This window comes from Mya arenaria, chromosome 14, assembly GCF_026914265.1.
Source record: "Mya arenaria isolate MELC-2E11 chromosome 14, ASM2691426v1".
Lineage (NCBI taxonomy): Eukaryota > Metazoa > Mollusca > Bivalvia > Myida > Myidae > Mya > Mya arenaria.
In genome coordinates, this window is record NC_069135.1 from 58,725,351 (window position 1) to 58,797,439 (window position 72,089).

Below are 72,089 nucleotides of genomic sequence, written 5' to 3' on the forward strand. Positions count from 1 at the left end.
TGTACAAGAGGACACTGATAAAGTCTAAGATGGCACTGACAATGTACAAGAAGACATTGACAATGTGCTAGAGGACACTGACAATGTGCAAGAGGGCACTGACAATGTGCTAGAGGACACTGACAATGTGCAAGAGTGCACAGACAATGTAAAAGAGGGCATTGACAATGTGCAAGAGGGGCGTTGACAATGTGCAAGAGGGCGTTGACAATGTGCTAGAGGACATTGACAATATGCAAGAGGGCACTGATAATTCGAAAGATGGCTCTGACCTTTAGGAAAAGGGCGCTGACAATGTGAAAATGGGCACTGACAACGTGCAAGAGGGTACTGACAATTTCAAAGAGGGCACTGACAATGTGCAAGAGGGCGTTGACAATTTTTAAATGGGCACTGATAATGTACAAGAGGGCACTGAAAATGTGCATAAGGGCACTGAGCTTTTGCAAGAGGGCACCGACTCTGTGCAATAGTGCACTGACAATGTCCATGAGGGCACTGAAAATGTGCAGGAGGGCACTGAGCTTATGCAAGAGGGCACTGACACTTTGCAAGCGTGCACTGACAATGTCCAAGAGGGCACTGACAATGTGCAAGCGGCAGTGACAATATGCAAGAGGGTACTTACAATGTGCAAGAGAGAGCTGGCAAAGTGCAAGAGAGAACTGACAATGTGCATGAGAGAACTGACAATATGCAATAGAGTACTGACAATGTACAAGAGGGGACCGACAATATTCTAGTGGTCACTGACAATGTGTAATAGGGTACTGACATTGTGCAAGAGGGCAGTGATTGTTTGCAAGAGGGCACTGACAATAATGAAAAGGGCGCTGACAATGTGCAAGAGGACAATTGCAATGTGGTAGAAAACACTGACACTGTTCAAGTTGGCACTGACAATTTGCAAGAATGCACACACAAGATGCGAGAGATAACTGACAATGTTCAAGAGATCACTGACAGTGTTGAATCGGGCACTGATAATGTTGACAATGCCACAAATGGATGTACAACTGACGAGCGGCTTTAGATTGGGGATTATATTCATGAACATGTGTACCCATATGTAGAGGGCCGACCAGGATTTAACATAAGGGGCGGTGGACGTCACTTGAGGGCACAATACTTTGATATGTTGTTGAAATATTTGAAAGCTTGGAGGTTAAATTTGCTTACATTATGAAAATTATTAAAAATCATCAATTAGATAGAACAAAACCTTTGAGATAACATTGTAAAGGTGTGAAACAATTAAAGTTTCAGAAAGTCTACAGAGTGATTACTTTTAAATAGAAGAATGCAAGCTGGCTTTATTACAGCCATGAATATGTCGAATTTGCAAATAATTTGACTAAGGCTTCCTAGCATTGTAATCAAGCAAAGTGGAGTATAACTATAAGAAACTTGAATTAGTGTATTCCTTAAACAATTTTGAACCCCATGTTCATTTCTTCACAAACCATTTGTTCAGTTTAGTGTAGCTTTGCTTTTCCGCACAATATATACAATTTAAGCGTCGCGATTTTGCAAGACATGTCTTAACTTTTATCAGACTATTGGATTGCCAGGAGTTTTCCACCACGGTTGGATTTACCGGTAATGCTTATCCGGTGTGCTTGAAAAGGTATGTTAAGACAAAATTCATTTTTCTAAAATACTTCTTCATAACCATGAAGGTTGTATCTTTTCTAACAATAAAATAAACACTATTTATATGATAAAGACTACAGAAACAAGCTCAGTAGCCACAAGTTAATACATGAACCTCGTTAAATGGCACAGCGCAAACACAAAACTAAAAATCACAAACAAGAAACATGAAGCAACAGCACAAACCTCCACAAAATACACAGTAAATGAATACTATAAAAACACTATATATTTTTTTTATATCAAACGTATGTATTACCAAACATTACATGGTTGTTAAATTCAACATGAAACATGACAAATCATTTGAAACAATACGCTATAATGCCTCTATAAAGTCATTTGTTCCGTCATCCTTGACTGATATATCTACTATGTGAACTTAAAGGGGAGCAACCTAAATATACATTTTAAGCACTTTAAACAATGCGTTCCCTTTCATTCATGACTTTCTACTTTGCACCTTGTACCGTATACATTGATAACGCCAGTGTTGACTTGTTAACACCCCCATATATTTAAGTAGTATACTTTTAATGGTGGTGTTTTTTTAACACCAGACTTATTCGAAAACAAGTAGAAAAAGTTGTAATCAAGGAAGAAGCAGTCAAAGTGCTTCGAATTAAGGTAAGTTTTAGTAATATCTATTGAGAAGTTGTATACATTTTATAACGTGTAATTGTTGTTGATCTTAATTCAACATTTAATAGTTGCCTTCTATATTCCATGAGTAATTAAGTTCTTCTTAGTTCACATATTGACATTTATATCAGTCTGTTTGTTTTAAAAATATACCTTTGAATAGTTTAAACCTCTCATTTCCATTTCACACATATTCTTCATGTAAAAGAAGAATTCGGTCACTAGCAGAGAAGGTATCTTTGTTTTCGCAATTTAAAACATTTTACAACCTTCATTTGTCTTAAACGTGCTGTTTTTAACGTTGTAGTAGGACTTTTGCACTGAAGCCTTTGAAATAATGAGTGTAAATTAAAAAATCCAAAAAACTTAATATTCAATATTTGCTTTTTATCCGTGAATAAAAACATCTGTTCAGTGAATAACCAATCGTGATAGCCTCCGGACTTCACTCACCGAGCACAAATTATAGTAATGGCCTCCGGACTTCACTAACTGTGCACAAATTATCGTGATGGCCTCCGGACTTCACTTAACGTGCACAAATTATCTTGATGGCCTCCGGACTTCACTTACCGTGCACAAATTATCCTGATGGCTTCCGGACTTCACTAATCGTGCACAAATTATCGAGATGTCCTTTGGACTTATCTAACCGTGCACGGATAATCGTGATGTCCTTCGGATTTAACAACCCGTGCACGGATAATCGTAATTTCCTTCGGACTTATCAAATCGTGCACGGATAATCGTGATGGACTTCGGACTTAACAAAACGTGCACGGATTATCGTTATTGCCTTCGGACCAAACTAATCGTGCACGGATAATCCCGATGTCCTTCGGACTTCACTAACTGTGTATGAATAATTTTGAAGCCTTTCGGAATTCACTAAGTATGCACGAATAATCGCGATGTCCTTCGAACGTGCACGGATAATCGTGATCGCCTCCGGACTTAAATAACCGTGCACGGATAATTGTTTAGTCCTTCGGACTTAACTAACCGTGCGCAGATAATACCGATGGTCCTCGGACTAACCTTACCGTGTAAAGATAATCACCATGGCCTTCGGACTAAACTAACCATGCACAGATAATCACGATGGCCTTTGGACTAAACTTACCGTGTACAGATAATCACGATGGCCTTCGGACTTTACTAACCGTGCAAAGGTAATCACGATGGCCTTCGGATTTCAATAACCGTGCACAAATTATCCTGATGGCTTCCGGACTTCACTAATCGTGCACAAATTATCGAGATGTCCTTTGGACTTATCTAACCGTGCACGGATAATCGTGATGTCCTTCGGACTTAACAACCCGTGCACGGATAATCGTGATTTCCTTCGAACTTAACAAATCGTGCACGGAATATCGTGATGGACTTCGGACTTAACAAAAGGTGCAATGATTATCGTTATTGCATTCGGACCAAACTTACCGTGCACGGATAATTGCGATGGCATTCGGACTTCACTAACTGTGTACGAATAATTTCGGAGCCTTTCGGAATTTACTAACCGTGCACGAATAATCGCGATGTCCTTCGAATGTCACTAGCCGTGCACTGATAATCGTGATGGCCCCCGGACTTATTAATCAGTGCACTGATAATTGTGTAGTCCTTCGGACTTAACTAACCGTGCGCATATAATACCGATGGCCCTTCGGACTTTACTTACAGTGCAAATATAATCACGATAGCCTTTGGACTAAACCTACCGTGTACAGATAATCACGATGGTCTTCGGACTTAACTAACCGAGCACAGATAATCACGACGGCATTCGGACTAGACTTATCGTGTACAGATAATCACGATTGCCTTCGCACTAAACTAACCGTGCACGGATTATAAAGATGGGCTTCGGATTTTACTAACGGTGCATGAATAATCGTGATCGCGCCCGGACTTTACTTATCTAGCACGAATTATCACGATGCCCTTCGGACTTCACTTACCAGCACGAATAATCATGATGGCCTTCGGACTTTACTTACCTAGCACGAATTATCACGATGCCCTTCGGACTTAACTTACCGTGTACGAATAATCGCGACGGCCTTCGGACTTAGCTTATGGTACACGAATAATCGTGATGGCCACCGGACTTTACTAACCGTGTATGGAAAATCGCGATGTCCTTCGGACTTCACTAATGGTGCACGAATAATCGTGATGGCCTCCGGACTTTACTAACCGTGTATGGAAAATCGCGATGTCCTTCGGACTTCACTAGCCGTGCACGTATAATCGTGATGGCCTTCGGACTAAACTAACCATGCACGTATGATCTCGATGCCTTCCACACTTAACCTATAATATCGTGCGATATTTTGAACTTTACCAACCGTGCGCGAATAAACATCATGTCATATGGACTTAACTAACAGTGCACGGATAATCGTGATAGCCCTCGGACTTCACTAACCGTTCACGGATAATCTCGATGGCTTCCCGACTTAACTTTTAATCGTGTTGTATTTCGAACTTTACCAGTCATGCGCTAATAATCGTCATGGCATTACCATGCATGGATAATCGTGATGGCTTTTGGACCTCACTAGCCATGCACGGATAATCGTGATGGCCTTTGAACTTCACTGACCTGATCAAATGTTTTCATAAACCGATGCACCGCAATTTTAAATCCTTTAATATGTAATAAACATTTTTTGTATGTATGTGCGGAATATAACTTCACAAACACAAGGGCAAAACAGCAAAAGCTTTACTGAGCGATAATATTGCACCATGTTAGAATGGGCACATTTCCTGTACAATAATTAACGTTTCGTTGTCTAATAGTATACTGTGAAATGTAAATATTTTGCACGTGATTTAGTGTTCAATTAGTATAAAACTGTTCCCTCGAAAACACTGTAACTATAGACAACAGTCCTTCTACAAATGATTTAATTTCTTTCCTATTGTAAGTGTTTATATTTAGTATTGTTAACATTTATTTCGGTAAGCCGCCCATAGCCTGGTGCCGACTTATTTCTAAGAATATCAAAAAGATATGATTTCCTTATGTGTTTAGCGGTAAATGTCCTGCAAATACCTTTATATTAGCCAGTGCGCAATCTCAAGCTTTGGAATATGTCACTTATTAAGACCAAGGAATAATTAAAAGGAAATATAGAGTATGTATTGTTTCTCAATGAAAATGTCATGGTCCTACTCTATCGAATGTATATTTGTCTGTCAGAGCTGTTCTCAATGATTGAAAGAGAATCTGTCGGAATGATTTTAAATATAACTAATCTCACTCTCATTTTTTCATTTATTATTCTGAAGAATGCTTTATAAGGCAGTGCAGTTAATAAATCATATTAATTATTAAAACATTAAAATCGATTAAAACAATTATTATACTATTGTTATTATTATTTCTATTATTATGTTTTATTATTTTTTAAATTATTTTTGTTATTATTTTTATTTTTATTATTATTATTATTATTATTATTATTATTATTGTTATTATTATTATTATTATTATTATTATTATTATTATTATTATTATTATTATTATTGATGTTGTTGTTTTTGTTGCTGTTGGTGTTGTTGCTGTTGTTTTTGTTGATATTTTTATTATTATTATTACTATTATAATTGTTATTATTATTATTATTATTATTATTATTATTATTATTATTATTATTATTATCATTATTATTATTATTATTATTATTATTATTATTATTTTTATTGTTGTTGTTGTGGTTGTGTTGATAATGTTATTATTATTATTATTATTATTATTATTACTATAATTGTTATAGAGGGTAATATTATTATGGCTGAGCCAAACCAGATTGCTTGAATTATTTTACTTTTGCTGTTTGATTTCAGTCCCCTTCTATGGCTGCACAGACCTAAGCCTGGTCAAGTTCAGCAGGCAGCCAGATATCTCAGTGAAGACAGAAAGTGATAACAAGACCTGCTGCCTGACCAGTGCGGCCGTACTGCCCCGGGACAGGTTGATACTTTCTGATAGCAACAATCGTTCAGTGAAGCTATTGGACACTGAAACCAACACAGCGGTGTCGCAGATGAAACTGCCAGGTCGGCCTTGGAGCCTGTGTCTACTGCCCGGGGATATGGCAGCCGTCACTCTGCCTGAGAAGGAGAAGATACAGTTTCTGACTACTAAGGGTACAGTCTCACTACAGGATATTGTTGAAGTAAGTGGATACTGTCATGAAATAGATTTCTGTGATGACAACTTGGTAGTGTCTTTCACCTACCCAGGTAAGGTTGTGTTGATAGACATGAAGGGAAGGTTGAAGAACAGTGTGGACAGCGACAGCGGTGGAAAACCTTTGTTTCAGAATCCCAACCATCTGACAGTGACCAGAGAGAGCCACACACCGTACATATATATATATCAGACTCGGGCACCAACACCATCACCATGCTAAGCACTTCTCTACAGGTCCTCAAGACTTTCAAGGTCGCTGCACTATCTAAACCGCGCGGCCTGACGGCCGTTGGGGACAACCAGCTGCTCGTATGTGGGCATAGAAGTAACAACATCGTGTTACTGGACACGTCCACAGGCAAGATGACCCAACTGCTGGGTAAAGAAGAGGGAATAGAGAGACCTTACAGTGTGGCTTACTGCTGACTGAAAAAAATGTATATGTTACATGCTACTCATTCCCTCCAAAACCAGAACTGAACGACTATGTGAAGGTGTTTAAAGCTAAATAAAAAAAAACATATGTTTTGTTGTTAAACACATGGTTACTATTTAGAATGCATCTTTGTGTCTGTGATGTTGGAAATGGAAGATTAAACGAATAGTTTACGGAGAATATCTTGATCTGATCAAAAATGTAACACACTTTAAAGACAGTAGCTTATGACAATGATTTTTGACCGAAGATTTCAGATGATGTTTATTTTATAACACAGCATATGGACAGGAGCTAACAACGAATCCGGAAAGGAGGAATACGGATTAGATAATCTCCTGCTTTTGACCTAGAAATGCAAAGAAACACGTTAACATGAGCATATGACTTATTACATACATTTTGTCATCAATTATTATCAAAAAAGATTCAAGTTTTGAAAATGTGAAATTCTTTTATTATATAGGATTCTATTGCTTATCACAAATGCATACTATTTACAGTTCATCAGCATTTAAAATATTAACGCAAATTCAGACACATGCAAAGACAAAAATATGGTAAAAATATGAGAGAACAGCTTTAATACTCTCTAAAAATGAGAAGAGTTCTTATAAAATTGGTGACTTTTATCAACTAACGACGTTAGAAACGAGCGTTAACCCAAAGATTATTTTTGCTGTTGCCACAAATATATTTTTATGTTTCATGTATTTAATATGTATTGATAAATTTAGAATGAACAGTTGCAGTAATTATGTATCTATTAATAAAATTCTATTTCTTTTTTCATAAAACATATTGATCCATTATCTATCCTTTATGTGTACAATATTGATTATCATTTTGTACATACAAATTTATACATGCATGTTTATATGTATTGATGTATGCTATCTTTTTGTTTTCTATTATGTATGTATTAATTTTTTGTTAATTATATCATAATATAATGCATGCTAGACGATGCAGATTGCCATTTTATATTTATGCTATATATAACGAAGACAGTCAAAGGACGTCATATATTATCACCATAACATATATTTAGGACAAGCTGAATAAAAATATGTCAAATGAATCACAATTTCTCTTAGACGAGCCAATCCATATAAATTATCATTCAAATTACAGTATTTAGAGAAAAACCAATATTTAAGAAAATAATTCTTCATATTATTTCATAATAATAATAAGTCATCTGTATCATCACTTTCTTCCTCAGAATCGGAAAAAAAGTTCAGGTTAATCAAGAGACTGGCAATATCATCTACCAACATGGGTAGCAAAATTTGAAGCCGCTCTTGACTCTCTCGAAAGAAATTCCAAAAGGACCACGTGTTCCGTATAATCCAAACTGCCATCGGCATTGCGTCTTTGTCGCTGCCGACGAGGTTTTGGATCAGTATTTTGTCTATCTGGATTCATGTGCACGTAGAAACACTAACAATATCATATTCCCTTTACAACGATATCTCAACAACTATTTGGATTGTTGTTAGCCATCTTGATTTTCTTTAGTTCTAACCGTCACTATTTCTTAATGTGTTATTAACTGAAAATTACCGATATATGCTCGTCTCCTTAAATACAGAACCAACTTACACACGCGAGCAGCCAATGGACATTATTCAAAATATTGCTACTGAAGATTATTTAAATGTGTGATTTTTGCGAATTTTTCATTATATTTTTAACGAACATGCATTGTTGACAATAAGGAAGGCCTATCAAAAACTATATAACTAGCAGGTAGTACAAATAAGAAAAACGTTACAAACGTGCTTTTCTCGTGAATGGTCCGTGGTTTAGGGTTTACTAACTTAACTGTCAATCTAGGGATCGCAGGTTTTATTCCCAGCTGCATCACTAAAACACTAATCGTCTTCCGAGAAGGACGTTATATAGGTATTCCGTGCCTTTTTGCAAGCCAACCTACATTTGCATTTAATGCTTATAGTGCTATTGATTGCTCTGTGCTTCCCATCAGTATGTATTCAACATTGATTTATGAATTACGATTATTTACGGAGAGTGATTGAAATTAAGGTTTTACCCGCGCTGAAGTGCTTGTGTATTACTTCAATTACTCGGGTTGTAGGTGCAGTTACTTTAGAAAGATAGTGTATAGACACTCAATACCTTTCAACAGAATAAAGAAGAAATATAGCGCAATAATAGTCCATTTTCATTTAAAAAACAAATAAACTTTATATGATTACATTAAATATGATAATAGAAGTTAACACAATTATCATTCTTTATTTAAATGTTTTTAGAAATGTTAAATTTGATTATGTTTAATTATACGCGTGTTTTGTCTTCCCGTTGGTTCGACAAACGGGAGAAGAAAAGTAACTATATTGTGAGTCAGCGTACCGTTCAATGCTAATTGGGAATTTCTGCGTAAGGCGTACCAAACATGTGTCCCGAGCTCCCCATAAAATACACACACAAGGGGTTACAACTTTATTTTTTAAATAGTATTAACAAACACGGCAATGTTATATCTGTAATGATACGCTGTGAATAAAAACTTTATAACAACAGGTACATTCATGTAATCTGATTTTTGCACAAAATATCGGAAAATAAAGATCAATAACACGTTATTAAAATAAATACCTTTAAGTGTATGAATGATCTTTGAGCGAGGTAAACCAAGAGACGTAGAAGGAGATAAGAATATTAAACTTTAAATCTTCAATCAGGAAGTCGCACGTGTCTTTTAAAATATATGTCAAATTATGTCTATTTTCTAGTTGAAAGTTTTTGTGTTCCACACCAGAATAAATCTGTGGAAATAACTGGAATCAAGTAAGTTTGATATTGCTTCTTATCATCGCATATTCTTATTGATAAATCTAAATAATTAATATATTTAACTGTTTTAATCCATAATTCATTTCAGAATTTGATATCTTTATAGTTTCAATTATAATTATTTAGAATGTTAAAACAATCATTCATAAATCAACCACAGAGTTTATTTGAACTGAATGTGATTGTATAAAATATTTTTGGCCAATCCAGCCAATTTTTTTGTCAGTAGATTATCATGTTTTACTCATTTGACTTTAAAGATGGAAAACAGTTTATGTTCTAGGTTAAAACGAAAAGAAAATTAGTCTTTATATTATACAAATAATAAATAATACCTTTGTGGCCTAATTAACAAAGCGCTAAAACATCGCTGATAGTTTTTATCTGTAATTAAGTCATATGCATTGTTTATAGTTTGATTAAGTCAAATAAGTAAAACACGATAATGCATTAACATTTTAAAAATCTTTTTTGCATGAACCTAGATTGTGCGCCTTAATTACGCAGCTGCTGAGGTGAATATATCGCTTAGAATAATTACAGTATTTGGTGATGTTGAAAGTTGCGCCCTATTCTCGAATTGCGGCCCTCACCTCTTAAATCTAAACATATACCTTGAAGAAAGACTGGCCAGATATTTCACAGATACAGAGTTTAACAGACTGACAGACAGACAGACATACAATCAATTAAATGTTTGTGTTCAAGAAGAGAAAAGCTACACATTTAAAACCATTTATAACATGATGAGTTTGCTTTTCAGCGTGTGCGTCTCAAGGCGAAATAACTTGTGTCAGGCAAATACAAAAACTTCATATAGACAGCTTCGTTCATGTAATCGGAATATTGTTCAAAATATCAGGAAGTAAAGATCAATTAAAAGAGAAATAACCAAAGTGTATGAATGATTTTTAAGCGAGGTAAACCAAAACATAGAAGGAGGGAGTTAAAACCATTAATTATTAACCTTTAGATCTTCAATCAGGAAGTCGCTAGTGTCATGAAATATATATCAATTCTTGTCTATTTTCTATTTTAAAGTTTTGTTTTCCACACCTAAATAAAACTGCGGAAATAACTTAAATCAAGTAAGTAAAATTTTGCTTCATATTATTGTAATGATATTATTATTGATAAATCCAAATAGTTAATTCATTTAACTGATTTTATCTCGCTCATTTATTTCAGAATTTGTTATCTTTATATGTAAAATAATTATTTAGAATGTTTAATTCATAAATGATAAAACAACGACAGAGTTAACTGAACTGAATGTGTTTGAATATAATAATTCTGGACTAAAGCATATAAATGTGGGAGGCAACCCTTGAATAGTCCAAGTGGACAAAATTTTACTCCAAAATGTACCATTCAGACTATTAGGCAAAGCATTGCTTGGACAAAGACATCCACACACGTTTTAGTGCCGCAATATTTTTGCTCCTTTTCAAGGGGGCGCATGATGGAAGTTGTGCGGAACTCCGGTGTGCACCCGATGTGCATGATAACTGTTATCCATCCCTTGTCTGCATGTTTCAGTGAGGACAAGTTCGAAGTTTTGCCAAATTCTTAACCCACCATGTAGACCTCTCTTAAGTCAGATCTGCCCTTGATCCGCTAGCAACAGTGAACACAAGTTCGAAATTTTGCCAAATTCTTAACCCACCTTGTATCCCTCTCTTAAGTCAGATCTGCCCTTGATCCGCTAGCAACAGTGAACACAAGTTCGAAATTTTGCCAAATTCTTAACCCACCTTGTATCCCTCTCTTACGTCAGATCTGCCCTTGATCTGCATGCAACAACGAGCACCTTTCAGTTTTGCCCCCTCCCCGCCCATGTTTAAGATCCACCCCTGATCAAAAAGTACATTATTTAGGTTCAATGAAATGAATATTAGCCTTTATTAAACTAACATAGCTATTTATTTTTGAATGTAATGAAATAATATGTATTGTTTTTGTTTAGATTGTTAAAGTCTTTATTACTCAGCTGCTCAAGTGAATATGTCGAAAATAATAATTACGGTATTTGGTCATGTTGAAAGTTGCGCCCTATTCTCGAATTGCGGCTCTTAGCTCTAAAATCTAAAAAGAACCTGATCCTTTTATCTATTATTATGTAGGCAATCTCTGCGTGTTTTAACTCGTCCGTACTTACTACTGTCTTGAGCCTGAGTGTAGGACTCAAAACTCAAGATTGCAAATCTTCGGACGAAGAGCAACAATAGAAAGATTGGCCGGATTTTTCGCAGATACAATGTTAAACTTTTCATGTTTGTGTTAAACAAAATAAAACTTCATTAAAAATCAATTATAACATTAAAGAGTTTGCATTTTAGCGTGTGAGTCTCAAGACGAAACGACTTGTATAAGGCAAATACAACATTGCAACATAAATATTGTAAGTATAGTTTCATTGATTAGTCTAAATACAGAAGATTTGACTGTTTTTTATAATTCATCAAGCAATGTTATTATGATATTTGATTTTTATTAAGCGACACCAAATTATATTTTATTTATAATGAGCGTTTGTCACGTGAAAAGTTGACCTTCGTTTCAAACTGATAAAGGCTAGTATTCAATATCATACTTAGTCAATATTATGTTTAAACTTCGTTCGAAGATTTCATTGTAGATGTTTGTTATTTATATCACGCAATCAGACTAGCTATATCAAACTTAGATCCAAATGAAAACCTCACCGTATATTGTCGAGTCATTGTGTAACGTTACTGAAAGGCGAGTCCTATTATCGCATGTTAGTAACTCATTTTCTGAATTATAAATAGATACTTTTTAGAAAAACTTGTCAAGCTGACCCACCCCTTCTGTTATTTTGATAAGTCAACAGCCATACATCTACTTATACTAGTAAAAATATACTTTTGGTGCTGTTTAACTTGAATTTCATGTTGATTAATATTATACAAGCGTTTTATTTTAAAAACATTTTCACTTAAGCTTAACAGAGAATTCAGTTTATTTTATTGTCTGTTTAAACTGAATAATCCCATGACATGAATCATTCCTGTTGCGTACTTTTTCTATTGAACAAGTCTTAGATTACCGCAGTCTTTTGTTGGACTTAAATAGCTCGTACACTAGACCCTCATCCGTCTGCAAATGTGAGCACATGCTCGAAGTGTCTCAGCCCCTAAGTATTGTTATTTATTTGTATCAATCTTTATGTCTATCAAATATAACTGGATTTGAGTTCAATTCAAACGTGTTGCCCCACCCAAAGTTCTGAGCTCTTACGTAAAATCCGCCACTGATCTTTCTGCAACAGTGAACTCATTTTCAAAGCCTCCCCATCCCATCATGAGTCCAGGACCGCCCTTGATATGCCATGTCATTTCAACCCCTGATCCGCATGCAACAATGATGTCAAGTTTAAAGTCTTTCAACACGATCATGTGCCCCCTTCTTGCATTAGAATAACCCATGATCAGCATTCAACAGGAAGCACATGTTTACAGTTTCTCCACCACAGTGTGCTTCTCCGCCTACGTGGATCTGTCCCTAATCCGCACATTCGTAGTCCTCTCTCACAATATATACACCTCCTACTCCAGAGCAGCATACAACAGTGATCACATGTTCGAAGTTCGCCACAACAATGTGCCCCCCTCCTCCCATATTAAAGGTAATGTTGGAGGTTGCACTCCAGCCCCGATATGTGGTACTCACTATCTGAAATTCGGCTCATAAGCATATATAAGATCTATCCCTGATCCACATGCAACAATGAGCACTTCTAAAATTTCGACCTGCCCCACTATGTGCCTATCTAACGAAACAAAATATCGAACGACTCCCATCATTCGCCCATTTTTAATGTCAGAGCCGCCTCTGATCTGCATACAGGGGTGAACACATGTTTGATGTTCTCCCCAATAAAAGTGACCCCCCCCCCTGTAACGTCATTACCGCCCCTGAGCCGAATGTAAAATTGAGTACATGTTCGAAGTCTTCCCAAGCAAGCATGTGTCCCCTAACGTCATGACAGGCCCTGATCTTAATGCTACAGCGAGCACTGCTTTGAAGTCCTCACACTTAATGTGAATCCCCATAACATTGGAGCTGCCCCTGATCCGCATGCAATAGTTCGAAATCTCCAAAACCCTTCAGGTGCCTGCCTATTATGCCATTGCCAATCATAATTTGTACAAAAAGTATACAAAAGTGTTTTCCCAAAAATAGAAGTTCAGTATTTTTTTAAACAAACAGTGAGTTCTCTCTCCAATATTCTAAACCAAATAGGTTTCCACTTTCTATTTTGAAGTGTTTTTATTGTATTATAGGCTTCAAACAGGCCTAAATCTGTGGGAGAACCGGCATCTCGAAGAAACAGACTACTTCGTAGAATTGTAAGATTATTCGTATAAATAAATCTAAATAGCTAGTCGCTGTCACTAGTTTTCAACTCGTACTCTACTCTAGATTTTGATATCTTTAGCAAGGAGCAAACACCTCGTTTAGAGACAAAATGTTTTGCTTCTTAGGGTAGGGGGAGTATGTTGAAAGTAGCGCCCCACCACGTTGTACCTCATATGTGCCGCCAATATGCGTCCATCAATAATTGTAAGCCATCTCTGATTGGCATTAAACTGTGAACAAATATTAAAACTTTCAACACCCATCCACCTCGAACTCCCTCTTAGGTCAGATAAATCCCTGATTTGCAACAACAGTAAGCATATGTTCGAAGTTTACCCCTTTCCAATGTCAATCCTTCTAACGCCAGATCCACCCCTGGTCCGAATGCAATAGTGATCGAAACGTGTCTATACTTTAATGACAGAAATTTATACTAATGATACTGAGGTCAAGATATCGCTTAAGGTAACTTTGGTGTTTGATCATGCGAAGTTGCGTCAAATCAGCATGCCACCGTGATGACATGATCGAAGTTTAGCCCACAACCATGCCCCCCTCTCTATAATAAGATCAATCCCTGATCCGCATTCGACAGGGAGGACATTTGCGAAGTTTCTCTCCTCTACCAAATATTTAACCTTATGATCCCGTCATGACCTTCCATGATGCACAAATCTCTAACGTTTAATTCGACCCTGACCTTCATGCAACAGTGATTACAAGTGTCTCCCTACCCCATCATGTACCATACTCTTATATCAGATCGCCCCTGACTAACATGCAACAATAAATACATATCATCCCCACCACACCATGTGCCATTCTCTAACGTCAGAACCGCCTCTGATATGGATGCAACAGTGAACACATGTTCAAATTCTACCCCTAAAATAAGTCCCCTCTAGCTTAATTGGAGGAAGCGCCACATCCCGATGTGCCTCCTGCGTGCCTCCTTCACTAACGTTAATCCATCCCTGAGGCACATGTAACAGTGAGCATATGTTGCAACTTTCGCGACACCCTCAACCCTTCTAACATCAGATCCGCCCTCTAAATGCATGCAAAAGTAAGCACATGATCGAAGTTTCAATCAGCCCATCCCATTCACCATGTGTCACCTCGTACGTCAGAGCCCCTCCCCTGATAAACATGCAAAATGTGCGCTTGTGTACATATATTCTTCACCACCATTTTCCGCAACTTAAGTAAGAACTTTCTCTGATTTGCATGTAAAGTAAGCACAACTTTTCAAACGTTCACACTTACCTCCACAACAACCTTGATATACCTTTAACGTTACATCCGCCGCTGATCAGCATGCAAAATGTTCGAAGATTCTCTTACCCAATTATGTGCTCATCTTCAACGTTAGATCCGTCCTGCATAAAACAGTCATTTAAGGTTTCTTCAGTTACATAACTGATTAAGAATGAAATATGGTGTATTACAAGTGATTACAGCAAATCGTTGTATGCTGTAAAAACTGCTATTTATGGAAGAAAAGAATAACAGTTATCTAAAAAAATGTAGGTAAGAATGCAATATATAAGTGATAAAACATTATCATTAAAAAAGGAATACGTCTAACCACTTGTAATTATTTTGTAATATAGGGTCCACACAAGACTAAATCTGTCAGAATGACTTAAAATTGTTGGTTAAGCATATGCCATAATACTCCATATCATTGTCAGTATATTCTAATCGTCCCAGGACAAAACATATGTTATTTTTTCATTTGCCATGTTTGAAATTTTGACAATCAGGAATCGAAAGTAAATTTAAAGTTATTTGAGTACAGAGGTGGGAGCATTAATGTGCCAAAGAGGGTGCGCAATATTAGGCTAGCAGGTTGGTATGTGACAGTCCCTCCCAATTATATTCTTTTATTTATTAATGTGGTCCGCAGTAAATAAATAATTGATGGTAAAGGTGTGACTATTTGTTTCGGATGATTAGGTTTTAGCCCGCCCCACTCCCCCAAACATTGACATTGATCTATTTCATGTAAGATCCCTGCTTACAAACGAACCTCACGGTACATTGTCGTTGTGTGTTATGAAGTAATAATAATTGTCTACTTGAATTAGTAACACTCATGTTATTGCTATAAATGTTGAAGGCATTTAGAAAGATGGATGCTGTCCCAGAAAGGAAGGCTTCCAGGGCAACAGCCTCGGTCCCTGATACCACATACTGCCAGCCATGTGCAGAAAACAGTAAACAAATACTTCCCGAAGCCTTCTGTCCTGACTGCAAGGAGTTTCTGTGTTCCACCTGTGCCCGTGTACACAGAAACATGGAGCTGACCAAGAGCCACGTCCTCCAAGACATGAGCAGTATGCCATCCTCATTCCGTGGTGCAGAGAGTTGGGAGGAGAATTTTAAAGAAAAATGTCAGCGCCATGCTAAAGAGTTCATAAAATACTTCTGTCCGAACCATAACGAACTCCTGTGTGGAGACTGCGTAGTTGAGAAAATGCATCGCTCCTGTCATATTGACAAGATTTCGCAAGTGGCGAAACGATACAAGGAAGGCGCGGAATACAACAGTCTGAAGACAGGACTTAACCAGATGGTCAGAGACATTGGCGAGCTATTTAACAAAATAACGGCGAGCACGAAATCAGTTGATGAAGACGGTCTTACCAATATCAACGAGCTTCGCGAGTTCAGAAATGAAATTAACCAATACTTTGATAAGAGGGAAAGCGAACTTCTGGCAGAAATTGAAGAGAAGAAAAGGAAATCCAAGTCGCTTCTAGATGAACAGAAGTCGAAATGCCAAGACATGAAAACTGCATGTGATAACTTTATATCCAACCTTCAAACCCAAGAGTCCAACAACATCCAGCTGTTCATATCAGGAAGAAAGGCCTTGAAAGAGCTGACCAGTCTCCAAACAACACTGAATGACGTCTGCAACAAGAGCAGAGTTCCCCGGTACCAATTTCGCAGGGATCCATCTACTGAACAGTTGTTGGCCTCCATCACAGCGATAGGTAGATTGGAAAAGACGGATTCAGCTTCAACCAGTGAGCAGCAGAACCGGCAACAGGAACTAAAGCAGCAGCAACAACAACAAGCAACACAGGCATACTCGACACCCCTGAAAGGTATTTATACAACCACTGATGTAAACATTATTTTCTTAGGAAATGCAAACTCACTATGAAACGATAAATTGGTGAATAGCGCAGGTTTTAGAGTCCTAGGTATGAATTATTACACATATGAACGACAGACTGTGCTCTTCCCACTGGTAAAGCACGATTAGGTAAATATTTGTTATTTCTCTACAGCGTGTGTGTGTTTTTCTCCTTTTGAGCCGCTTTATTAAACATAAAATATAAGTTATGCACTATACAAATTAATCTCATGGTTGCATAAAAAACAGTTGAATAATATATATTTCAAATGCAGATAACGATGACCAATCTCAGTTGCGTAGACATTTAGTGGTCATATAGGTTTTCTAGAATTATAAAATAGGCTAATGTTAATGGAAATATTTTTTTACAAGGAATATTACTTTTTGATTTCCTACCTTTAAATATTTTAAACCCCTTATTTTCCATTTTACGCATGCACGGGTAACCATGACGGTGTTGTACGAATTCACTATGCACGGATAATTGCGATAGCATCTGGACTTAAAAACCATGCAAGGAATATCACGAGGCCATCGGCACTTACTTACCGTGCACAGATAATCGCGATGGCATCTGCACTTACTTACCGTGCTCGGATAATCGCGATGGCATCTGCACTTACTTACCGTGCACAGATAATCGCGATGGCATCTGCACTTACTTACCGTGCTCGGATAATCGCGATGGCATCTGCACTTACTTACCGTGCACGCATAATCGCGATGGCATCTGCACTTACTTACCGTGCACGGATAATCGCGGTGGCATCTGCACTTACTTACCGTGCACGGATAATCGCGATGGCATCTGCACATACTTACCGTGTACGGATAATCGCGATGTCATTTGCACTAACTTACTGTGCATGGATAATCGCGGTGGCATCAGCACTTACTTACCGTGCATGGATAATCGCGGTGGCATCAGCACATACTTAACGTGCATGGATAATCGCGGTGTCATCTGAACTTACTTACCGTGCACGGATAATCGCGGTGGCATCTGCACTTACTTACCGTGCACGGATAATCGCGATGGCATCTACATTTACTTACCGTGCACGGATAACCACGATGGCATCTGCACTTACTTACCGTGCACGGATAATCGCGATGGCATCTGCACTTACTTACCGTGCACAGATAATCGCGATGTCATCTGCACTTACTTACCGTGCATGGATAATCGCGGTTGTATCTGCTCTTACTTATTATGCACGGATAATCGTGATGGCTTCTGCACATACTTACCGTGCACGGCTAATAGCGATGACATCTGCACTTACTTACCGTGCAAATATAATAGCGATGGCATCAGCACTAACTAACCGTGCACGGATAACCGCGATGCCATCTGCACTAACTAAACTTGAACGGAAAATCATGATGGCATCTGCACTAATTAACCTTGCACGGAAAATCGCGATGGCATCGCACTTACTAACCGTGCACTGTTAATCGTTATGTCAACTGCACTTACTAACCGTGCACGGATAATCGAGATGTCATCTGGACTTTACTATTAATGCACGATAATCGTGATGGCCTTCGTACTTAACTAACCGCACACGGATAATCGCGATGTCCTTCGGACTTCACTAACCGTGCACGGATAACAGTGTTGTCTTTAGACTTCACTATTCATGCAAGGATAATTGTCATGGACTCCAGACTTCACTAACCGGGTAAAGATTCTCATGACGCCCATCGAACTTCCCTAACCATGCATGTATGATCGTCATGGCCTCCAGACTGATAATACCGTACATTGAAAATCGTGCTGTCCTTCAGACTTCATTATGCATGCACAGAAAAACGTGATTGTCTTCGGACTTCACTAACCGTGTTTAGATTATCGTGATGTCCTTCAAACTTCACCAGCCGTGCACGGATAAACGTGATGGCCTCCGGACCTAACTAAACGTGCACGGGTAATCGAGCTGTCCTTCAATCTCCACTAACCGTGCGAGTATAATCACAATGTCAAATTTAATCGAACCTAGTACGGATAGTTGTGATGTCCTTCGATTTTCACATACCGTGCATGGATTATCGCGCGGTTCTTCACTCTTCAATCGGTCAGATTTACTCTTAATTTACTGAGCGACAATATTGCGCCCGTCCATCTCCGTGTTAGAATAGGCACATTGCTCTCACAATTAATAATTGTTGTTGCATAACAACCTATTGTGCAATGTTACTATTTTGCTTGGGTTGTAGTGTACAAATATCATTAAACTAAACACTAAGAAAGTTAGCATTACGTTTGTTTTTATGAACAATTATGTCTTAAAATAAACAAAAACTACAGAATACTGTAGCTTAAAACAACAATTCGTTTAGATTATTATAATAAAACGATCCAGCGCGAAATATCCCGCATATACCTTTATTTTAGCTAGTGCGCAATCGCAAACATTTCAACATGTCCTTTAATACACTAATGAATATTTATGGAAATTTAGGGTGTGTTTTCGTTCCTGAATCGCAATGCCAATATTGTAATCTACTGAATGGATTTTGGGTCGTCAAAGCTGTTCTCAATGATTGAATGAGAATCTGTCGGAACGATTTTAAATATAACTTTTCTCACTCTCATTTTTGCATTTATGATTCTGTAGAATACTTTATAAAGCAATGCAGTCCATGTGTCATATTAATTACAACAACATTAATATCGATAATAATTAGTATAGTTATCATTATTACTATATGTATAATTACTATAATTATTATTGATGTGGTTGTTTTTGTTGTTGTTGTTGTTGTTGTCGTTACTTTTATTATTATTCTTACTTTTTCAATTGTGTTATTATTATTATTATTATTATTATTATTATTATTATTATTATTTTTATTATTATTATTATTATTATTATTATTATTATTATTATTATTATTATTATTATTAATATCATATTATTATTAGTATTATTATTAGTAGTAGTAGTAGTAGTAGTAGTAGTAGTAGTAGTAGTAGTAGTAGTAGTAGTAGTAGTAGTAGTAGTAGTAGTAGTAGTATGGTCAAAGCATTATGGCTGAGCCAAACAAGACTGTTTGATTTTTGTTACAATGCTTGCTTTCAGTCCCCTTGCTTGGCAGTGCAGACCTAAGTCTGGCCAAGTTCAGCAGGCAGCCTGATATCCAAATGAAGACAACGGCTGATACCAGCAACTGCAGCCTGACCAATGTGACTCTCCTGCCAGGGGGCATGTTGCTACTTGCAGATAGCGACAATAATTCAGTGAAGCTTTTGGACACTGAAACCAGCACGGTAGTGTCGAAGGTGAAACTGCCAGGTGATCCGTGTGACCTGTGTCTACTACCTGGGGACAGGGCAGCCGTCACTCTGCCTTGTGAGTTGAAGATACAGTTCCTGTCCACTAAATGTAATGTCTCACTACAGGATATTGTTGAAGTAGGTGAAGAGTGTTATGGAATAGATTTCTATGATGACAACTTGATAGTGTCTTTCTCCTACCCAGGTAAGGTTGTGATGATGGACATGAAGGGAAAGGTGAATAAGAGTGTGGACAAAGACAGCAGTGGAAAACCGTTGTTTAGGTTCCCTTATTATCTGACAGTGACCAGAGAGAGCCACAGACCGTCCGTATATATGTCAGACACGGGCACCAGCATCATCACCATGCTAAGCACTTCTCTCCAGGTCCTCAAGATTTTCAAGGCCGCTGCACTGATTAACCCACGTGGTCTGACAGCCGTGGGTGACACGCAGTTGCTCGTGTGTGGGTTTGGCAGTAACAACATCGTGTTACTGGACACGTCCACAGGCAAGATGACCCAACTGCTGGGTAAAGAAGAGGGGATAGTGAGTCCATACAGTGCGGCTTACTACTCACTGAACAAGTGGATGTTTGATACCTGCAACGAAAACGACTTTGTGAAAGTGTTCAAAGTTAAATAAAAAGCACGGTCATTTGGTTGTTAATCACATGAACACTGTTTTTTTTATCTTATGGAAATAATGAGCTTGATAACTTTGTGTCTGTGATGTTTTTTTAAGAATGTAACAGAACATGTGGACAGGAGCACATGATTTGAAAACAGTTAATCAAGGACAGGAGGTGTTAATGGAGATGTTATAGAACATGTGACCAGGAGCATATGAACTAAAACATAAAACAGAAGTTCGACATTATTTGTTTGCCTAAAAGAGTGTAATGTTTGAAAAAGTCAAATACTATTATAATAATAGGATGCTAATAACTATCAAGAATGCATATAACTATCAAGAATGCATATTCTTAGTTTAACAACATTAAAAATATGCAAACGTGCGGACGACAAAGCTAAATAAATCTATCCCTTTTCAAGAGACACAAATACAGTCTGAACGTGAAAAGCGTTGACATACAAGTAATATAACAATCTCCAAACATGCGACTTTGCAAAGAAAAAACTATGATTTAATAAATGTTAAAACACAAGAACCATTGCTAAACCAAGTCCCTAACAGAGGTGGCTTCAGTTTTGCTACAATATTGAATACGAAGGCCGCTTTTTATATTATTATATTTATTAATCAGAAGATTTACTCAGTCTAGATTTTTTTCGTGTTTTCTTTTTTTTTGCTTTTTAAGTTTAAGCACTATTATTTTTTGATATTTTACAGCTGCACTCACACAGATTGATGGATTATAATTTTATTATTTTAGTCTCAGAATCGGCTGATTTTTGGTATCAATGCCATTAATTTAGTCCTATGTGATATCTCGCAAAGGAACATATTTCAATTGTTTGGAAAAATGCCGACAAGCTTATTTTTCTTTAAGCGTTCTTAAAACTTTCCGGAATAACATATCAATTTTCGAACGTTAACATGAAAAGTTGCGATCCGTTCTTTGACAACAGTCTTACATCACTGATTTTCAGACATTTACGCAAAAACGGACTCATTCAAAAAAAATGTAAACATGGTCTATATGTGAGAGTACAGCTTTAATACTAACTAGATATGAAAAAGATATTATAAAATTGGTGACTTTCATAAACTGTCGACATGAAAATACATTTTATTTACATATGATGCTTTTGTTATTTTTTTGTTGCTTCCACATTTAAAATGTTTCATGTATTTAACATGTATTTATATATTCAGAATATATAGCTGAAGTAATTAGGTGTCTATTGGTAATTATTATATTTCTTATTTTCATAATAATTACGTATTGATCCATTATCTATGCTTAATGTTTCTAATATTGATTATCATTTTGTACATATAAATAACTATTTAGTAAAACTCATCCTTGTTTATATGTCATCATACCTGCTCTCCATAACATTTTGTTTTCTATTATGTATGTATGATACGTTTTGTTAATTACATAATATTTTATGGATAACGTCAATACAAATTTGAATATTATATAGCCTATCTAAAATGTATATATTTAATCTCGTGTTGATGGTTGGGTAACTATGTGGTAAAGTCCAATAAACTATACGCTTATTCAATTTCGTGACTTTTAACTTAGGAAAAACATGCAACTTAATAAATGACTAGACGATGCAGATTGCTATTAAATATTTATGCTATATATAACAAAGAAAATCAAAGGACTACATATATTATCAACAATACATATATAATGGACAGATTGATAAACTGAACAAAACTTTGTCGATCACAATAGCGCTCAGATGAACAAACCCATATAAATTATCATCTAAATTACATATATTAGAGAAAAAAACAATGTTTAAAAAAATTGAAACTTTTGAAATATCTTCATATTTTATCAAAATAATAAGAAGTCATCTTTATCATCACTTTCTTCCTCAGAATCGGAGAAAACGTTCAGGTTAATCAAGAGACTAGCAATATCATCTTCCAGCAAATTTTGAAGCCGCTCTTGAAAGAAGTCCTAAAAGGTCACGCGCTCCTCGTAATCCAAACTGCCGTCGGCATTGCGTCTTTGCCGTCACCGACGAGGATTCGGCTCAGCTTTAGTTCCGTCTGGATTCATATGAAAGTAGAAACATTTTTCGTTAAATGGACACTCTCCCCGCCCCTGGTCAAAGTATTTGCATGGCTTTTTCCTGCAAAAAGAAACTAAAAAACTTAACGTAATGACCCCAAAACAAAAAAGGGTCATCTACTGGTAGTGTCCAACATCCATGTCCGGTTTGAGGAGAACCGTCATGCAGGCATTGTTAAGTTAGCATTCCCGTTCAAGGTCATGATAAACTTGACCTTTCACCAAATGTCCCAAAAATTAATAGGGTCCATTTTCTGGTCACACCCAACATCCATGTCAAGTTTCAGGACCATAGGTCTTTACATTGTCTAGCTATCATGCGGGTGAGCTTTTTGCATTTAAGGCCATTGTGACCTTCATTTTGACCTGATGACCTCAAAATCAATAGGGGTCATCTACTGGTTACCCCCACAACCTTCATGTCAAGTTTGATAGTAAAGTGTGCACGCATTGTTTACATGGAAAAGCTTTTCACAATAAACATCGGTGTGGCATTGACCTTTGACCTGATGATCTCAAATTCTAAATGGGTCATAACCTGTACATGGCCAAACCTGCATGTCAATTTTGAGGTCCATGGGCTCTCGCATTGTCAAATTATCACACCAACAAGCTTTTTGTATGTAATGCCACTTGGCCAGTGCACTGATAACCTCAAAATCAATATCAGTCATGTACTGGTCAGACTCAACCTCCATATCAAATTTGAGGACACTAAGTCGATACATATTTGTCATCTCTCGGACAAGCGTATTTCTCTCAATGTCACAGTGACCATAACCTTTGAGCAAATGCGTCAAAATCAAAAGGTTTTATATACTTGCCACGAAAGACCTCTTATTTAAGTTTCTGGACCTATTACTCCGGCAATCTTTTTGCATACAATGTTATACTGACCTTGACCTTTGAGTCGATGTCCTGAATATCAATAGGATTCATCGACTTATTACACCCAACCTCTAAAACAAAAGTGAAGGACAAAAGTACGTGCAGGCATTGTTGAGTTATCACTCGGACAAACATAAGTTTACTGACCAACTGACATGTACAAAATTTATGCGAAAAGCTACAGAAACAAGCTCAGTAGCAAAACTTTTTAACATAAACCCGGTTTAATGGCACTGGGTAAACGCCAAAGACATAGAACATAAAATCACAAACAAGAAACATGGAAGAACAGCACAAAACTTCACAAAAAGCACAGTGCATACATACTATATGTAAAAAACTAGATATGTTTATCAAGGATTGTAAGGTACCGCCTTGGAATACATTAAAATGTAAATTTACTTGGGGTTTAATCCCATATTCACCCTCTTTTTGAAGGGGTATAAATCTCCCCTTACTAAGTACTTTCTCAACATCATTCCTCTTAACTTTCAAGATTCTTGGTGGGAAAGGTTTGGAGTTGACTGTTGTGAATGTTACAAAATGGCATAATACTTTCAGACAGAATCATGGACAGACCAACTGATGCACACGGACGGACAATGGCAAATCAATAATTGGGGGCATAATAAAATCAAAGTCTTACCCAAGAGCCTGTTTGTATCCTTGGATCAGTTTGATTTTATCTTCCTTCTTATCGACCCAGTACGCACTCGGTGTGACAAAATCTGACTGAACACGACATTCTGGACATGATCTGTGAGTAACAAGGGCATTTCATTTATAAATCCTTGACTTTGCGTTTGAAAATGCAATCAGATCAAAGACATAGTCCTATTATTTTTTAAAAGCTTAAAAAAAATGAGTTGTCTTACTATCAAAGTGTTTTGATGTCCTCCATTTTCGAATACACGCGAGACAGAAGCAGCGGGAGCATTCGAAGAGAATACCAAATCTCTGCTCGGCCGTTGGCTGTTTTCCCAACACTGTGTCCATACAGACCCCACGCTGCTTGTCTTTACTGCGCGCAATTGTGAATGATAGCTCCATGTCTCTCTCATGATGCTGTTATTATTCATGGCAAAAGAGAAAAATTAAAGCTTAGGAGGTAGAGTTTGGAAATCGGTCAAACGTCTTAATCAATCATTGCAAAACAATGGTCAAACCATCCGTTCATTTTTTTTTATAATGAGGTCGAAAATCGGAGTAAAAATCATTGGAGATAATCCGTCAAACCACCTAATTAAATTTCGATAATTAAATCGAAATAAAAAAGATATTAAAATAGTTAAACTTTAAAGAAAAACATGCTTTGAAATGTTAACTAGTGTTCTTTATTTATGTTCTCATACTTGTCTATGCTCTAAGTTTTGTTTCTCGTCTCCTGGCAGCAAAACAGCAAGCCCTGAAAGGTTCCACGCGTCGCCATGACGATATTCACACTCATCACCATACGGGCATTCGCGACTAGCGGAAAACAGGCACAGCAATTGACCGGAACTTACTACCGGAACTTCATCAAAACTAAGGGAGGGCTCGGTATTTTCAAGATTGTTTGCTGCAACGTGAGCATAAGAGTTTAGAACTGAAAAATAGAACATTAGTGAAAATAATTATAACTTTTGACCTTATGTGGCCATTGAGCAAGATGTTTTAACCTTTAAATTCAAGAAATCATGCATTTTAACACTTGAAATTCAAGAGTATCATGCATTTCACACTTTAATTTCAAGATATCATGCATTTTTAGACTTGAAGTTCAAGAGTATCATGCATTTTAAAACCTGAAATTAAAGAGTATCATGCATTGTTACACTTGAATTTCAAGATTTCATACATTTTTACACTTGAAGCTAAAGAGTATCATGCATTTTTACACTTTAAATTCAAGAGTAACATGAATTTTTTCACTTGAAATTCTAGATATTTTGTATTTTTCACTTAAAATTCAAACCATTATGCATTCTTCAACTTAAAGTTCAAGAAACCATGCATTAATGCATTAAGAATACATGAGCATCATGCATTTTGACTCTCGAAGTTAAGATATTATGCATTTTGACACTTGCAATTCAAGAAATCATGCATTTTGACACTGGAAATTCAAGGATATTATGCATTTTGACACTTGACATTCTACAGTATGTTGCATTTTGACACTTGAATTTCAAGATATCATGCATTTTAACACTTGAAATTTAAGAGACCATGCATTCTTCTTGGTATATTTGTGTATTTCTTTTATGAATAAGTTTCTTAATTTCTTTTGAAAAAGACAATGCTCTTTTGCAACCAACAACGGAGTTGAAACTATTACTTATCGATACAGACATGCTAGAGAAATTTAAAAGGTTAAGGCATTAACAGTGTGTTCATGTTCATACAAAGGACAGGCCATTCTCAACTAGTTGGGAGTACCAGTTTGTGTCTAGATTTTGACATGTTATGTAGAACCAAATGTTGCACTTGTCACATTCAACAGCATGATCTGAGTCCAAGACCTCGTTTCCAAAGGATCCACATGGGAAGTCTGGACCTGGGTTTATTTGTATGGGGGGGGGGGATATTATGCATATTGGTTCATATGGAGTTATTATATCTCATTCTGTGATGGTCCTGTGATGACGTACTAAAATAACCAGCAGCCAGTTGTATAAAACTGCTTTATTCTTTTGTTTGGATAAAATTTGGCCAAGAATTATTTTGACTGGACAATATTTATCTAATTTGGACAAAGTTTTGCCAAAAAGTATCTTGATTGGACAATACTTATCTAATTATTGTTGACCAATACAATTTCTAAATAAAAATCAAAACGAAAGCTTACTAGAAGAACACTGAAACGGCTGGCCAGGAACAAAATTTGAAGCCTTTACCCAACTTTCAAGGGGCTTTGGAGTGGTAGCTATGCTGGGCTTCTTATTTAAGGCCTTCTCGAGGGAGACCATTTCACTTGTGACAGGTTCCGAACTGGAAACAGGGGGTGGCGCGTGGGATTTCTGAAGCACGGGTTTCAAATGTATGCTTTTCTTTTGACTTTCTGGTTGGAGGTTGGACCTTGGTTTTATGTGATCATATCTGAAAATGATTCTTGCAAGAACTAGAGCATATATTCATGTAATTTTGTTGCATTAATTGTATGTAATCTTCTACATGTATAATACTATAAAGCTTGCAAGATTTTTTAAAAAGCTACAAAATAAAACACACAAAATTCAATAATAATTTCACTCGGCAAAACAAAAACACACATTACCCTGAAACAATGAACACACCTGCATCTATCCCCAAACGTACAGGACCCACTATTATAGTACTTGCAAACTTTGTCTACCGGATTGTGACGATCATGAGAGTAATTGTAATTGTCTCCTTTCCTGCAGGCCCCATGAACATACTATTATTTGTAGTACCTGAAGTAGAATTGCCCTTAACCAGATGAAAAACCCCAAATCCTGACATTTTACTTTTCCTTCTGAATTATTGAATATGTTTTCGAAATTCATTAATAAAGCACGCATATGTCGGTGCAAGAGGGCACTGACTATTATTTGCAAGAGGGCACTGACTAATTGCAAGAGGGCGCTGACAATGTGCAGGGGGGTGCTGACAATGTGCGATGTGCAAGAGTGCAATTACTATGCTAAGAGGGTACTGGCAATGTGCAAGGGGGCGCTGACAAAGTGCAAGAGGGCAATGACAATGTGTAAGAGGACACTGATAATGTACAAGAGGGCACCGACAATGTATTATAAAGTACTAACAATGTGCAAGAGAGCACTTACAATGTGCAAGATGGCACAAACAATGTGCAAGATGGCACAAACAATGTGCAAGAGGGCACTGGCAATGTGCAACTGAGCATTGACAATATGCAAGAGGGCACTGATAATTTGAAAGAGGGCACTGACAATGAGCAAGAGCACAATGGCCATTTGGAAGAGGGCACTGACACTGTTCCAGATTGCACTGACAATGTGCAAGAAGGCACAGACAATATGAGAGAGATAACTGACAGTATTCAAGAGTTCACTGACAATTTGCAAGAGGGCACTGAAAATGCACAGGATGGAAATGCCAATGTACAAGAGGACACTAACAGTGTTCAAATGACCCTTGGGCATTGACAATGTTCAAACGAGCCTTGACAATGTAAAACGATGGCACTAATAATGTGCACGAGGGCACTGGCAATGTGCAAGTGAGCATTGACAATGTTCAAGAAGGCACGGTTAATGTGCAAGAGGGCACCGACAATGAGCAAGAGGACTATGGCAATCTGGAATAGGGCACTGACACTGTTCAAGGGGACATTGACAATGTGCAAGAAAACACAGACAATATGCGAGAGATAACTGACAATGCTCAATAGATCACTGACAATGTGCAAGTAGGCACAAACAATGTACAAGATGGAAACGCCAATATACAGTTGGACACTGTGTTTTTAAACGAGCATTGTGTAATATTGCACTGACAATGTTAATGTTTAAGAGGGCACTGACAACGTGCAAGTGTGCAATGACAATGTGCAAGAGGTCACGGACTATGTGTAAGAAGACACTAACAATACACAATAGGGCACTGACAATGTTGACAATGCCTAAGAAATGGGTATTCAACCATCATGTGAAGGGCCGATCAGGATTTAACATTTGGGTCGGTGGGCGTAAGTTAAGGGCACCTTATTTCATATGTTGTTGAATTATTTGAAAGATTTGAGGTATTTTTTTAATATATTATGATTGTTATTAAAAATCATCATTTAGATAAAACAAAACCTTTTAGAACACATATAAAGTGTGTGACACAATTTTAGTTTCGGAAAATCTTCAAATTGGTTACCTTTAAATAAATGAATGCAAGCTGGCTTTATTACAGCCAAGAATATGTAGAATATGCAAATAATTTTACTTAGGTCTAAGAAACTTGAATGAGTGTATTCCATAAAATAATATGGCACCCCACATTCATTTCTTTACTGCCCATTTGTTCACAGTTTAAAGCCTTAACAAGGTACTGCCAGGTGTGCGTTTGATATCTTCCTAGATCTGTCAGATTAAAGCAAGTTCAATATTGCAGCTTTGCTTTTTCACACAATATATACAATTAATGCGTCGCAATTTTGCATGACATATGTTAACTTTTATCAGACGATTGGGTTGCTAGAGTTTTCAACCACTGTTGGATTCATCGAGTATGCCTATCCGGTGTGCTAAAAAATGTAAGTTAAGACATAATTTGTTTTTCTAAAAAGCTTCTTTATATACATAAAGGTTGTATCTTTTCTAACAATAAAAACACGATATGTATATGAAAAACTACAGAACAAGCTCAGTAGCCACAAGTTAAAACATAAACCCCGTTAAATGACACAGCGCATACCCAAACAACAAAAAATCACAAACAAGAAACATGAAACAACAGCACAAAACTCACAAACAACACAGTGAATGATTACTATAAAAACACTATATAAAACTGTTATAATACAAATATGCATTACCAAAAATTACATGGGGATAAATTCAACATGAAACAAGATATAATGTGAAACAATAAATTATTATTGCTCTATAAAGTCATTTGTTCTGTCAGCCTTGACTGATACATCTACTATGTGAATAGCTACTTAAAGGGTAGTAACCCAAGATATACAATGTAAGCACTTTAAACAGTACGTTCCCTCTCAAGCCTGACTTTCTACTTTGCACCTTGTACCATATACAAAGATAACGCCAGTGTTGGCTTGTTCGATCCCCTAGATATTTAATAATTATACTTTTAAAGGTTTTGTGTTTTGTTTCATATTTTCAATAACAGACTTACTCGAAAACAAGAAGAACAAGTTGAAATCAAGGAAGAAGCCGTCAAAGTGCTCCGAATTAAGTTAAGTTTTAGTATTATATATTACGAAGTTGTATAAATTTTATAATGTGTAATTGATGTTGATCTGAAATTACCATTTAACAATTGTTAAGCCTTCTATTTTCCATGAGTAATAAGGTCCAGCATATTTCACATATTGACATTTATATCCGTCTGTTTTTGTTAACATTGGACCAGTAGATAAATCTAAGATACCCCCAACCACCCGCTACACACATAACCCCCACCCCCCTCCAAGATAGCATCTGTTTGCATATACACTAACTCTGTCGAAACAAGGTAGATCATTTCCATTTTATATACATACTTAGTTGTATCTAATTTATTACAAAGTTGTATTTATTTGTTACCTTTATTAGTTGTTGATTCTTATATATTTACAATTAAACAATTATAAAGCCTATTTTTCCCAGAGCATTTGGAATTTTTATCATTTCGCATGTTGATATTAAGCTCATTTGATGTTTGTCATCATTCTTTGTGATCGAAATTATTATTAGAGACCATGCCCCTAGCCCAAGCCCCCACGACCCATCCGATTTCCGACACTGGGGTCTTGCTGTTCATTTAAAACATGAGTATCAGGTATTTGCCGTTATGTGGGGAATCCTATCAGGTGTACATTATTGGATAGTATACACATTTCCATTCATTTCCATTGTTTTTAAGTATTTATTTAAGTATAGAAATGACTTTATCTTAATTGAATTTCTGTACAAAAATGCAATGAATTTAGACTAAATGATTAGCATTTATGCCGAATGAAAAAAACATACACATTTAGGATGTCCGTGTAGTTCCCACATATTTTGCAAAACGGTATGAATAATCAAAACAATTATATATGAGTTAATGTGTATTGTTATATATTCATTGCTGATATACCCTTTTCTTCCACCCTCGAGTGAATAAATGTAAAATTAAAACAACCATATTTTTTTTTTAGTTGTTTCATTAAAAACTAGTATTGTTTTCTGCACCTGTTTTTTCAACTTGCCGAAAAAAGGCTAATGATTAAATGTGCTTGGAAGAGGTGGTTTATATCAACATTCTTTCAGAAAACATAATACAAAAGTCACAACAGCTGCATGTACATGTTTATATATCGATCACATGATGAGCTATCTGGAGCTAACTGGACCATAGATATGATATGAACATATATAATATCACACAAAGTGCAAGCTATTGAAAACTTCCGACCAAAACAATTCAAGTGTAATTTGATATGATAAACGTATTGACATACTGCGATACTCTTATTGATAGGATGCGATACCCGTTTTGATGATAATTATAACCAAAGTTCATGAACTCGTATTTGGACAAAAAATAGTTTTTCCGATTTTGCATCCAAAAAACAACACTTATTTTATTATTTTTCTACTCTTTGATATTAAAAGTTCAGCTAAAGTGTAAAGTATTTTGGTTTTAGTGGGTGCAAACCCATGCTGTGGGTGCAAGAAAAAATTTAATACGGCGCCTTAACAATAATGCTGAATTAGGTTATCAAACAGGTTAATAAAAATTAGTGACAATACACCAATCATGCAACAACAAAGTTGTTGTTAAAAGATTTTAGCGACAAACTAACGCCTACAAAAATGTGGTTTTCAAAGACGATGTATGAGCTAATATCAACTTCAAGGGTTCCAGATTTAATATCTTAGGTTTTTGACCTCGAGTGAATTGTCAATCTTTACTTCGTCATACAAAAAAGTGCAGAATACAAAACATGAAGTAGTACTTTAAAGACGCGCATTTGTTTCAACAAATGATTGCCATTAATCGTTTTATTAAAGCACAAGTCGTAAAATACAATAAATATAATAATTAAGTATTCATATTGCTCTAAAATGAGTTTTAGATAAGGTATGAGTCTGTTTAACCGATATCTCACATTTGATCTGAGGCCACAGTTTTTGTATCTATTTGTTTCATGTAGACTCACATTTCACTTTAAACGTAAAAACAAAACTAAACAAGGAAAATTGATGTTGTAGAACATTCAAAAACACACTATTTATTCACATCAAAATATAATGTTGATTATTGAAGAGGCTTACATATTTCAGTAGGAAAACATATTAAAAATATTTATTCGACAAAAAACAACCAATTTACAGAACTCTATAGGCGATATTATTTTCAATATGTGCACTTGTAACTATATGGTTTGTAAACAGTGTCATCGTATGGATAAATATTCAAATAAGCAACTGTTTCATCTCTTTCATTTAATTTGTTAAAAGATTTGAACACAAGCACTCTTTTTTGTATCAGCATCTGGTCAACGAGGGACTGCAGTTCCATTGGCTGCAAATGTAGGTTGTAATTTAACAAAAAAAAGCTTTTTATCGCGCCCCTACCCTGTACATTCAGACATATTAGGCATTGTGTCGAATACATAGGTTATGAAAGATGTAATTTATTGTAGAATTTTCGGCGTCAAACCTACTGTTTTGGAATAGTTTTCATTGTAGTTTTAGTAGTTTGCGTCACGTATTGTTTACGCAATTTGTGAGTATAAAAAAACAACATTTTATGATAAACATAGGCACCTTTATTCTGTATTCATTCCAAAAGCAATTCTTCTTCATGTTTCATACTCGACAACGCCACACTCCTCATGTATAACCTCGAACCTCTACAGTAGTACCTTGCACCTATCATATAGTACCTAAACACCCTCATTTAGTACCTCACTACCCTCATATATAACACCATACCCTTGTTGTATAACTTTACACTCCTCATGTAGAACCCCCCATCCCTAATGTTTTGCCATGCACCCGTCCAGTAGAATCTCAAAACACCTAAAGTACCTAACATCCATCATGTAGTACATCCTTCATCTCATGTTCTTCCCTACACCCCTCATGTAGTTCTTAACACTCATCATGTTGTACCACGCACTTCTCATGTAGTACCTATAACACCACATTTTCTTCCTCGTGTAGTATCTCGTATCCTTTTTGTAAAAACTCAATTCCCCTCATTAAGCTCCTTACTCCCCTCTTGTAGTACACCACACCCTCATGTAGAGTCTAATACACCATATGTACTACCTTTCCCTGTAATATAGTACCACACACCCCTCGTGTAGTAACTCATACCCCTCTTGTAGTACCTTACTTCCTTCACGTAGCACCTAACACCCTCATGTAGTACACCACATCTTTATATAGCCCCTTACACCCCTCTTGTAGTACACTACGCCCCCATGTAGTGTCTAATACACCTTATCTACTACCTCATTCCGTAATAATGAACCCCATTATACCTCAGCTCAAATTTTATCTCTCTTGTAGTAATTTAATCCCCTCACGTAACACCTCACACCCTCATGTAGTACACCACACCCTTATGTAGCACATTACACCCTCATGTAGTGCACCACGCCCTCACGTAGCACCTCACATCCATCATGTAATACATCACGCCCTTATTTAGCACCTTACACCCCTCATGTAAAACACCACGCCATTATGTAGCACCATACACCCCTCATGTAATACATCACGACCTTATATTGCACCTCACACCCCTCTTGTAATGCACCCCGCCCTCATGTTGCACCTCACACCCCTCATGTCGCACACCACGCCCTTAAGTTGCACCTTACACCCCTCATGTCGCACACCACGCCATTATGTAGCACCTCACACCCCTTATGCTATACACAACGCCCTGATGTAGCTCCTCACACCCCTCTTGTAATACATCACGCCCTCATGTAGCACCTCACACCCTCACGTAATACATCACGCCCTTATGTATCACCTTACACCTCTCATGTAATATATCACGCCCTTAAGTAGCATCTCACACCCCTCATGGAAAACATCACTCCCATATGTAGTACCTCACACCCCTTATGTAATACACCACGCCCTTATGTATCTCCTTACTCCACTCACGTAGCACTTCACACACTCATGGAATACATCACACCCTATGTAGCCCCTAACTGTATTCACGTAGTGCCTCATACCCTCATATAATACACCACGCCCTTATGTTGCACACCACACCCCTCATGTAGTACACCAGGCCATTATGTAGCACCTCACATCCCTCATGTTATACATCACGCCCTTATGTAGCACCTCACATCCATCATGTAATACATCACGCCCTTATGTAGCACCTCACACCCCTCATGTAATACATCACGCCCTTATGTAGCACCTCACACCCCTCATGTTATACATCACGCCCTTATGTAGCACCTCACATCCATCATGTAATACATCACGCCCTTATGTAGCACCTAACACCGCAGACCCTGATGTAGCTCCTTACTCCACTTACATAGCACCTGCCATCCCTCATTTTATGCACCACGCCCCGATGTAGCTCCTAACTCCACGCATGTAGGACCTCACACCCCTCATGTAGTATACCAGGCCCTTATTTAGCTCATCACACCCCTCATGTAGTATACCAGGCCCTTATGTAGCACCTCACACCCCTCATGTAGTATACCAGGCCCTTATGTAGCACCTCACACCCCTTATGTAGTATACCAGGCCCTTATGTAGCACCTCACACGCCTTTTGTAGTACATTGCGCCCTTGTGTAGCTCCTTACCCCAATCACGAAGTACTCACACCATCATGTAATACACCCTGCCCTTATGTTGCACCAAACACACCAATGTTATAAATTATGCCCTTATGTAGCACCTCACACCCCTCATGTAAAACACCAAGCCCTTATCTTGCTTCTTACTCCACTCACGTAGCACCTAAAACCCCTCATGTAGTACAGCACGCCCTTGTGTAGCTCCTTACTCCACTAACGTAGCACCTCACACCCCTCATGTAGTACACCACGCCCTTGTGTAGCTGCTTACTCCATATATGTAGCACCTCACATCCCTCATGTAGTATACCACGCCCTTCTGTAGCTCCTTACTCCACTAACGTAGCACCTCACACACCTCATTTAGTACACCACGCCCTTGTGTAGCTCCTTACTCCACTAACGTAGCATCTCACACCCCTCATATAGTACACCACGCCCTTGTGTAGCTCCTTACTCCACTCGCGTAGCACCTCACACCCCTCATGTAGTACAGCACGCCCTTGTGTAGCTCCTTACTCCACTAACGTAGCACCTCACACCCCTCATGTAGTACACCACGCCCTTGTGTAGCTCCTTACTCTACTCATGTAGTAACTCACACCCCTTATGTACTACACCACGCTCTTATGTAGCACCTTACACTCCTCATGGTCAACACCTCGCCCTTATGTAGTGTCTAAACTCTAACACAAAGTGTTAAGTCTATCTCTTTCGAACCCTGCCCCATCTGTCATTTCAGCATATGATCGAAACTGATACGCTAAAAACAAAGTTGGAAAACTATTTTAAAGTTTTATATATGAACTAATAATACTTTTCCGCTTGATGCCATAGTGTTGTTATTTCTTTTCTTCAAACATTAAAGGCATTTAAAAAGATGGACGCCGTCACAGGCAGAAAGGTTGTAAATGCAACAACCTCGACTTCTGACCACACGTACTGCCAGCCATGCGCAGAAGAAGGAAAGATAATCCCTCCTGATGCCTTTTGTCCCATCTGCAAGGAGTTCCTGTGCTCAAACTGTGCCCGAGTACACAGAAACATGAAGCTGACCAAGAATCACGCCCTTCAAGACAAGAGCAGTATGCCATCCTCATTCCACGACGAAGAGAGTGAGGGGGAGAATTATATAGAAAACTGCCAACGCCATGGTAAAGAGTTTATAAAATACTTCTGTCCCAACCATGACGAACTCCTGTGTGGGGATTGCGTAGTTGAGAAAATGCATCGCTCATGTGATATTGACAAGATTTCTCAAGTGGCAAAACGATACAAGGAGGGCAATGAATACAACAGTCTAAAGACAGGACTTAACCAGATGATCAGAGACATCGGCGAGCTTTTTAAGAACATAGAGGCGAGCATGAAATCAGTTAAAGAAGACGGTTTTAACAATATCAACGAGCTTCGCAATTTCAGAAATGAAATTAACCAGTACCTAGATCAGAGGGAAATAGAACTTTTAACAGAAATTGACGACAAGAAAATAAAATCCATATCGCTTCTACATGAACAGAAGTCGAAATGCCAAGACATGAAATCTACCTGTGATAACTTAATATCCAACCTTCAAACCCAAGAGTCCAACAACATCCAGCTATACATATCAGGAAAAAGGGCATCGAAAGAACTGACCAGTCTACAGACAACACTGAATGACGTCTGCAACAAGACCAGAGTTTCCCGGTACCAATTTCGCAGGGATCCATCTACTGAACAGTTGTTGGCCTCCATCACAGCGATAGGGAGAGTGGAAAAGACGGATTCAGCTTCAACTAGTGAGCAGCAGAACCGGCAACAGGAACTAAAGCAGCAGCAACAACAACAAGCAACACAGGCACACTCGACACCCCTGAAAGGTATTTATACAACCACTGGTGTAAACATTATTTCCTTAGGAAATGCAAACTCACTATGAAACGATAAATTGGTGAATAGCGCACGTTTTAGAGTCCTAGATATGAATTATTACACATCTGAACGACAGACTGTGCTCTTCCCACTGGTAAAGAACGATTAGGTAAATATTTGTTATTTCTCTACAGCGTGTGTGTGTTATTCTCCTTTTAGCGGCTTTATTAAACATAAAAAAATAAGTTATGCACTATTCAAATCACATTCATGGTTGCATAAAAAAGTTGAATATTATATATTTCAACTGCAGATAACGATGACCAATCTCAGTTGCGTAGACATTTAGTGGTCATATAGGTTTTCTAGAATTATAAAAAAAAGCTGTTAATGTTAATGGAAATTTTTTTGACAAGGAATATTACTTTTTGAATTCCTACCTTTAAATATTTTAAACCCCTTATTTTCCATTTTACGCATGCACGGATAACCGTGACGGTCTCTGTACGAACTCACTATGCACGGATAATTGCGATAGCATCTGGACTTACAAACCATGCTAGGAATATCGCGATATCATCTGCACTTACTTACCGTGCACGCATAATCGCGATGGCATCTGCACTTACTTACCGTGCTCGGATAATCGCGATGGCATCTACATTTACTTACCGTGCACAGATAACCACGATGGCATCTGCACTTACTTACCGTGCTCGGATAATCGCGATGGCATCTGCACTTACTTACCGTGCACGGATAATCGCGATGGCATCTGCACTTACTTACCGTGCACAGATAACCACGATGGCATCTGCACTTACTTACCGTGCACGGATAATCGCGATGGCATCTGCACTTACTTACCGTGCACGGATAATCGCGATGTCATCTGCACTAACTAACCTTGCACGGAAAATCGTGATGGCATCTGCACTTACTAACCGTGCACGGATAATCGCGGTGGAATTTGCACTAATTAACCTTGCACGGATAATCGCGATATAATCTGCACTTACTTACCGTGCACGGATAACCACGATGTCATCTGCACTTACTTACCGTGCACGGATAATCGCGATGGCATCTGCACTAACTAACCTTGCACGGAAAATCGTGATGGCATCTGCACTTACTTACCGTGCACGGATAATCGCGATGGCATCTGCACTAACTAACCTTGCACGGAAAATCGCGATGGCATCTGCACTTACTTACCGTGCACGGATAATCGCGATGGCATCTGCACTTACTTACCGTGCACGGATAATCGCGATGGCATCTGCACTAACTAACCTTGCACGGAAAATCGTGATGGCATCTGCACTTACTAACCGTGCACGGAAAATCGTGATAGCATCTGCACTTACTAACCGTGCACGTTTTATCGTGATGGCATCTGCACTTACTTACCATGCACAGATAATCGTGATGACATCTGCACTAACTAACCGTGCACGGATAATCTCGATGTCATCTGCACTAACTAACCTTGAACGGAAAATCATGATGGCATTTGCACTTACGTACCTTGCACGGAAAATCCCGGTGGCATCTGCACTTACTAACCGTGCACGGATAATCGTGATGGCATCTGCACTAACTAACCTTGCACGGAAAATCGCGATGGCATCTGCACTTACTAACCGTGCACGGATAATCGTGATGTCATCTGTACTTACTAGCCGTGCACGGATAATCGAGATGGCATCTGGACTTTACTATTAATGCACAGATAATCGTTATGGCCGTCGTACTTCACTAACCGTGCACGGATAATAGTGCTGTCTTTAGACTTCACTATTCATGCAAGGATACTTGTGATGGACTCCGGACTTCACTAACCGGGTAAAGATTCTCATGATGCCCTTCGAACTTCCCTAACCATGCACGGATGATCGTCATGGCCTCCAGACTGATAATACCGTGCACTGAAAATCGTGCTGTCCTTCAGACTTCACTATGCATGCACAGAAAAACGTGATTGTCTTCGGACTTCACTAACCGTGTTTAGATTATCGTGATGTTCTTCAAACTTCAAAGTCGTGCACGGATAAACGTGATGGTCTCCTAACCTAACTAAACGTGCACGGGTAATCGAGCTGTCCTTCAATCTCCACTAACCGTCCGAGTATAATCACAATGTCAAATTTTATCGAACCTATTACGGATAGTTGTGTTGTCCTTCGATTTTCACATACCGTGCATGGATTATCGCGTGGTCCTTCGAACTTAACTTACCTGACTGTGCACTAATCAAATGTTTTCATAAACCGATGAACTGCAATACTTAAACGTTCAATTCGATTCAATTCATTTATTTGTAATAACCTTTTTGTATGTGTGTGTGGATTACGCTTACGCAATCCAATTCATGGAACAAACACACGAGCGGCTGGATCTGCAGCATAAACTAATGCGTGTCACTCATCATGTGTTCATTGAAAACTGGTCAGATTTACTCTTAATTTACTGAGTGACAATATTGCGCCCGTCCATCTCCGTGTTAGATTAGGCACATTGCTCTCACAATTAATAATTTTGTTGCATAACAACCTATTGTGCAATGTTACTATTTTGCTTGGGTTGTAGTGTAGACTTATTATAAAACTAAACACGAAAGTTAGCATAACGTTTGTTTTTATGAACAATTATGTCCAAAAATAAGTATAAACTACAACCTAATTGTTCCCTCGAGAATAATGTAGCTTAAAACAACAATTCGTCTTCATATACTCAATTTTCATATAATAATTAGTGTTTGTATTATGTTTTCTAAACATTTTATATTTCTTTACAGAATTCTTTAGATTATTATAATAAAACGATTCAGCGCCAAATATCCCGCATATACCTTTATTTTAGATAGTGCGCAATCGCAAGCGTTTTAACATGTCCTTTAATAAACTAATGAATATTTATGGAAATTTAGGGTGTGTTTTCGTTCCTGAATGGCAATGTCAATGTTGTAATCTACTGAATGGATTTTGGGTCGTCAGAGCTGTTCTCAATGATTGAATGAGAATCTTTCGGAACGATTTTAAATATAACTTTTCTCACTCTCATTTTTCCATTTATGATTCTGTAGAATACTTTATAAAGCAATGCAGTCCATGTGTCATATTAATTACAACAACATTAATATCGATAATAATCAATATACTTATAATTATTACTACATGTATTATTTCTATTATTATTATTGATGTTGTTGTTTTTGTTGTTGTTGTTGTTGTTGTTGTTGTCGTTACTTTTATTATTATTCTTATTTTTTCAATTGTTTTATTATTATGATGATTATTATTACTATAATTATTATTATTATTATTATTATTATTATTATTATTATTATTATTATTATTATTATTATTATTTTATTATTATAATTATTATTATTTCTTTATTATTATTTTTATTATATTATTATTATTATTATTATTAGTAGTAGTAGTAGTAGTAGTAGTAGTAGTAGTAGTAGTAGTAGTAGTAGTAGTATGGTCAAAGCATTATGGCTGAGCCAAACAAGACTGTTTGATTTTTGTTGCAATGCTTGCTTTCAGTCCCCTTGCTTGGCAGTGCAGACCTAAGCCGAGCCAAGTTCAGCAGGCAGCCTGACATCACAGTGAAGACAACAAGTGATATCAAGACCTGCTGGCTGACCAATGTGGCCCTCCTGCAAGGGGACAGGTTGCTACTTACAGATCACGACAATAGTTCAGTGAAGCTATTGGACACTGAAGCCAACACAGAGGTGTCACAGGTGAAACTGCCAGGTCGGCCTTGGTGCCTCTGTCTACTGCCCGGGGACAGGGCAGCCGTCACTCTGCCTTGGGAGAGAAAGATACAGTTTCTGTCCACTAAGGGTAAAGTCTCACTACAGGATATTGTTGAAGCAGGTGGAGAGTGTCGTGGAATAGATTTCTGTGATGACAACTTGATAGTGTCCTTCCCAGGTAAGGTTGTGTTGATGGACATGAAGGGAACGGTGAAGAAGAGTGTGGACAGGAGTGGAAAACCTTTGTTTCGGTATCCCGAGTATCTGACAGTGACCAGAGAGAGCCACACACCGTCCATATGTGTATCAGACTGGGGCACCTACACCATCACCATGCTAAACACTTCTTTAAAGGTCCTCAGGTCCTTCAAGGTCGCTGCACTGCCTAACCCACGTGGCCTGACAGCCGTGGGAGACACGCAGTTGCTCGTGTGTGTGTTTGGCAGTAACAACATCGTGTTACTGGACACGTCCACAGGCAAGATGACCCAACTGCTGGGTAAAGAAGAGGGGATAGTGAGTCCATACAGTGCGGCTTACTACTCACTGAACAAGTGGATGTTTGTTACCTGCTCCCAGAACAACTTTTTGAAAGTGTTCAAAGCTAAATAAACATTTTTGTTGTTGACGTTGAACTCATGAAAACTATTTCGTATGCATTGAACTAAAACATTGAATCTGAAATGGAGGGATTTCGGTGAAGCTCATGAATTCATACTTGAAATGAAACAGAACATGTGAACAGGAGCATATGACTTAATCCATAAAGTTTGTCACCATTTATTTGCCAAAAAGGTCAAAGGTTTGAAAATGTGAAATACTTTTATTATAATGAGATGACCATTACTTATCACAAACGCATACTATTCACAGTTCATCAGCATTTGGAAATATTCAGGAGAGGAAATTGACATAACTATATTTTTTCAACATACATTGTGCTAATTAAAAAATAATGTTGAGTTTAAATTTTTAGTTTTAGTGAACAAATAAAATTGGATCGGATGGACTGTTGGGAACATCAAAGGTCACGGTGACCTTAATATTTTACCTACTGACCCAAAAATGATATTGGGTCATCTAAAGTATCTTGCATGAAGTCGGTAATTTATTGATGTATTTGAAATTATTATTTATGTACTTCATCATAATAATGATAATTTTTTATGAACATATAGGTTTAAGTTTTCCTTTAAAAAATGCACTGGTTTCTTTCATAGCTTAAAGCTGCACTCTCAAAGATTGCTAGTTTGACTTTTGTTTTATATATTGTTTCAGAGTCTGACAGCTGATTTTGGTTTCAATACCTTCAATTCAGTCATATACGATAACTTGCAATAGAACATATTTCAATTGATTCGATAACTGCCGAAAGCATACTTTTCGTAAAGCATTGGTAACGCTTTCAGACAAAAACTGTCAATTTTTGAACATAAATATGAAAAACTGCAATTTGACCTTTTGTCGGCAGACTTATATTACAAAAATATATATAATTTGTCCACATGGTCAATATGTGAGAGTACAGTTTAATTACTTACAAGAAATGAAACAAAAAGCTGTTATAAAATTGGTGACTTTCATAAACTATCGATGTAAAAAATACGTTTGTTAGTTAACCCAATATTTTTTATGTTTCCTCGTGTTGTTTCCACATTTGTATGTTTCGTGTCTTTAATATGTAATTATATATTCAAAATATACAGCTGAAGATATTAGGTATCTGTTGATAATTATTATACTTCTTATTTTCATAATACGTAATAAATGACTAGACGATGCAGACTGCCATTAACTATTTATGCTATATTTAACAAAGAAAATCAAATGACTTCATGTATTATCAACAATACATTTATAATAGACAGATTATAAACTGAACAAAAATATGTTGATCACAATAGCTCTGAGACGAGCAAAACATATAAATTATCATTCAAATAATATATAATAGAGAAAAACAAATGTTTTAAAAATTTGAAACTTTTGGAATATCTTCATATTTTATCAAAATAATAAGAAGACATCTTCATCATCACTTTCTTTCTCAGAATCGGAAAAAAAGTTCAGGTTAATCAAGAGACTAGCGATACCATCTTTCAACATTAGCAGCAAATTTTGAAGCCGCTCTTGTCTCTCTTGAAAGAAGACCCTAAAGGTCATGCGCTCCTGGTAATCCAAACTGACGACGGCATTGCGTCTTTGCCGCCGCCGACGAGCTTTCGGCTCGGCTTTAGTTCCGTCTGGATTCATGTGAAGGTAGAAGCATTTTAGTTGAATGGACACTCTCCCCGCCCCTGGTCAAAGTACTTGCATGGCTTTTTCCTGCAAAAATAAAACAAACGTAACTTTCTACAGTGGAGTTGTCGACCTCAATTTTATAGTTTTTATAATTCTCTAAAAAGGGGTTTAACGGAACAATTATTAAAGCCAGAGTGTTAGGTATTTCTATAAATGTGGGTATTGTTACAGGTAACATGAGTACCAAGTTTAGTTTGATTATGACCTTGAGCTTTGGACCTAATGACCCAAAAACAAATAAGGGTCATCTACTGGTAGTGTCCAACATCCATGTCCGGTTTGAGGACAACCGTCGATGCAGGCATGGTTAAGGTAATCTTCCCATTTAAGGTCACGATGACCTCCAACTTGCACCAAATGTCCCCAAAATCAATAGGGCCCATCTAATTGCACACCTAACATCCATGTCAAGTTGCAGGACAATAGGTCTTTGCATTATCTAGCTATTACGTGGGTAAGCTTTATGCATTCAAGACCGATATGATCTTGATTTTGACCTGATGACCTCAAAGTTTTAGGTGTAATCTACTGGTCACACCCACAACCTTCATGTCAACTTTGAGATTCAACAGTGCTAGCATTTTTAAGTTTTTACTTGGACAAGCTTTTCACATTTAACATCACTGTGACATTGACTTTTGACCTGATGATATCAAATTATATAGGGGTAATAATATGTACATTGCACAACCTGCATGACAATGTTGATGTCCATTGGCTCTCGCATTGTAAAGTAATCAATCCGCAAAGCTTTTCGCATTTAATCCCACTTGACCTTTGCACTAATAACCTCAAAATCAATACCAGTCATGTACTGTTCAGGCTCAGCCTCCAAATCAAATTTGACGACAATAATGATAAGTCAAGACATTTTTTTATCATCTCTCGGACAAGCTCATTCCTCTCAATGGCACAGTGACATTTACCTTTGAGCAGATGACATCAACATCAAAAGGTTTTATCTACTGGTCACAAAAGACCTCTAATTCAAGTTTGTGGACCTATTTCTCAGATAAGCTTTTTGCATTCAATGGTATACTGACCTTGACCTTTAAGCCGATGACCTGAATCAACTTATTACACCCAACCTCAAAATCAAGTTTGAGGGAAATAAGTACGTGCAGGCATTGTTGAGTTATCACTCGGACAGACATTAGTTTACTGACCCACTGACATGTTCAAAAGCATAAACACCATCTTCTTTGGAGGGGCATATTTCTCCCCTTACTATCTGCAGCTGTAAACGAAACCCGTGGTGCACCACTTCATTTTCTCAACACCATTCCCTTAAAGTTTCAAGATTCTTGGTGAAAAAAGGTTTGGAGTTGACTGTTGGGAATGACACAAAGTTGCATCATACTTTCAGACGGAATTATGGACAGACAGACGCACTGATGCACGCGGATGGACAAGGGCAAATCGATAGGTCGGGGCATTATAAAATCAAAGTCTTACCCTAGAGCCTGTTTGTATCCTTGGATCAGTTTGATTTTATCTTCCTTCATATGAACCCAGTACGCACTCGGTGTGACGAAATCTGACTGAACACGACGTTCTGGACATAATGTGTGAGTAACAAGGGCATTTCGTGTATAAATACTTGACATTGCGTCTCAAAATGCAAAAGATATAGTATATTAGCCCTTTTTTAAAATTTAAAAAAAATCATGTCCAGTCAAAAAGGGTCTTATATCAAAACTTATCACAGATGCATTGTGTGGTCAACTTTATTTACGCTAATAACGAAACCTTTTAAGTTGAATAATAAAGGGGTCTTACTTACATTACATGCAACATTGTTATCTGAAAAGATGAGTTTAGAAGATTGAATAGATAGAGGATATTTGTTTATTTCAGTGTAAGATCGTATTTTATTTCACGAGTGTCATAGAAAAACATATTTTCACGAGTGGCGAAGCCACGAGTGAAAATGTAGTTTTTTTATGAACACGAGTGAAATTAAATACGATCTTACACTGAAATAAACAAATTTTCTGTTTCTTTTATGCTTATTTTCGGAGTTTTATTTGTTTTTTTTTTATTTATTTCTGAATTACCCCCTTTTTTGAAAAGGGTGGGTTTTATGCCGCTACCCGTGGGGCGCCCCTCATGTATAACTATAGCTGTCAACTTTTCTACTTTCGGTTTGCTGAGAAATAGTTCTCTGCTATTCATTCTTATAGCTTAATATTGGCTCGTTTTTTTATTGCAAAGCTTTATGAACAGTAAAAAATGAAGTATTATTAGTGCACAAATGTTCCAAAAAATAATGAAAACACTTTATTTTAACCAAATTACTACGCCGCTATTTATGGAATGAAAATTTGGAAGGTCAAATGTGTTAGCAAAACAAATGTGGATACTCATTGGATTTTAACCATTCTTCTTAGTTTAAGACTGCATATACGCGTGTTATTATAGTAAGTTAATATTCAGTCATCTTACAGACCAGTCTGTTTCGCTTTAAAATGTTTGTTTTCCAGAAGAGTAAATGCCACACTAGTTTGTTGACACATTTTGAGATGTGGGTGGGGTAAAAAATATCGGATCTATCTGTAAATTGTTGTGTGAATTCTCCAGGAAGCTCATTTTACGTACTACAACGGTTAACAGTTCAAAATACATTTGAACGATGCTATAAAATTTTATTTATGTTCGAACAGTTGTTTTTGTCTGTAATTTGTTTGGAATGAAAGCAAATGTTCGAACATTCAGCTTCAAAGATCAGTAAAATGTTTGATAAACGGGATAACCGGTAATAAACGGTAAGTTGTTAGTTTCCAATTATATATTTATTTAAATTTATAAAATATGTCTTTATTTTTTAACATTTTTTGACATAATTTACTGAAGTCCAGTGTTCTGTTTTGACCAAGGCAAGTACATGTAATAACAAAGGATTTTAAAAGTAGTTCTGAAAATTGATATTTTCACTCCTTATTTTGCAGTGAAAATATCAAATTGATATTTTCACTGTTGTTATTTCACTGTTAAAACCCCATATTTCATCGTAAAGCATGAAAGAAATGGGAATATGTCTCTAAAGTTTCATTACATTATATGATGATTTTGCCGAGATATTGACTTAAATATTCTTATATGCAAAACCTTACCATGTGACATAAACCCCAGGCTAATTTGAAGTCTACATCAAACGATATGAAATGTGACCCTCAAATGAAAGCATATCTTACAAGGGGAATAATTTGAAGACAGGTTTATAGTCAACCCTGGATAACTACGGTATTAAAATACATTTTGTTTTGGTCATGCAGTAATATTTCTCTTTACATCGTTATGCAAATTTAGCATTATATTAAAAAAAACATACGACTTCTAGCTTTGATAATTATTCTTACCTGTCTTACTATCAAACTGTTTTGATGCCCTCCATTTTCAAATACATGCGAGACAGAAGCATTGGGAGCAATCGAAGAGAATACCAAATCTCTGCTCGCCGTTGGCTGTTTTCCCAACACTGTGCCCATACATAACCCACACTGCTTGTCCTTACTGCGCGCAATTGCGAATGATAGCTCCATGTCTCGCTCAAGCTGCTGTTAGCATTCCTGGCAAAAGAGAAAAATTAAAGCTTTGAAGTTAGAGTTAGGAAATCGGTCAAACGTCATAATCAATCATTGCAAAACAATGGTCAAACCATCCGTTCATTTTTTTATAATGAGGTCGAAAATCGGACTAAAAATCATTGGAAATAATCAGTTAAACCATCTAATCAAATTTCGATAATTAAATCGAAATAAAGAAAAGATATTAAAAAAGTTAACAATTTAAGAAAAAACATGCTTTGAAATGTTAACTAGTTTTCTTTATTTGAAGACGAGCAAATTCCAAAACAAGTACTTGTCTATGCTCCTATATTTATGCAAAAAACTACAGAAACAAGCTCAGTAGCAAAAAGTATAAACATAAACCCGGTTTAGTGGCACTGGGCAAACGCCAAAGACATAAAACACCAAACCACAAACAAGAAACATAGAAGAACAGCACAAAACTTCACAAACAGCACAGTGCATACATACTATATACGAGTATATATAAAAATAGGTATGTTTATCAAGAATTTTTAGGTACCGTCTTGGAACCTGTCAGTAAAATGTAAATTTACTGGGTGTTTAAACCAGTCTATGTGCACAAACATCACTCTTATCATAACAATCCTTAATAAAGATGAAACTCAAAAGGTAAATCTTATCAAAGTATGCATTAACTTGAGGAAACTTATCAATAAAACAAATAATAATAAACGTATATATAGGTAAACCCCAAGTACTTCTATAATTAGAGATCCCAACTCTATCTGCAGACGGAGGGAAACAATTCAGAGCACCTAATGCAAAAACTTTTCAATGATACGATGCAGTCATCGTTAGAAACTATAAATATCCCACACAGTCTGCCTTATAAATATAAAAGGTTTAAAACTGTGTGATCATAAAGTTTCATTATAAAAAGCATCATTATTAAAAATAATTGTATTTGCTAATCTTTCCTCCCAAATGATTTGAAAATGTAAAATATTCGAAGAAAACGAAGTCACATGCCAAAACACTCGGAGTCAGCCAAACACGTGTTCGCCAAAATTGGTTTTTAAGATAACATGAATTAGCAAAATCTTTATAAAAATCAAAGGACTGAAAGTTTAGTTATGAAAGGATGCTATATTCAACTATATATTTTGTTTCACGTATTCATCTTCAAAAACTAGAAGGCAAGTGCTCTTCAAAAGATTGCCTTTATATACACGGTTTAAATAAAATCCAAGTAATTCATTAAATCTATCTGCCGAACTACCTGCTGAAAACATTTTAATTTTGCGAATTTTCTTTAAAACATCACCTTAAAATTCGGGATGAGCAATACTGTCAACAATCAGCAAATTAAGACTACTATTGTACTTTGATATGAGATTATAATGACCATTTACAAATTTTGAGAAAGTTTTCCTTAATTTATAATATCTGAAACCCTGTTGTAGAAGTTATTGCGTCATAAGTTTTCTGCGAGAGCTGAATTATTTTACATCTGTACATTCTAGCAATTCTTATCAACTGTGCAATAAAAACAACATATGATGATGAACTAGGAACATCACCATCTAAAGAAGGGTTATTAATTATTTTAAAATGAAAATCATCACGTTTATCATAAAGATTGATACTCAATATATCTTTCTTTACTTCGAGTTGCAGATCTAAAAACATGCTTTTAAAACTGATTTATTAGATTTATTAAGTTGCAATTGTGAAGGGTATATCGAAAAGTGTCTCCTGGCAACAAACAGCAAGCCCACAAAGGACACACACGTCGCCATGACGATATTCACACTCGTCACCATACTGGCATTCGCGACAAGCGGAAAACGGGCATAGCAATTGACCTGAACTTACTACCGGAACTTCTTCAAAACTTTGGGAGGGCTCGGTATTGTTTGCTGCAGCGTGAGCATAGGAGTTTGGAACTGAAAAATAGAACATTAGTAAAAATAATTATAACTTTTGACTTTATGTGGCCATTTAGCAAGATGTCTAACACTTTAAATTCATGAAATCATGCATTTTATACTTGAAATTCAAGAGTATCATGCATTTTTACACTTGAAGTTCAAGAGTATCATGCACTTTTACACTTGAAATTCAAGAGTATCATGCATTTAACACTTGAAATTAAATAGTATCATGCATTTTTACACTTGAATTTCAAGATATCATGCATTTTTTACACTTGAAGTTCAAGAGTATCATGCATTTTTACACTTGAAATTCAAGAGAAACATACGTTTGTACATTTGAAATTCAAAACATCATGCATTCTTTAACTTAAAGTTCAAGAAATCTTGCATTAATGCACTTAAAATACATGAGTATCATGCATTGTGACACTCGAAGTTAAGATATCATGCATTTTTTCACTTACAATTCAGGAAAGCATGCATTATAACACTTGAAATTCAAGAGACCATGCATTCTTTTTTGTATAGAGTGTATTTCTTTTATGAATTAGTTTCTTAATCTATTGTGTAGTCCAAGACCGTGCTCTTTTGCAACTAATTTTCTTGATATGTATAATTTTAGTAAAACCTCTTCCGATAGCATCTATGAATCTAAGCCAGATCTCCTCAACTGATAGACGGTCGGAACATTGTAGGATATCAGACTGTGTAGTGTTCATGAATTGTTCGTAATAATCCCAGTTTGCTTTTCGATATAGGGGTACAATTCTTGACTTTTGTTTGAGTATGTTTGGACTGGCATTAACAATGGCTTAAATGACGGCATGGTCACTAACTCTAGGTATGATGTTTACTTTGTCTACAAATGTAAGGTTGGTTGTTAGAAAAATATCCAGGATGTTATCATTTCTATTGTTTTAACTGACCATCTGCGTCATGTTTTGATCATTTATTATGTCAAAGAATTTGTAATAGACAGTTGAGGGACTGAAACCTGGTTTTAAATGCGGCGTATGTTCTGAATTCAGGTAAGCTTTTGGAAGTTAAGAATAAGTTTTGTACCCTTTAATTTGCTGACAAGGTCCAGTGATTTTTCAAGTTCAAAACGGCTGTGAAGGTCAGACTCATGTGGCCTATAGACGGATAATATATACATGGGTTTACAACCCTTTATTTCAGGGTTAACCCACACAATTTTGCAATCTGTTTGTAATTTGGGCTTCTCAGAGACTACCAAGTTGTTCTGTACAGGAAGAAACACACTCCCACCTTTGCCTTTTAATCTATAGTAAATCAGTGTAATCTAAGGACGGAGGAAAAACTAGCTGGTAAAATGGTCTTTTTTAGCCATGACTCGGTGCCTGGAACTATGTCAGGATTTTCATTTTATATACCATTCTGGATTTCAAGTTTTTTGTTAACAAATGACTGACAATTTATGCATCTAGGATTTTTAGTTTTGATACAAATCTGGGCTGTTTTGGTATGGATGTATTATTTTGTTGTAGAGAAGTGGGCAAGGAATTTTGTATGGGAACCTTGTCATCAACAAGGAAGTTGAAGCTATTATTTGTCGATACATGCTAGAAATTTGAAAGGTTAAGACATTCACAGTGTGTACATGTCCATACAAATTACAGTTGTGTGTACCAGTTTGTGTATAGATTTTGACATGTATTGTGGAACCAAGTGTTGCACTTGTTACATTCAACAACATGATCTGAGTCCAAAACCTCGTTTCCATAGGATCCACTGACAGGACTTGATGATTGACTGCACACTGACATAATTTGATTTCATACCTACACGCTGACAGGACTTGGTTCATTTGCCTGCACACTGACATAACTTGATAATTGACTGCACACTCTCAGCACTTGGTAGAGATACCTGCACACTGACATGACTTTTTTCAGTTGCCTGCACACTGACAGGACTTTGTTCAAATGCCAGCACATACACAGGACTTCGTCCATTTGCCTGCACACTGACACAACTATGTATAATTGCTTGCACACTGAAAAATGTTTTAGTATAGATACACAAACAACAAAAAGTGCAGCATCCAATAAAATCAATAAACTGCCTTAACCTCTCAAAATCAAATATCAGAACACATTCAGCACCTTCCACTAATATCATTGCTTCTCTATCTATGTCAACATTACCTTCCTTCACATCTTCAAAATCATTGTTTTTCTTTAAATACATTAAGGCGTATTCACTATCCACACAGAAGATAAGATTGTAGCTTATAATAAGTTAACAATAATCTACATGAAGTTCAACGGAAAATTCTGATTATTAAATTCATCATTAAGTAAAAATAAAATTTCTTCTAAAGAATAAAGTGAATAATTATTATTTGAATCGATGGACATAAAAAATAACAATAATTACCTTAGAAGTGACTATGTTGAAGACTAAATAAAATTTAAAATCTCTTCCCTTGTTACTAAAAATAGAAAATAGTGGAATCTCCAACAAAAAGGGAGACCATATAGCAAGACTTTCTGCCCTTGCTTCAAAAGTAAACTTTACATAACTATCAGATTTTAACATTTTTGACATGTTGTTGTTGTTGATCAATCATGACCCCTTGCTGTATTTTGTAGAGAGTCACCCAAGGAAGATCTCTGTTAAGTTTAATTGAATTGGGACTGGTAGTTTTAAAGGAGATGATGTTTTTTTAAAGCAAAATAGGAAGTTGGCCATTTTGTTGTTGTTGTTGTTGTTGTTGATTAATTGTGACCCCTTTGTGTAAACACAAAATTTCGTTTATCTTAATGGACATCTTCAGTACGCATGTTACTTAATTCTATGTAACATATCTTGTTAATTGCTCAAGTATATTTTATTCTTACATACAACAGAGTAATATATATTTTTTTAAATTTAACTATTTCTTGTTTAAACAAAATTCATTTAGTCTCACTCTCACCTTTTCGTTTATAAATGAATAATAAAAAATAATAATATTATTATTATTATAATTATTGTAAGTTTTATTAATATTATTATTATTATTATTATTATTATTATTATTATTATTATTATTATTATTATTATTGCTGTGTTATTAGTCATGGTATCATGGTATCATGGTTGACTCAAACTAGACTGCTTGATTGTTCTTGTGCTGCTTGTTTTCAGTCCCCTTGCATGGCAGCACAAATCTAAGCCAGGCCAAGTTCAGCAGACAGCCAGATATCTCAGTGAGGACAACAAGAGATATCTTGACCTGCTGCCTAAAAAGTGTGGCCCTTTTGCCCGGGGACAGGTTGATACTTGTTGATTGCAACAATGGAACAGTGAGGCTATTGGACACTGAAACCAACACAGTGGTGTCGCAGGTGAAACTGCCAGGTCAGCCGTGGGACCTGTGTCTACTGCGCGGGGACAGGGCAGCCGTCACTCTGCCTGAGGTGGGGAAGATACAGTTTACGTCCACTGAGGGTAAAGTCTCACTACAGGATATTGTTAAAGTAGGTGGACTGTGTCGAGGAATAGATTTCTGTAATGCCAACTTGATAGTGTCCTTTAACAACCCAGGTAAGGTTGTGTTGATGGACATGAAGGGAAAGGTGAAGAAGAGTGTGGACAAAGACAGCAGTGGAAAACCTTTGTTTATATATCCTGCACTTCTCTACAGGTCCGTAAGTCCTTCAAGGACGCTGCTCTTACTGCACCACATTGCCTAACACCCGTGGGTGACAACCAGCTGTTCGTGTGTGGGCGGGACAGTTACAACATCATGCTACTTGACACGTCCACAGGCAAGATAACCCAACTGCTGGGTACGGGAGAGGGGATAGAGAAGTCATACAGTGTGGCTTACTGCTCACTGAAGAAGTGTTTATATATTACCTGCTACACATTCCCTCCAAAACCAGAACTGAACGACTGTGTGAAGGTGCTAAAAGCTAAATAAAAAAGCATATGTTTTGTTGCTAAACACATGGTTACTATTTCGTATGCATCTTGTGTCTGTGATGTTGGAACGAATAGTTCACGGAGAACATCATGATCTTATATCAGAAATGTAACACACCATAAAGACAGTAGCTTAAGACAATGGTTCTTGATGCTTTTTTTGTTATTACGAATGTAACAAAACATATGGATAGGAGCTAACAATGAATACGGAAAGGAGGAATTTTTAGATAATCTCGATTTTAAAATAGAAATGCCAAGGAAATTGTGAACTGGAACATATGACTTAATACATAAAGTTTGTCATCATTTATTTGCCAAAATAAAGTTTGAATATGTGAAAGACTTCTATTACAATAGGATTCTAATTACTTATCTCAAATGTATACTATTCGCAGTTCATCAGCAGTTGCAAATATTCAGGGGAGAAAAGGACAAACCCATATTTCATCAACATACATGGTACTATTAACATATATAATCTTTAAAGTTTTAGTTTTAGTGAACAATTAAAAGTCGATGGATTGGAAACATCAAAGGTCACGGTGATAAATTTGCATACCAAGCCTCAAGAGTCTTTTACAAGTCACTCAAAAACTATTGAAGACGCGGAGGACAGCGCCAAATAAAGTTATTCCTTTTTAAGAGCGCACTTACATACACAATTTCTGAAGTGTTGAAAAAAACATTGATATAGCAAGCTCAAAACATGCGACTTCACAATTCAATCTGTATAAAAATAGCTAATTGACCTGATAAACATAAAAACACAAGAAGCATTGCTAAACCAAGTCCCGAATAGAGATAGGTTCAGTTTTGTTACGAAATTGAAGACTAATGCCATGTTTTAATATTATTGGAAACAAATTATTTGCATTTTTGTAGGTATTGTAGTGATAAGATCGTTACATCTTGCATGGAGGTGTTTTTTTATTGATGTATTTTAAATAATCAATAATGTACTTCATCATGATCATAAACGTAAGTGAACATGTTTTAATTTCCTTTTTTATTTCTCTTTAGAATATTAGCTCTTGTTTCTTTAATATTTTAAAGCTGCACTCTCACAGACTGATAGATTTTATTTAATGCTTCAGAATCTGATAGCTGATTTTTGTCTTATTACCTTCAATTCATATAAGATAACTCGCAATATCACATATGATTTGTTTCGAAAACTGCCAAAAAACACATTTGTTTCTTAAAGCGTTAATAACACTTTCATGCATAAGACATCAATTTTCGAACATTAATATGAAAAACTGCGATCTGATCTTAAAACACCTTCTTCCAGACACTAACGCTAAAACTGGCTCAGTCAAAGACAAAAAATAAAGAAGTTGTCAACATGGTAAATATTTGAGAGTACAACTTTAACCCTTAAAAGAAATGAAAACGGTTATTATAAAATTGATGACGTAGAAAACGTTCCTTTGTTTACCAAAACTGTTTTTGTTGTTTTGCGTTGTTTCCCAGATTGATATGTTTTATGTATTTTATGATGGTAATTATTCGAAATATATAGTTGAACGAATTATGTATAATATTATATTAATAAAATTATAACTCTTATTTTCATAATATGTTTTGATGCATTATATATGCTTCATATATTTAATATTGATTATCATTATGTACATATACATAAGTATATACCAATAACTCTTCATTGTTAAAATGTATTGATGCATGCCCTCCATAACATTTTGTTTTCTGTTTTTTATGTATAATACATTTTGTTTTAACTTATACTTTTATGTTTTGAAGACATATACTTAAAGAATCATGTTGATGGTTGATTAACTCTTTGTTAAAATCCAATAACCTATTTTATACATTGCCGTGACTTTTAACTTAAAGCAACGTAATGTAGGACTAGATCGAGCTGATTGCTGTTAACAGTGTATGCATTATTTAACATTATTGCATAAAATGTTGTTTTTTTTCGGTCCGTGGTGTGTTAAAACGTAAAATTCCGGGCATTATCGGTAGCAAACGTGCATTATTCGGTAAATTCACGTGCCGTTTATGACCGTTTTTTTTGTTTTACATAAGCGGTATCAGGGCCCGCATTATAACAATGGACGCTGAGCGACCTGGTTTCTAACCGAAAGTGGGTCAACGATGCAAAGTTTTGCACAAAAAACATATATATTTCAGCATATAAAGCTGTGTACAAATATTAATGAAATTAAATAAACCACTTTTACTTACATATTTTCTTTCTATTAATGTTAAAGCAAAAAAAAATATCGGTAATTAAGTAGGTATTGCGCCAATACATAATTATCTCCCTTATACCGTTGAGCATTATATGAAGAAAACACTAGTTGCTTCCCCTGTTTAGTATTTTGCCATGCCTGTTTACTAAAATTGTTACAGTTATAAAAAGGTTAATCTTCGACTATTTGCCTCGTGTGGTTCCTTACTGGCGTTGTGTGTAAATAATCAAAGTAATCCAGTAAATTTCTAAACAAACAATCGACTGAACACTAAAAGAAATGGCGTCACAACAAAAATGCAGCTGATCTGTTATGTTGCGGCCCTTATCGAGCTTAATGTAAAACTTTTTCAATAACATTAGTTCGCACTCGGGCTGTAAACCATTTTGCGGGCCTTTGCAGATGGTAACGCCCTCCGAAAGTTGTATTAACCCTATAAAGGAACATCAAAGGACTACATACATTATAAACAATACATATAATAGACGAGTTGGCAAGCTGAACTAAAAAAAAACAGTCGATCACAACAGCTCTGAGACGAGCAAAATAATATAAGTCATTATTAGATTAAATAAATAATTAAGAGGAAAAACAATGGTAATGGAATTTTAAACTTTTGAAATATCTTCGTATTTTATCAAATTAAAAAGAAGTCACATTATCAATTTATCCTCAGAATCGGTAAAATAATCAGATTAATCAAGAGACTAGCAATATCATCTTCCAACATGAGAAGCAAATTTTGAAGCCGCTTTTGTCTCTTTTGAAAAAAGTCCCAAAAGCTCACGTGTTCCTCGTAATACAAACTGCCGTCGGCATTGCGTCATTGCCGCCGCCGACGGGGTTTGGCTCAGTATTTGGTCAATTTGGATTCATGTGCACGTAGAAGCACTAACAATATCATATTCCCTTTGTTAATATTTTCAAATGAAATATGCTATATTTACAAGGAGATCTCAACAACGAATGCGTTTGTTGTTAGCCATACTGTAATAAACGTCAGAATGCCTTATGTATTTTTTACTGCCTAATACCGATATTAATCAAAATATTGTTACTCAAGATTACTACAGTATGTTCAAGGAAAATGTTCATTATATTTTTAATGGACATGCATTTTTGTCAACAACGAGGGCTTATCAAAAACAATTTAACTATCAGGAAGTACAAATTACAAACACGTTACAAACATGCTTATTTTGCAAGACAACCTAGATAGTTTGCACGTCTTGCTAATAGAATACATTGCTTTGTGCTTCCCATCTGTCCAGTCAGCATTGTTATTTGTAAATTAAACTTTTCAGAGAGTGATTGAACCCGCGCTCGTGTACTACTTTAGTTACTCGGGTTGTGGGTGTGGTTTCTTTAAAACGAAAGTATATATGTATACACTCAAAGCAGTAAAACCTTTAAACGAAATAAAGAAGTCTCGCGCAATAATGATATTAGTTGATTATATGTTCATTAAAAAACAAATACACTTTATGTGATTCCCAGTGTGGTTGTCACTGTATTATCAAATATGATACTAGAAATTACTGAATTCACACACATTTTTTTTATGTTAAAGAATTGTTTAAGGTGGAACGCGACTATGATTTTTTTTCGAGGTACTGTCTGAAAATTGTTATACGAATAGAAGAGCATATGCCCAGTAAGGGACTGTTTTTTACTTTTTCAATAATCGGAACAGTTTCGAATCTACGAGTCTTTAAAATATGCCACTGAGGTCAATTTTGAGACGTCTGTAATATTTTGGCGTTCCAGCTACAAGAACCGATATTTTCATCAATTCTTCGTTTACCGCTATGAAATTTCAACATCAAGTGCGTCTTGTGGAAACGTTCACGCACATATATTTTTCATTCTCTTGTTTTACGTTATTTATTTAAAATTCGTCTTTAACGTCATTTTTCGCGGGAAAAACGGCGTCGTGTTTCGCTGAAAAAAGTGCGCCTTTATTTAATTCTTGAAAAAACTGCTCGTTTAATTTTTGATTTTTTTAAATACATGTATTTAATGTTTTATTACAAATCGCCTGATATCAAGAAAAGGGTACCTCACCGAGTTCGTTTTTGCGCAGTATCAAATAATCTAACCCCTATACCTGTTTCTTTTTCAGCTTTATAAATCAATGACTTAAATCTGGCGGCTATTTTAATGAGAGGCGTTCTTAATTATTAAGCAATCTCATTTGCCGAATTATAATATTTTGATAATACACATCAATAATCGTTCCAGTCACTATCTATGAGCTGTGACTATGCTGATTAGTGCTTTGTTTTTTTATATATACATCTACAGTAATAACGCAACAATAAACGGTTTTACTACTTTATTAGTTACCAATTACTTTAATAAGTATCAGTAGAGATCTGCAGTTTTATCTTCAGTTATAAGGCTCTAAACAAAGCAAAAGCATAGTAAATCCAGTGCGTGAGACTCATTTCACACACAAAATGTAACTAACAAACCAAACAATGATAATCGACAGAAATCTGCATTGTAATAAGCACAAACGGATCCCGGCAGTAGAGGGGGTGCAGCCCCCCCCCCCTTAAAATCATCCAAGTTTTCTTCTGTATGTCACTATCGGAGAAAAATGTAATAGTATACAGATCTATAAAATACGCGACTAAAGAGTTCAGTGTTTTGAATCTAAGTTTGATGTTGTCAATCGGTTATTGTTGAATAAAAACATATACAATTAATAAATTCCACTAATAGGGGTAACCATATTATTGACTAAGTTTGATAGTGAATATAACTCTGAACATTTTCAACGAGGGTCATTTGTTACGCAACAGTTTGGGGAGGGGTGGGGGATGGTCAGTTCTTGACGTTAAAAAATGTCATTCTTTGAACAGAAAGAAAATGACTCATGTGGTCAATATATAACGGGAACAAAATTGAATGTTACATCTGCGTTAATTTAAAACACACTAAAGTTTTAAAGTGAAACTCTTATTCAAAATCAATATTCCACATGTATACGCACGAACAAACATTTATTTTGACTGATAAACCCTTACTTCTTACTAAATAATAAACTCATACAAAATATTTTTCACTGATTACAAGATTGTAACAGTTTATTTAATAGTAGAAAGCGCAAAAATGATTCATATTTTTTGGTGAATGCTAAAGGATTTATAATGGTCTCATATTTCTTTCAAATTAAACTCGGTATTCTTCATAAGAACCATTGTTTTCGATATGTATTTATTCTTAAAAGCATATGAAAACAATAGTATTAGTTGTGGTAAATCTTATTTGCGTTTAATACGAGTGTTTGTACTGATTGTCAATGATCACATTGAATTGTTTCTTTTATCACATCTTATTAAGGGTTGTTATAATTCACAAAAATGCACTCACACGAACGAACGTATACGCCCACATACTCGTAGATGCACGCACGCCCATACACACGAACACACACACACACACACGCACACACATACACACACACACACTATGATAAAATATATGTTCCAAATGGCTCAAATGATGATCTTAAAGTTAATGTTTTTAGTGCAGTAAAATGTTTAATTTTGTTAATCGATGCATTGTTTGTTTTAATCCATAACGAGTTATTTCGTTTTCGATTTACCACGCAATCAAAGCTTCTCGTGCGTACAAGCAACTTCATGAGAAACTTTCTGCGATGCATTCAATGCCCATGATACAGAAGCCAACATAGCTACCTTATCCGGCATTCAATGTCCCTCCCGTGCGTACAATGGCTGTGCACGCGTGCGTGCGTGCGTGCATGCGTATGTGTGTGTGTGTGCGCGCGTGCGTGCGTGCGTGCGTGTGTGTGTGTGTTTGCGTGTGTGTGCACGCGAGCGTGTGTGCATACATGCCTGCGTGTGAGAGCGTACATGTGCGTGAGAGCGTGTGTGTGCGTGTGTGTGTGCGTGTGTGTGCGTGTGTATGGGCGTGCGTATGATCGTTTGTGTATGTGTGTGTGTGTGTATGTGTGTGCGCGTGCGCGCGTGTGTGTGTGTGCGAGAGCGCGAGCGCGTGCGCATATATGCATGCGTGTGCACGCGTGCTTGAGTGTGGGATGGTGTGTGGGGTGCGTTTTTACGCGTGCTTGCGTACGTGACTTTATTGTACGTTTTGTGCGTGTGTTTGTATGTAAGCTATAACAACCCTTAACAAAATGAGCTTATAGTAACTATTTAAAGATGCACACTTACTCTCAATTCAACTCAATATCTTAATTTTCCCCATGGCTGGACATATTCATAATATATCCAAACATTGATAGACGTAGAACATAAATAATATTATATACAATAATAGTACAGTTTAAAATTATAGCATATTGGTGTCAAAATATTTATATAGGTAGGATATAGCTATATATAAGTATAAATAAAAACTTATATTCTACATGCAAATAAAATAAGTATATTTGACTTCAATGATAGTAAGGTCGTGTGTGATCTGACGCTTGGTTGCAGAAAACTGGTCGAAAACAAAGGTTCTTATGAGAAATACCGAGTTGACTTGAAAAAATGAGCATAAAACATGGTATTTTTTTCATTATGAGATTAGAGTAGACACAGTAAATATTTTAGCATTCACCAATAATTTAATGTTTTTGCGCATTCTGTTATTTAACACGCGGTTAAAATCTTGTAACCAGTAATTAATATTTTCCATAAATGCATAATTGAGTAAGAAGTTAAGTTTTGATAGACAAAATTGATCTTGTTATACATGTTTATGCATGGATTTTGGATAAGCATGTCACTTTAACTATAGTTCATTTGTAATCAGTGCTTTAATGATTTAATAATTTAACTATTCGGAATTCAACAGAAGAAAACAATGTTGAATTATCAATTTAACTAAAATTAACAACAACTGTTATTTGTTATTGATCAGTGGTTTATTCAAAACTAAGCTCTTATTAGCGTAAATAATAGTTCGATTTACGCCATTCTAAACGTTTTATAACAATACGTAATGAAAAAGAGCATGTATAGGGGTTAGATTATTTGATACTGCGCAAAAACGAACACGGTGAGGTACCCTTTTTTGATATCAGGCGATTTGTAGTAAAACATTGAATACATGTATTTAAAAAAAATCAAAAATTAAACGAGCAGTTTTTTTCAAGAATTAAAGAAAGGCGCACTTTTTCCAACGAAACACGACGCCGTTTTTCCCGCGAAAAATGACGTTAAAGACGAATTTTAAATAAATAACGTAAAACAAGAGAATGAAAAATATATGTGCGTGAACGTTTTCACAAAACACACTTGAGGATTAAATTTCTTAGCGGTAAACGAAGGATTGGTGAAACTATCGGTTATTATAGCTGGAACGCAAAAATATGAGAGACGTCTCAAAATTGACGTCAGTGGTATATTTTGAGGAGTCATAGTTTCAAAACTGTTCCGAATATTGAAAATGTAAAAAAGTCCCTAACTGGGCATATGCTCTTCTATTCGTAAACCAATTTTCAGACAGTAACTCGAAAAAAAATTCATAGTCGCAATCCACCTTAAAGAGATTACTTTAATCCTACGCGTATTATGTCTTCTCGGTTGTTCGTGAAACGAGGGGGAAATATTCATTGTATTGTGAGCCAGCGCACAGCTCAATACCTGAATTTCCGAGTGCGGCGTACCAAACCTGTGTCCAGAGCTTTCCTTAAATACCCACAAAAGGGGTTAAAACATCATGGTTTAATTAGTATTATCTAAAACGATGCATAATGCTATATTTATAATAATAAGCTGAGAATAAACACTTCATATCAACAGGTACATTCATGTCATCTGAATTTTGTACAAAATATGGGGGAAAAAAAAGATCAATAGCACATAATTAAAATAAGAAGAACTTGTGTATGAATGATCAATGATCGAATTGAATCAAGACATAGAATGAGTTAAGATTATTAAATATTAAACTTTAGATCTTCAATCAGGAAGTCGCTAGTGTCTTTGAAATATTTGTCGATTCATGTCAATTTTCTAGTTTAAAGTTTTGTTTTCCACACCTAAATAAAAATGTGGAAATAACTTAAATCAAGTAAGTTAAATATTGTTTCATATTAATGCATATTCTTATTAATTAATGTAAGTCATTAAAACATTTAACTGTTTTTATCCCGCTCTTTCATTTCAGAATTTGATATCTTCTTATTTTCAATTATAAAAAATTGGAATGTTAAAGTAATAAATCATAAATCAAAGACAGCGTTTATTTGAATTGAATGTGTTTGTATATAAATTGTTCTGACTTAAGCAAATCAATGTGGGCATCCCTTGAATAGTGGAAACTTGATTAGTTTAGTGGATTTGTTTTATATTTAACAACAGAATGTACCATTCAGACTATTAGGCAAAGCGTTCCTTGGACAAATACCTCCACACACTTTTTAACGCCTAAATCTTTAAGTTCCTTTTTGAGGGGTGGCGGGGGGGCGAATGATGGAAGTTGTGCCGAACCCCCCGGTGTACCCGCGATGTACATGATTACTGTTATCTTTCCCTGGTCCGAATGTATCAGTGATCACATGTTCCGCCCAATCCCACCCCACCATGTACCTCTCTTTATTGTCAGATATGTCATTGATCCGCTTGCAAAAGCAAGCACATTTTTGCACAATAAATGTAAATGCTTTTGTTTTCTTATTTAATTGCATTATCATGTTAGTAAAGTATACAAAAAAAGTATAGGATTCAGGTTAAAATGAAATGAATCTGTATCAAAAATAAAATGATTAACAGCTACGTGGCCACAAATTCCCCAGTTAATTAAGCGCCAAAACATCGTTAATATTTTTATCTGTACTTATAAGATATGCAACGTTTGATTTAATCATTGAATTTAATCGAGTAAAACACGATAATGCATTAACATCAAAAAATACTTTTGGCATCAACCTATATTGTTCGCCTTTATTACTCAGCTACTGAGGTGAGTATAACGCTGAGAATAATTATGGTACAAGATCATGTTGGAAGGTGCGCCATATCCTCGATTTGCGATACTCAGCATCTAAAATCAAATTATATTACATTTAAGAACCCATTCTTTCATTTGCACTGCAATCATTTATTTTCAATTAAGTTATTTGTGTGTATTTGAACTCGGATGCCGTGCTCACTAAAGCCTGAGTGTGTGACCCAAAACTCAAGATTGCAAATCTTTGGAAGAAGAGCAACAATAGAAGAACTGGACAGATATTTCTCAGATACAGTGTTTAACAATCAATTACATGCTGGTGTTAAACAAAATAAAACTTAATTAAACATCATTTATAACATTAAATAGTTTGCTTTTCAGCGTGTGAGCCTCATGGCGAAATAACTTGTATCAGGCAAATACAACAGTACTACACAAATATTGTAAGTATACTTTTATTGATAAGTCTAATTAATCAGATGATTTAAATCTTTTTTGTTTAATAATTCATTAAATAATATTATTTTGATATTTGTTTTATATTAAAAGACAGCAAATTATATTTTATTTGACTTCCGCTTGTCTGTACAATGGTAAATGATTAATTTAAACATAAAAATAAACACGCAGTATGGGCCCATGGTTAAGGATGTAATAGAAATTTTGGACCCCGTTGAATATTAATCCTAGGGTTTTATTTTTAAACTGATGACGAAACATTTTTAGCGTTGGAAACTGACCGTCAGTCATTGAGCCGTCGTTGCGTGAAAAGTGGACCTTGGTTTCAAATTGATAAAGGCTAGTATTCAATATCAAACTATATCAATATTTTGGCTAAACTTCATTCGAAGATTACATTGTAGATGTTTGTTATTTATATCAAGCAATCCGACAAGCTATATCAAACTTAGATCCAAATGAAAACTTCACCGTATATTGTTGAGTCATTGTGTAACGTTGAAAAGCGACTCTTATAATCGCATATGAGTAACTCATTTTCTTAATTCTAGAGATTTAACTTTTAGTATAACGTGTCAAGCTAAAATAACCCTATTAATTTGCTAAGTCACCAGCCATACATCTACTCATGCTAGAAAGAATATATACTTTTGATGCTGTTTAACTTTGATTTTATGTTGATAATTATCTCTTATTTTTTAATATTATAATAGCGCTTTATTTTTTAATTCATTTTCTTACTAAAGCTAAACAGAGAATGCAGTTTTAATTACTTTTTTTTGTATAAACTGAATAATCAGTATATACCCATGACCTCAATCATTCTTGTTGCTTTCGATTTCTATTTAACAAGTCTTTACCGCAGTCTATTGTTCGACTTAAATAGCTCGTACACACATGAATAAGTGTCATACAAATTAAACATAAAAGATTTATGTAAAATAATACTCCGTGGCTCAATGATTTCAGATAAAATATGAATGGCGTATAACTAAATATAAAAAGCCAACGCAGACAAAGAGTATCTAGTACTGTCTGCAAAACCTGCCAATTTATACTTAAAGCTGCACTCTCACAGATTGAACGTTTTGACAACTTTCGATTTTTGTCTTGGAACGAGCCAATTTATACTTAATGTCCTTTTTTATTATGATTTTGTTGAGGATCTTTTCTGCATTTTTTTGTTTTATATTATCAAATGCTTGTATTGTTAAAAAGGCATACGCCATTTTGCTATTGTAAATGTAACTTGATAGCGAATCATTCATATTTGAAGCAAATTTGGTCGATTGATCACGGGCTAAAATTTTAATCCGGACCACGCTGGTTCCATTCCATACTTCGCAACTACGAGGTCTAAAACCGAGTAAACATCAGTATTATTCGTACATTAAGTAACCAGTGATGTCTGTGAATCTTTGATCCATTATATAAATCGTCGGTGGATTTCAATGCATCTAAACCGGTCTTTGAAATTTTAGTTTCGAGCTCTGGTTCGGCATTACGTGTTTAGAAGCTAGATAGTTAGAATGCCGGAGTGAGTGGTTCTTTTCAAAGATAACCCCCTAAGGTGCGTACCCTGCTATCTTTTTGTCTTATTTTCTATCAACCGTTAATTGTTCACCCCATTCCTAATCACAATTTAAAACTGACAAGTTTTCACCAACCTATGCGACCCTTGATCGCTTGCCGACTTGGGCGCATGTGAGTTTTGTTTGTGGTCACCAAGCCGGATTTTGATATATTTGGACTAGCACCAAACACCACGTTTAGAAACAAAACGTTTCGGTTCTCTGGATAAGGAGAATATGTTGAAAGTAGCGCCCCACCCCGTTGTACCTCCTATGTGCCGCCAATATACGTCCCTCACTAATTGAAAGCCATCTCTGATTGGCATTAAACTGTGAACAAATATTAAAACTTTCAACACCCATCCACCTCGAACCCCCTCTTAGGTCAGATAAACCTCTGATTTGCAAGCAACAGTAAGCATATGTTCGACGTTAACCCCTTTCCAATGTCCATTCTTCTAACGCCAGTTCCGCTCCTGATCTGCATGCAACAGTAAGCACACGGTCAAAATTTTGACACCCTCTCCACTAATTACCCCCTTTAACATCAGATCCACCCCTGACCTGCATGTCAGAGTAAAGACTTGTTAAAAGTTCCCACTCCCACCATAAAACCTCTCCCGCTTTCTTTGAATCAAACCCTAATTCGCATGCAACAATAAATACATGTCCGACGTTAAGCACCAACATTATTTACCTCCCCCTCCTCAAACTTCAGGCCCGCCCCTGGTCCGAATGCAATAGTGACATCAAAACGTGTCTATACTTTTATGACAGAAATTTATACTAATGATACTGAGGTAAAGATATCGCTTAGGGTAACTTAAGTGTTTGGTCATGCGAAGTTGCGTCAAACCTCCAATATGAGGCACTCACTATATTAAATTCACCTCTGATAAGCATGCAACTGTGTTGACATGATCGAAGTTTAGCCCACAAGCATGCCCCTCTCTATAATAAGATCAATCCCTGATCCGCATTCGACAGGGAGGACAATTTCGAAGTTTCTCTCCTCTACCAAATATTTAACCATACAACCCCCGTCATGACCTCCCATGATGTACAAAACTCTAACGTTAGATTCGACCCTGACCCTCATGCAACAGTGATCACAAGTGCGAAGTCTCCTTACCCCATCATGTACCCTACTCTTATATCAGATCGCCCCTGACTAGCATGCAATAAATACATATCATCCCCACCACACCATGTGCCTTCCTCTAACGTCAGAACCGCCTCTGATATGGATGCAACAGTGAACACATGTTCAAAGTCTACCCCTAAAATAAGTCCCCATTAGCGTAAGGACCACCACTAATCTACACGCAGTGAGTAAACGTTCAAAATCTCTCCAACCCCTCATGTGCCCCACTCTGACATCAGATCCACACCTGATCAGTATGAAACAGTCAACAAAAGGTTTCTTACTGCTTGACCACTCTCGGTTAAGTATATTTAACAAACAACGAGTTCCTTTCTTTACATCTTCGACCTGGAAGTCGATAGTTTCTTTTTGCAATTTTTTTTTATTCATGTCCACTTTCAACTTTGAAGATAATGTTTTTGTTGTATCTACAGGCTCCAAACAAGACTTAATCTGTGGAAGTTACTGGCATCAAACAAGTCACATTTAGCTTCCTTGTATTGTAATTATATCCTTATTTCTGATAAATCTAAATAATAAGAGTACAGTTCGCAGTAAAAAATCAGAGTTTGATAATGCATTTGTAATCTTAAGGAATGTTAAAAGACATATTCAATTGTATATGGTTGCATTTAGTAATTCTTGTATTTTTTAGCATATCTATTAAGAAGGGGGGAGTGCCAGTGTTTTTGACGCATATATTACACCAGAATGAACCATTTGAGACCATAACAGTTTTTCATGGGCGATAACTGCAACAACACGTTTAGGCCCTAAATTGGAGGAAGCGCCACATCCCGATGTGCCTCCTGCGTGCCTCCTTCACTAGCGTTAATCCATCCCTGAGGCACATGTAACAGTGAGCACATGTTTCAACTTTCGCGACACCCTCAACCCCTCTTACATCAGATCCGCCCTTTAAATGCATACACAAGTAAGCACCTGATCGAAGTTTCAATCAGCCCATCCCCTTCACCATGTGTCACCTCGTACGTCAGAGCCCCTCCCCTGATAAGCATGCAAAAAGTGCGCCTGTGTACATAGATTCGACACCACCATTTTCCGGAACTGAAGTAAGAACTTTCTCTGATTTGCATGTCAAAGTAAGCACAATCTTTCAAACGTTCACATTTACCTCCACAACAACCTTAATATACCCTTAACGTCCCCCGCTGATCAGAATGCAAAATGTTCGAACATTCTCTTACCCAATTATGTGCTCATCTTCAACGTTAGTACCGTCCTGCATAAAACAGTCATTTAAGGTTTCTTCAGTTACATAACTGATTAAGAATGAAATATGGTGTATTACAAGTGATTACAACAAATCGTTGTATGCTGCAAAGACTTCAATTTATGGAAGAAAAGAATAAAAGTTATCTAGAAAAAATGTAGGTAAGAATGCCATATTTACTGATAAAACATTCTCATTAAAAAAGGAAAACGTCTAACCACTTGTCACCATTTTGTAATATAGGGTCCACACAAGACTAAATCTGAGAAAAAGGAATGAAAATTGTTGGTTAAGCATATGCCATAATACTCCATATTATTGTCACTATATTCTAAACGTCCCAGGACAAAACAGATATAATTTTGTTCAATTGCAATGGTTGAAATATTAACAATCAGGAATCGAAAGTAAATTTAAAGTTATTTGAATACAGAGTAATGTGCAGAAGAGGATGCGCAATATTAGGCTAGCAAGATGGTTTGTGACAGCCCCTCCCCATTATATTCTTTTATTAATTAATGTTGTCCGCAGTTAATAAACAATTGCTGGTAAAGGAGTGACTATTTGTTTCGGATCATTAGTGTTTAGCCCACCCCACTCCCCCAAACATTGATATTGATCTATTTCATGTAAAATCCCTGCTTACAAATGAACGTCACAGTACATTGTCAGTATGTGTTATAAAGTTAAAATAATTGTCTACTTGCATTAGTAACAGTCATGTTATTTCTTTAAATGTTGAAGGCATTTAGAAAGATGGATGCTGTCCCAGGCAGGAAGGCTTCCAAGGCAACAGCCTCGGCCCCTGATCCCACATACTGCCAGCCATGCGCAGAAGACAGTAAACAAATACTTCCCGAAGCCTTCTGTCCCGACTGCAAGGAGTTTCTGTGTTCCACATGTGCCCGAGTACACAGAAACATGAAGCTGACCAAGAGCCACGTCCTCCAAGACAAGAGAGTATGCCATCCTCATTCCGTGGCGCAGAGAGTGAGGAGGAGAATTTTACAGAAAAATGTCAGCGCCATGCTGAGGAATTTATGAAATACTACTGTCCGAACCATGACGAACTCCTGTGTGGAGACTGCGTAGTTGAGAAAATGCATCGCTCCTGTAATATTGACAAGATTTCGCAAGTGGCGAAACGATACAATGAAGGCGCGAAATACAAAAGTCTGAAGACAGGACTTTACCAGATGGTCAGTGACATTGGCGAGCTATTTAACAAAATAACGGCGAGCACGCAATCAATTGATGAAGAAGGTCTTACCAATATCAACGAGCTTCGCAAGTTCAGAAATGTAATTAACCAATACCTTGATAAAAGGGAAAGAGAACTTCTAGCAGAAATTGAAGAGAAGAAAAGGAAATCCAAGTCGCTTCTAAATGAACAGAAGTCGAAATGCCAAGACATGAACACTGTCTGTGGTAACTTTATATCCAACCTTCAAACCCAAGAGTCCAACAACATCCAGCTGTTCATTTCAGCAAGAAAGGCCTTGAAAGAGCTGACCAGTCTCCAAACAACACTGAGTGACGCCTGCAATAAGAGCAGAGTTCCCCGGTACCAATTTCGCAGGGATCCATCTATTGAACAGTTGTTGGCCTCCATCACAGCCATAGGTAGAGTGGAAAAGACGGATTCAGCTTCAACTAGTGAGCAGCAGAACCGGCAACAGGAACTAAAGCAGCAACAACAGCAGGAAGCAGCACTGGTACACTCGACACCCCTGAAAGGTATTTATACAACCACTGGCTTAACTTGAAATTACATAAGTTGTAACACGACGTGTAAACATTCTTTCCTTAGGAAATGCAAACTTACTTTGAAATGATAAATTAGTGAATAGCGCACGATTTTGAGTTATTTAATCACAAAGGCCAAAAGTCCTAGATATGAATTATAACGACAAACCTTGATCTTTCCACAAGTAAATTTGTAAAACACCACTTACAAAGCTTATGAATATGAAGAAACATTATGAATTCAACGCTAGATTACATAATCCGACCAACAAGGCCCTTTTCCATGAATCGTGATGCGAAGCCTGAGTCCGTCAGTGTTACCTCCCTTCAGGAAATGGTTGTCAATTTTTCGCTCCGTGAAATGTTTAAATATAAAATGACCTAAAGGTGTTTAAAGTGTCAAAACTTGCAAATGTGATTGGGATAATGTAACTGGACTTATATATAAAAACTGGAACTAAAGGTACTGTAACTTGAAGTAATAAAAAACGCATTGTTCTCAAAATTTTCACCTGGATATTAATAGCCATTTTATTGTGACCACGACATACATGTGTGATAGCTGTTGTTACATGTAAAAACTTAAATACATCAGTACATAATAGTGTAGAAGGTAACAAAGGATTATTTTCTGCGCTCATAGTTCTGGTCGCTCATTAAACTACACTGCGCAGCGAAAGTTATGTCTAACCCAAATAGTACATCTACCCCGATTTCTAAGTCGGCGGCCTCCAAAAGGGACTTATCATCACCCATGGACGATGCCGACACCAAAAAGTATAAACTGTCTGAATCAAACACAACAGTGCATATTGAAGATACCAGTGGCATCGCCCCTTGTGCACTTTCCAAAGAAGATCTGTTTTATGTCTCAAAGCAAATATCAGCAACATTTCATGATGACATGTCCACTCTGGTTGAGACACTGATATCAAAGTTAGTGCCTCCTCTTGTCAAGAGTATTCATGCTGACTTAACATCACGCATCAATGCTCTGGAATACGAAAATGCAGAACTTAAAAGCAAAGTCTTTAAGCTTGAAAATGAAGCCGATAGAGCTGAACAATATAGTCGGCGAAATTGCTTGCGTGTTGCTGGTGTCGCAGAAACGACTAGAGAAAATACTGACGACATCGTTTTGGGCATATCTAATGCTGTCTCGAGCGGCTTATCGATCGAAGAAATTGACCGCAGCCATCGTGTTGGGCCGGTGCGCAACGATAAAAAGCCGCGCGACATCATCGTGAAGTTCGTCTCGTATCGCTCTAGGCAAAAACTGTACCAGCGTAGATCAGCTCTCAAAAAGTCTAGCGAGCACTCGTATGTCTACGTCAACGAAGACCTCACCAGAAAACGAAGCTCTCTTCTTTATGAAGCTAGAAGACACGCCAAAACTGGTTCCCTGTTAGGCGCTTGGTCGTCCGACGGGAGAGTGCTTATTAAGGACAAGGCAGGCAAAATACATGCTATTTACTGTCCTGATGAACTGTACGCTGCTCTACCTGCAATGTCCTATGCCTCAGCGGTGCAGAAATAATACACATTTTCGTCATATGACACAGACTTTTTGTTCTGCAGTATACTTCGATCGTTATTTTGCTCGTCAACTGGCGAGTTCACCTGTACCATATTCATTGTAATCTTGTCTTACTGGCCGTTCTGCATCCGTGATCCTATAATATTAAATTAAACAATTATGTTCAACATATCATTTATCTTTTATTATTATAAATTGATTGTAATACTGATAAATTATCTTAGTGACGACTGAACAGATAATCCGTTACTATTCTTTGAAAAATAGCAGTGTTATTATGTCACCATATGCTTTTTATAAACTGGTATAACATGCATCGTACTGATTAAATAATAAGCTATTCACTCTAAGCTATGTTTAAATATATAAATTATCGATCTTGATATTTAAATATAGCCTTAAAGATATATTTGGTAATATCCATAAAATATTGAAGATATTGTTACTTGTTTTTAAACATTTGGATTATACCAACATAATATTTTTCATAACTATAATATATATAGTGTAGATAAAGTACTTTTGTTGCCAAGTTTTAAGAGAAAACAATACAAGTCCTATTTGTAAGATATTTTATGCACTATTGTTTTGACCAATTCACCATTATCATGTATCGTGGAACATTATATTTTTGTTCCGTTTTTCTTTTTACTTCCATTTTTGTTCACTCATTGTGTCTCCAAGATATTACACTTTACTCTGTAAACAGATATGAATTCAGCGACCGCACTGTTGTATACTTCCTTATGCGACTGCGTCTCTTCTGTACACTTGTTTCACATATAACCTAAATATGCCCCTTGAGTTTGTTCATTCCCCTACTCAACAAACCTTTGACATAGGATCAAGACTTACTCGTCTCTTAACCCTGTTGTTTTCCCTGGTAATATTGTTCAACACCATCTTCGCTTTCTCAGTGCTTGTGAACTTAAAGTCACTAGACACCAGTGGTAAGATATACCGTGGTCTGCAATCCAAGAAGTATGACCTAGCAGGAAGCCGAGTGTTCCAGTGTAATAACACTTTTATTAGGAATTGTATACTCACACTATCCGTATGTACTCTTTGCACCTGGTTGGCAGTACTTCTTAACCAGAGTGGTGACATCCATCCTAATCCAGGCCCTGCAGATCACTCATCACGATCATCGTTAGATTTGTCCCATAATTTATCCTTGGTTCATTACAATGTCCAAAGCATATTACCAAAACTTGACATAATCAAAGCTGAACTTCTAGACTTCGATGTTTTAGCGTTTTCGGAAACTTGGTTATCACAGTCAGTTGACACCAACAATATTCTTCTTCCACATTTTCAGGCTCCTGAACGCAAAGATCGGGCAACCAACAATTATGGAGGTGTTATTTTATATGTCAAGGAAAATATATTTTATAAGAGGAGATTTGATCTAGAAGTTCTGGACACTGAATGCATTTGGATCGAGTTGGCTATTAAACCTAACTTGAAGATGCTTGTTGGATTGTTTTATCGACCCCCAAACACTTCTGCTGTCTTGGATTCACGTATTGAGGAGTCTATTGACACGGCTGTAAACACTGATATTTCTAACATTGTTTTGGTGGGTGATTTTAACTTGAATGCTACTCCATATTGTATCAGTCCTAAAATAGTGTCTTTATGTCAGCAATATGGTCTTACCCAATGCATTGATGAGCCCACTCATTTTACCGAACATTCTTCGTCTATTATTGACCTGGTATTTTTAAAAAATACTAGAAGTTTGCTTCTCTGTGAAGTTGGAGATCCCTTGTTTGATCATCAAGTTCGCTATCACTGTCCCACTTTTGTCTTCTTTAAGTTTTGTAAGCCAAAGTTAATTTCTTATCGTCGTCTTGTATGGCTGTATGACCGTGGTGATTACAATACATTTAGAGCACACCTCGAAGATTTTGATTGGGACTCGATTCGCTCCAATGATCTTAATACATGGGTTTCTCGTTTTACTTCTACTATTCTTGATGGTGCCAAGCGCTATATACCTAATCGTATGATCACTATCAGACCTCAAGAACCCAGATGGATTTCATCGGATATCAAGAGGCTCATTCGTCGTCGCAAACGCTTATATAAAGAGGCGAAGAGGTCAAACATACCATCTACATGGAGGAAATTTAGAGAGCTACGGAATCTTATTATTTCTAAAATTAGAGAAGCCAAGGCTTTGCATATTGACTCTATCTCTAAATCTCTACTCGAAAAGAAACATTCCAAAGGCTGTTGGTCTACCATTAAACAATTCATGTCCCCTAACTCTGGTTCTCTTTCGATTCCACCTTTAGTTGTTGAATCTGGTATTATTCATAGCAATGCAGATAAGGCTGATGCTTTCAACACTTTTTTCGCCAATCAAACACATCTCACAGAGCCTAACAGTGAACCTGTACCACCGACTTACCAAATATCCTCCCTACTAGCAACAGTCGTTTTTTAGTCCCTCGGATATAGAGCCTCTCCTTCGTTCTTTGCGACTAGGGAAAGCTGTAGGTCCAGACACGATTAATAATCGTGTTCTTATTGAACTATCTGCCGTCCTCGCAAAACCACTTAGTGATATTTTCAATTATTCGATGTCTATTCCATCCTTTCCTGATTCCTGGAAGATTGCTAATGTTTGCCCTATCTTTAAGAAGGGTGAGTCTAATCTTGTCGCTAATTATCGACCTGTATCTCTACTTGACTCACTTGGCAAAGTCTTTGAACGTGCAGTCTATAAGCACTTGTTTAACCATATTGTAGACAACAATATATTGACGGATTTTCAGTCTGGCTTCCGACCATGTGATTCAACTGCGAATCAACTATCTTTTATATATAACAGCTTCTGTGAAGCACTTGACAACGGTAAGGAGGTGCGTATCGTATTTTGTGATATAAGTAAAGCCTTCGACCGTGTCTGGCATAGAGGCCTTCGTTCGAAATTGCATGCTATTGGCGTCCGAGATCATTTGCTTCACTGGCTTGGTTGTTACCTACAACACCGCAAACAACGTGTTATACTTCAGAATTCTTCGTCTTCCCTTCGTTACATTAAAGCAGGTGTTCCTCAAGGTTCCATTTTAGGACCCTTGCTCTTTATCATTTATATTAATGATATTGTTCGCGACATCGAAGCTAACATCAGTCTTTTTGCTGATGACACTAGCCTATCTATGGTAGTCGATACCCCTAACAATACTGCTTCTGTTCTTAACTCGGACTTACAGAAGATAAGCCGTTTGGCCGATA

The 72,089-nt window shown here is 36.6% G+C and overlaps 3 protein-coding genes and 2 pseudogenes across 3 annotated transcripts in view; 2 read left to right on the forward strand and 3 right to left on the reverse strand.

Moving 5' to 3' along the window:
• The first annotated feature begins 9,754 nt into the window (after positions 1 to 9,754).
• Positions 9,755 to 22,425, forward strand: LOC128215835 (transcription intermediary factor 1-alpha-like). Its single transcript, XM_052922447.1, has 5 exons — positions 9,755 to 9,758; positions 12,104 to 12,165; positions 14,072 to 14,137; positions 16,270 to 17,263; positions 20,385 to 22,425. The coding sequence occupies exons 4-5, from the start codon at positions 16,282 to 16,284 to the stop codon at positions 21,221 to 21,223; spliced, it is 1,821 nt and encodes a 606-aa protein (XP_052778407.1). The 5' UTR covers positions 9,755 to 9,758; positions 12,104 to 12,165; positions 14,072 to 14,137; positions 16,270 to 16,281; the 3' UTR covers positions 21,224 to 22,425.
• A 635-nt stretch (positions 22,426 to 23,060) lies between these two features.
• On the reverse strand, positions 23,061 to 28,123 carry LOC128216309 (probable E3 ubiquitin-protein ligase makorin-1; annotated as a pseudogene).
• Positions 28,124 to 35,544: 7,421 nt separating this feature from the next.
• Positions 35,545 to 40,905, forward strand: LOC128216310 (tripartite motif-containing protein 5-like). Its single transcript, XM_052922873.1, has 2 exons — positions 35,545 to 36,526; positions 40,079 to 40,905. The coding sequence occupies exons 1-2, from the start codon at positions 35,545 to 35,547 to the stop codon at positions 40,903 to 40,905; spliced, it is 1,809 nt and encodes a 602-aa protein (XP_052778833.1).
• Positions 40,906 to 42,300: 1,395 nt separating this feature from the next.
• LOC128216311 (probable E3 ubiquitin-protein ligase makorin-1) lies at positions 42,301 to 48,547 on the reverse strand (annotated as a pseudogene).
• Positions 48,548 to 68,953: 20,406 nt separating this feature from the next.
• LOC128216313 (transcription intermediary factor 1-alpha-like) overlaps positions 68,954 to 72,089 on the reverse strand; it is a 5,972-nt gene continuing 2,836 nt past the window's right edge. The window contains exon 2 of the mRNA XM_052922874.1: positions 68,954 to 68,979. Within this exon, the coding sequence (XP_052778834.1) occupies positions 68,954 to 68,979 (26 nt within the window). The remainder of the gene's footprint in view (positions 68,980 to 72,089) is intronic.

Excerpts from the sequence above, each read along its gene's own strand:
- LOC128215835 (XM_052922447.1), top strand. The coding sequence starts at position 16,282 with ATGGATGCTGTCCCAGAAAGGAAGGCTTCCAGGGCAACAGCCTCGGTC. Across the intron at positions 17,264-20,384 it reads ATACTCGACACCCCTGAAAG|TCCCCTTGCTTGGCAGTGCA; the intron begins GTATTTATACAA and ends GCTTGCTTTCAG.
- LOC128216310 (XM_052922873.1), top strand. The coding sequence starts at position 35,545 with ATGGACGCCGTCACAGGCAGAAAGGTTGTAAATGCAACAACCTCGACT. Across the intron at positions 36,527-40,078 it reads ACACTCGACACCCCTGAAAG|TCCCCTTGCTTGGCAGTGCA; the intron begins GTATTTATACAA and ends GCTTGCTTTCAG.